General features: G+C 45.6%; 1 long non-coding RNA gene across 1 annotated transcript; it reads left to right on the top strand.

Moving 5' to 3' along the window:
- Positions 1-15,516: 15,516 nt before the first annotated feature.
- Positions 15,517-56,903, top strand: LOC139266910 (uncharacterized). The gene is made up of 3 exons (XR_011593801.1): positions 15,517-15,684; positions 43,733-43,885; positions 56,109-56,903. It is a non-coding gene; the product is annotated as an uncharacterized lncRNA (long non-coding RNA).
- Positions 56,904-72,089: the final 15,186 nt, after the last annotated feature.

Raw genomic sequence — 72,089 nt, 5'->3', positions numbered from 1 at the left:
TCCGGATAAGAGATTGTTCCGGACGAGTGGTGGTCACGTTAAACTGATGGTACAGGTACTGAGCAAGGGGATATCGGGGCTGGCTGGCTTGGGCCTGTGAGTGTGGCAGAGAGATCATGGGGAGCGGGGGGAGGCGGTGGATCGCGGGGTCAGGCCAGCGATTGCAGGAGTCGGCAGCGAGGAAAGACTTCAATTTGTTCATGTCGGAGTTCTGCGCATGCGCCACCCGGTGGCCGGGAATGGTTCCGGACGAGGGGTAGTTCCGGATAAGGGAGGTTCAACCTGTAGTTAAACATAGTGAATGCAAATGCTGGTTCAGCAGCGAATGAGTATTCGGTGCCAGTGCTGCAGAATGATCATGTGACTGAATTCATCGATTCGGAGATTGATGAAGGCCAGGTTGCTCAGCGCTCTAACCTGATCACTAACTGGGTGGTAAGCTTAAGCGTCTTTAATTGTCAGCACATGATTGAGGAAAAACATTGTTGGTTTACAGAAGCCAAAAAGGTCACTTCGAAATCATCTTTGCACCAAGAACAAGCTGCCACCTGAATCAAGAAGACAAATACTGCAGTGTTACTCAAGTGTATTCTAGCTCAATAACGCACTCTACCCAATCCATTCTTGAGAAAGGTAATTATGTAAAACATTAAAATATGTATCAATCCTTATCTCCTATATTATACATCCTTGATTGCATAACATTTCCATTGTCCCAGCAACTCTAGAAGCACCATGTTCCACACAGCATTCAATGATCTTCTGTACTTAACTGTGCAATTTTTAATCCCAGTCCTAACAAGATCCAAATTTTTTTAATAAGCAACCATCAGCTGCTTTAGCTGGGAATCTATTCCAACTATCCATGGCTATGTGGAGGAAAAAAAATTCTCATCTCAAATGGGCATTAATGCTTTTGCTACACTTTAGCTGTATTTAACAAAAGGAATCTCATACAAAAGCAAAATACAGTGGATGCTGGAAATCTGAAATAAATTAATCTCATGTTGTACAAGCAATAAATGACTCTTATGTGCACTTAGTAAATGCTGGCTGAGATGTTTATTCATGTACAGGAGTTGTGTTTTTTCATGAGTAAATTATGAGATTCTTACACATTGCTATTATTCTACATTTATATTTATACAATTAACTTTTTTTTAAGATAACAGTAGTAAATAAAAATTGAGTGTGCTCCAGTTTTTCAAATTATGATTTATTATTGGCTTTTATCAATTGTAATAAATGCCTTGAAATATGTTGCAATGGTTAAGGCGCTATATAAATGCAAGTTTTTGATATATTAAGGAAAGTTATTTGGCATGGTGATATCCGATGATAAATCCCACAAGTGCCTGTGCTTACCTTATGCAGCCCAATTTGCTGCTGAATATTGCTATTTTATATTTAATCGGTGTCTAGGCTCACACATGGATAATGACCACTTGCACAAGTTATTAAAATTAATGATTCAGAGATCTGAATGATGATCTGAATGATAATAAATCACTTGCCCTAATTATAACATATGGTGATGTCAACTTGACTTAAGTGGCAGCACTTTTGTTTTAAGGAAGAAGATTGTGAGTTCAAACACCACTCCAGGACTTCAGTACATAAGCCAGTGTGACACTTAGGAGTGCTGCAATATGGAAGGCACTGTCCTTTGAATGAGATTTTATACCATAGCCCTTTCAGACTACACTGGTGGTCCCATGACACAATTTGATGAAAAGTAAGGAGTGTTCCTGGCGCACTGCTCCACACCCTTTCTCAGCCATCAAAAACATATTAGCTTCATTCTTTTCATTGATGTTTATTGAATCTTGCTGTGCGCAAATTGGCTAATGCATTTGCCTACATAGGAAGACTGACTACACTTCAAAAGTAATTAATTGGATGTGAAGTGCATTGGGGCATCCTGAAAGAAGTAATATGGTGCTGTATAAATCCAAGTTCATTGTGATATCATAATCATGAGCTGTAATTGTTTCTTTTACCCCTTTTCCCCCTGCTTCTCATTAGAAGCCATAATATGTGAAGTGATAAATGACACTTATCATTTTGGTTGGAAGTGGGTAGCGATGTCCCACAGGGCTGTTTTGGACTGCTTCTGTTCACTGTGTAAATCAAAAATTTAGTTTTAGGGCTTGAGGGAGTGGTGTCCAAATGGTGTTCAATGAAAATTAAAATCGGGAGAGATGTATAATTGTAATATAGCTCCACCTAGTGGACTACTGCTCCATCTAGTGGACTACTGTGGTAATGCAACTGCTGATGCGACACAATAAAAGAAAGTTCCAGATTGGAGCCATCTTGAGTGTGTGTGCTTTTGTGATGTCATACAGAAGATATTACATTGGCGACATAGGATAGGATTCCCTAGCTGAAATTTTTGTTGGTGGATGTTTCTGCCAACCAACAGAGCGACTTTGAGAGATTCTTTGTTTTTCAGCACAGCTAAAAATCCAAGGTAAATTACAAGCATACTTGGCTCAACTGATGAGTCAAATGTCTGCACCTATGGGAATAATAGGGCGTTTGGGTGAGTTTCAATGTGACCGAAAGACTTTTGGAACATATATGGAGTGGCTAGAAATGTTTTTCACCGCAAATAGTATCATCAAAGATAATGAAAACCGTAACCGGGTGGTGTTAGAAAGAAAATGGGCTATTTTCTTGACTGAAGCAGGCTCCGAGGTGTATGAAACCCTGAAAAATATGCTTGTTTCCATCAAGCCAAAGGTCACACCATTGCAGAAGATTTTACCCAAGTTAGAACAGCACTACAGACCTGAACTCCTGGAAATTGCTAAAAGTTATCATTTTGGAAAATGAAATCAATAACATAAAGAGAGTATCAGTGAGTACATTGTAACTTTAAAGAAACTATCTATTCAATGTAATTTTGGAAATTTTCAGGACCGAGCATTGCGTGACCGCTTTGTTTGTGGGATGAAAAATGAAGCAATCAGAAGAAAGTTGTTGACAACTCCTAACTTGACTTTTGATTTAGCTTGTCAGACATCCATGTCAATGGATATGGCCGGACAATATTCCCGAGAATTTTGTGTCAATTCCAGTCATCAAACAACCGAGGTGAATCGCCTGCAGGTTAAAAGTAAAAGGCAGTTGGATCACAAGACCTCAGCAACTGACCAAGGTAACAGTGAATTGAAGTTGTGCTATCGATGCCTGGGACAACACATTGCTCATAGCAGAGTGTTTCTTCTGCAAGAAAACTGGGCATCTTGCAAAAGCATGCCAACTGAAGATTAAACCGATGTTCAATGCTAGAAGTAGAACTCACCAGAGACTACATAGCATTGAAGAGAAGCAACAGGATGAGGAGCTTTTGGAGATACACTTCATCAAGAGCACGAGGGTATCAATGATTCGCAAAGTATCGTCATCCAAGTAGACTTTGCAGGAACAAGGATAATCATGGAAATCGACACTGGTACATCTGTGAGCGTAGTACTGGAATCACGATATCTCAACAGGTTGAGTGATTTTCCACTGGAGAAGTCAAAGATAGAGCTGCAAGGCTACTCAGGAGAGCAAATCCCCGTGGTAGGATGTATCACCGTACCGTTGAAATACAAGGATCAGTTTCAGAGCTTGCCTCTCTTAATAGTTTCAGGAGACAAGCCTGCCTTAATAGGTAGAAATTGGTTGGGATCACTGAAGCTGGATTGGAATGAGATTACCATGTTGAAACAAGATTTGTATCGAAGGATGATGTCATCAAACAGTACCCAAAGATGTTTTGTGAAACAGGCAGTCGATCGAAGGCTTCAAGGCGAATGTCAGAGTACAGCAGGATGCCAAACCAGTTTGCTGCAAGCCACGTCCCGTACCATACGCACTCAAGGAGAAAGTTGAGCAAGAACTCAAAAGACTAGAAACTGAGAACATTTTCTCGAAGATAGATCGAAGTAATTGGGCTACACCCATTGTTATTGTACCTAAGTCAGATGGTAAGGTAAGGTTTTGTGGTGATTATAAAGTAACCGTAAACCAGGTTCTCGAGGGTAATCTACCCAACATATTGCCAAATGTAGAAGATTTGTTTGCAACGATGACAGGTGGCCAGATCTTCTCAAAGTTAGATCTCACAAATGCCTACTTACAACTTCAACTAGATGAGGAGTCATAGAAACATAGAAACAGAGAAAATAGGTGCAGGAATAGGCCATTCGGCCCTTCGAGCCTGCATCGCCATTCAATGAGTTCATGGCTGAACATGCAACTTCAGTACCCCATTCCTGCTTTCTCGCCATACCCCTTGATCCCCCTAGTAGTAAGGACTACATCTAACTCCTTTTTGAATATATTTAGTGAATTGGCCTCAACAACTTTCTGTGATAGAGAATTCCACAGGTTCACTTCTCTCTGTGTGAAGAAGTTTCTCCTCATCTCGGTCCTAAATGGCTTACCCCTTATCCTCAGACTGTGACCCCTGGTTCTGGACCTCCCCAACATTGGGAACATTCTTCCTGCATCTAACCTGTCTAAACCCGTCAGAATTTTAAACGTTTCTATGAGATCCCCTCTCATTCTTCTGAACTCCAGTGAATACAAGCCCAGTTGATCCAGTCTTTCTTGATATGTCAGTCCTGCCATCCCTGGTGAACCTTCGCTGCACTCCCTCAATAGCAAGAATGTCCTTCCTCAAGTTAGGAGACCAAAACTGTACACAATATTCCAGGTGTGGCCTCACCAAGGCCCTGTACAACTGTAGCAACACCTCCATGCCCCTGTACTCAAATCCCCTCGCTATGAACGCCAATATGCCATGTGCTTTCTTAACCGCCTGCTGTACCTGCATGCCAGCCTTCAATGACTGATGTACCATGACACCCAGGTCTCGTTGCACCTCCCCTTTTCCTAATCTGTCACCATTCAGATAATAGTCCGTCTCTCTGTTTTTACCACCAAAGTGGATAACCTCACATTTATCCACATTATACTTCATCTGCCATGCATTTGCCCACTCACCTAACCTATCCAAGTCACTCTGCAGCCTCATAGCATCCTCCTCGCAGCTCACACTGCCACCCAACTTAGTGTCATCTGCAAATTTGGAGATACTACATTTAATCCCCTCATCTAAATCATTAATGTACAATGTAAACAGCTGGGGCCCCAGCACAGAACCTTGCGGTACCCCACTCGTCACTGCCTACCATTCTGAAAAGTGCCCATTTACTTCTACTCTTTGCTTTCTGTCCTACTAACCTTTTTCTCTTTACATATCTATAGAAACTTTTGCAGTCCATCTTAATGTTCCCTGCAAGCTTCCTCTCGTACTCTATTTTCGCTGCCCTAATCAAACCCTTTGTCCTCCTCTGCTGAGTTCTAAATTTCTCCCAGTCCCCAGGTTCACTGCTATTTCTGGCCAATTTGTATGCCACTTTCTTGGCTTTAATACTATCCCTGATTTCCCTTGATAGCCACGGTTGAGCCACCTTCGATTTTTTATTTTTACGCCAGACAGGGATGTACAATTGTTGTAGTTCATCCATGCGGTCTCTAAATGTCTGCCATTGCCCATCCACAGTCAACCCCTTAAGTATCATTCGCCAATCTATCCTAGCCAATTCACGCCTCATACCTTCAAAGTTATCCTTCTTTAAGTTCTGGACCATGGTCTCTGAATTAACTGTTTCATTCTCCATCCTAATGTAGAATTCCACCATATTATGGTCACTCTTCCCCAAGGGGCCTCGCACAACGAGATTGCTAATTAATCCTCTCTCATTACACAACACCCAGTCTAAGATGGCCTCCCCCCTAGTTGGTTCCTCGACATATTGGTCTAGAAAACCATCCCTTATGCACTCTAGGAAATCCTCCTCCACCGTATTGCTTCCAGTTTGGTTAGCCCAATCTATATGCATATTAAAGTCACCCATGATAACTGCTGCACCTTTAATGCATGCACCCCTAATTTCCTGTTTGATGCCCTCCCCAACATCACTACTACTGTTTGGAGGTCTGTACACAACTCCCACTAACGTTTTTTGCCCTTTGGTGTTCTGCAGCTCTACCCATATAGATTCCACATCATCCAAGCTAATGTCCTTCCTAACTATTGCATTAATCTCCTCTTTAACCAGCAGTGCTACCCCACTTCCTTTTCCTTTTATTCTATCCTTCCTGAATGTTGAATACCCCTGGATGTTGAGTTCCCAGCCCTGATCATCCTGGAGCCACGTCTCTGTAATCCCAATCACAGGTCATGCTTGACTATAAATACTCATCTAGGCCTATATCAATTTAATAGGCTACAATTTGGAGTGTCTTCCGTCCCCGCCATATTCCAAGGGGTGATGAACCAGATTTTGCAAGGACTTGAATGGGTAGTATGTAGTTTAGATGACATATTCATTTCAGCACCGTAAGCATCGGCTCCCCAAGGATTTGTTGGACATTATCTGGACATTGCATTTTAATATTTTTCTCACTGCGGAAAACCTGGAAGCCTGTTTGTGGGAGGGGTCCAGGTACTGCTGATGTGCTTAAAATCTACACCTGCTGGGCAGGGGGTCTGGGAAGACAATAGCCAAGATAAGGCAATTCATCGCAGGTAATAGGCAAATGGAGGGTCCATTGTTAAGCAATGTGAACTCGTCAAAGGTAGATCAGATGAACTGATCAGTGATCGAGCCAGTACCTGGATGAGATACCAGAACAATAGAAAGCCATTAAGCCCAGACCGGTCGGAAGCGAAAACCCATCACTGGCAAAACAGGAAGCCTCGAAACAAAGGAAAAAACTTTGTTGGGCCAGAAGAATACACACAAACAGGAAGCTTCAGAACAAGAACAAACTTTATTCGGCTTGAAAAGGAAAACGAACTGGGGGTATGTGTGGCCACTCATCTCTCTCTTGCTCTCGCTGTTTCATGTCTACAAGAACTGAACCCACTGTGTGGGACAGAGAGAAGAAACCAGAAGAGACACGTTTTCATCAGGAGAAGCAGCGAGTAAGCCAACAAATCGGTGAGCATCATCTCTGCACACGCATCTTTTAAAATCACAGCCACGGTGTGATGGGGTAACGTGTGTTCTCACAACCAAGTCTGAGAAGTTTTCAGGGACGGTTTTAGACATGAGTACTTCGCGATAGGGGCCTGTTTAGATGGGAAAGGCTGTGTGTTGTACTGTATTTGTTTGTTTTACATACCAGGGTGTGTGTAGTTTTACTGGGTGCAGGTGTGTGCGTTAACTTTAATAAAAGCATTTCCAGTTGAGACCAAGGTATTTGTCCCTGATTCATTCATCTGTTCGGTACAGTAATCACTCCCAGCTCTAGAACTATTGTAAAGTGGGGGGTTGGGGGGTGTCAAAAACACCTAAGGGAACCCACTTACAGCACCAAACAGGCAAATCAATAATAATGTATTGAATGAAGTGCTCAAACGGCTAGAGAAGCACAGAGTACGAATGACTGCTCACAAGTGTGAGTTATTTCAAAACTCAGTGGAGTATTTAGGGCACAGAGTAGACAAAGATGGTTTACATCCAACCAAGGGAAAGCTGGATGGAATCAGAAAAGCACCCACTCCCAAGAATATCACTGAACTTCGATGATTTTTGGGTCTTTTGATCTATTATGGGAAGTTCCTATCAAATTTGGCTACAGTGTTACATCCACTGAATCAGCTGTTGAAAAAACAGGTCCAGTGGAAGTGGTCAGAAGAATGTGATGCAGCATTCAAGGAGTGTAAAAGCCAGTTGGTAGAGAGTACCATGTTAGTTCACTATGACATATCTAAGGAGATCAAGCTAGCATGTGACGCTTCTCCATATGGAGTTGGGGCAGTGATCTCTCATGCATTAATTTGACACGCAGCGGTGTGATGGTTGGCAGGGTATTTGATGACAGTTGCAAGAATTTGATGCGCATTACAATTGCTTGTTCTTCACGCACTCTCAGTGCCAGTACATGTAATTATGCACAGATCAAAAGGGAAGCTTTGGCATTCATGTTTGGGGTCAAGAAATTCCACAAATACTTGTATGATTGTAAATTTACCATCATTATAGACCATAAGCCCCTGACAGCAATCCTCCATCCAAAGTCCCCAGTTCCAACCTTAGCTGCTGCCCTAATGCAGAGATGGGCTTTGATTTTGTCAGCATATACGTATGACATTGTGTACGGATGATCAGCTGAACACAGTAATGCCGATGCTATGTCTCGGTTGCCATCCCCATCACAAATTACACCCAATAGGGAAGAAGTGATCTATTTTTCATACATTGATGAACTGCCAGTCACAGCTGAAGAGATTGGTAGAGCAACCAAATATGATCCAGTTATGTCAAAGGTGTATGATTACATAGAAAATGGCTGGCCAAACCAGGTATCAGAGAAATATGTTCCTCCATAATTTGTTTTTAGGAATGAATTATCAGTGGATAAAGATTGTATCATGTAGGATGCAAGAGTAGTTATTCCAAATAAGTTCAGGTCCAAATTATTAGGAGACCTTCATGACCAGCACCTGGGAATGTATTTGACCAGGAGTTTTGCACATAGTAACTTATGGTGGCCAGGTTTAGATAAAGATATGAGGTACATCGTTAGTCAGTGTACAACATGTCAATTGGTAAGCAAGAAATCACCATCAGTACCATTATATCCATGGAAATGGCCTCCCAGGGTGTGGCAAAGGTTACATGTAGATTTTGCTGAGCTAAAAGGACAACAGTTGTTCATTGTGATTGATAGTCATTCAAAGTGGGTAGAGGTGTTTCCAATGCGGAAAATAACAACAAATAAAACACTAGATAATTTGAGAAGATTATTTTTTTCATATGGCCTCGCAGAAGAGATTGTGTCTGAAAATGGGCCACAATTTTGCTCAGAAGAATTTGCACAGTTCATGAGCAGAAATGGTGTGAAACATACCAAAGTTACACCATACCACCCTGCTTCAAATGATGCAGCAGAACGTACAGTACAAATTGTAAAACATGCCCTAATCAAGCAAATGTTGGATCCAAATATGAAAGTTAGAATGAATCGATTATTTCTGATGAGTCAGATAGTCTTGTTACAAGTAGAGTACCAGTAGAAAATCCTTTACTTCAGACGTACTAGAAACAAGTCCAAAAGAAAGTCAGAATTTAAGTCCGAGTCTGAGTCAGGCACACAAGCAGTCTGAAGTTGTAGAGATTTCAAATGTAGATCAAGGGCACGCCTTGGAAAAAAACACTCCTCAGGCTCAGCCTAGAATGAGTCTAATTTCAACACCAAACTTGAGAAGTTCTGTTCAAGAGAAAACGTATCCTCTTCGAAGCAGAAAACCAGTTGTTATGTTTAATTTGTAAATATGGTAAATTACAGCCATGGGCTGGATCTTTGTGTTTTGGGTTTTTGGGGCGAAAACGGTAGCGATACGTGAAAATTACCATTTTCGCTGCACTACAGTTTTTGGGCCGAACTTTCCGCCTTTGGGATTTGTGCCAGATTGCAAAGGGAGGCGTTGCACAATCATTCGTGGCGCAAAACGCGAGTTTCGCCAACTTTAGTGGGGGGTCATTTGCGTTGCGAGAGAGGCCTTGGGAAGGGGAAAAAAATTCAAAAAAAATCCCAAACACATTAACAAGACCCCTGACTAACTAATCGCTGCAAAAAAAAATTTAAAAATTAAAACTTTAATTTATCTTTTTTGTAGGTTTTCTAACTTACTACTGCTGACAGGGCTGCACCGACAGGTTCTGGGCGTGGCGTATGGTGCAGCTCTCCCCGGAGGTACTTCGCATTGCTGCAGCAAACAGGTAACCGAGGATCCCTCCCGGGCATTGCGACCGGGCTTTCGCCACAGAAGGTCAAATCGCGGCGAAAACCTAGTCGCAAACCCCTCGAAAATCCAGCCCCATATCTTTTGTTGTGTATATAAGAACATAACATAAAAACATATGAAATAGGAGCAGCAGTAGGCCATACGGCCCCTCGAGCCTGCTCCGCCATTTAATACGATCATGGTTGATCCGATCATGGACTCAGGTCCACTTCCTTGCCCGTTCTCCATAACCCTTTATTCCCATATCGTTTAAGGAACTGTCTATTTCTGTCTTAAATTTATTCAATGTCTTAGATTCCACAGCTCTCTGAGGCAGTGAATTCCACAGATTTACAACTCTCTGAGAGAAGAAATTTCTCCTCATCTCTGTTTTAAATGGGTGGCCCCATCAGTGGAAAATCCTCTCTGCATCCACCTTGTCAAGCCCCCTTATAATCTTGTACATTTTGATAAGATCACCTCTCATTCTCCTGAATTCCAATGAGTAGAGGCCCAACCTACTCAAACTTTCCTCATAAGTCAACCCCCTCATCTCCGGAATCAACCTAGTGAACCTTCTCTGAACTGCCTCCAAAGCAAGTATATCCTTTTGTAAATATAGAAACCAAAACTGCACACAGTATTCCAGGTGTGGCCTCACCAATACCTTGTATAGCTGTAGCAAGACTTCCCTGCTTTTATACTCCATCCCCTTTGCAATAAAGGCCAAGATTCCATTGGCCTTCCTGATCACTTGCTGTACCTGCATACTAACCTTTTGTGTTTCATGCACAAGTACCCCCATGTCCCGCTGTACTGCAGCACTTTGCAATCTTTCTCCATTTAAATAATAATTTGCTCTTTGATTTTTTTTCTGCCAAAGTGCATGACCTCACACTTTCCAACATTATACTCCATCTGCCAAATTTTTGCCCACTCACTTAGCCTGTCTATGTACTTTTGCAGATCTTTTGTGTCCACCTCACACATTGCTTTTTCTCCCACCTTTGTATCATCAGCAAACTTGGCTACGTTACACTCAGTCCCATCTTCCAAGTCGTTAATATAGATTGTAAATAGTTGGGGTCCCAGCACTGATCCCTGCGGCACCCGACTAGTTACTGATTGCCAATTCAAGAATGAACCATTTATCCCCACTCTCTGTTTTCTGTTCGTTAGCCATGCAAGTTACATATAATGATTATTTTGTTATGATTACCTCTTCATTAAGGAGGGAGAAGTGTAATATAGCTCCACCTAGTGGACTACTGTGGGAATGTATCTGCTGATGCTATTCAATAAAAGAAAGTTCCAGATTGGAGCCATCTTGAGTGTGTGTGCTTTTGTGATGTCGTAGAGAAGATATTACAATAATGGGCGGCTGAGTCAATATCACCCATTTTATACTATCACCCTGAGTCAAAATTACCCCCATTGTGTGCAGTTTTGGGTTCCACACTATAGGAAAGATATTGAGGCAACAGAAATAATGTTTTTGTAAAGCACAATGCATGATGCTGTAAGAGAAAAATTTGGCATTAGGGGTACCAGCGGGACAAGGGTTAAAGTGCTGGTTCCTGCACTGACCCATAATGAGGTAAAGGCCTTTCTTCTCACGCCTTGTACATTCCAGCACCAAGGCTCCAGAAGGTACTGTTATGGGTTGGGATACCAGATAGTATTCCAACAAGGAATGTCAATAGGAGAGAACCTAAACAGACTGCTGATAAGGCCGTGAGAAGAGGCCTGAGATAGACTTCATAGCACCAAAGGAAATGTATAACAAATTCCAACCGAATGATACCATTCTGGGAACGGTCTAAGATGGTCACGAGAGCATGGCCTGTCAGTCAAAGCTCATGACCTGTCAATCTGGAGTAGCACTGATAAGGTAGTCCAATTAGAGAAGTAGCACTGATAAGGTAGTCCAATTAGAAATCTAGGGAGGTCTTGTCCGGGAACAGAGGGGTTTTTGAAATGTATAAAAGTTGTATGATTGTGCTGTTCGGGGAGCATCTCCACTCACAGGCGGCTGTGATGAGGGGTGTTCCCGGACGTTCGTAATAAAGATCATTATACTTTGCCATCCGTCTCTGCCTGCTAACTTCGAGAATTGCTACGTGGGCTGGGGCGAGCGTCGACCCTCTATATCAATGGGCCCGCTCGTGGGAAAAGAAGCCTTCCCTCTCTCCCCTCAGCAATGCAATGCAGGTTCACTAAGGCAGGTATGTGGAAATATAAAATAACAAAAAAAAGGTTAAAATTTAGGGCTGTATTTGTTAGAACTGTGGAGATGATGGAGTGATTTGATAGAGTTGTTTAAAATTATGAAGGGATGGGACACAGTAGATAGAAACTGATTGTTTCCAGGTACTGACGGGTCCAGAACGAGGGGTCCTACAAAGAGATTGAAGCAGACACCATGTCAACTTTTAAAAATAGGCTACACAGATGGTTGAAGGAAAAGAGGATAAAGAGCTATGCGAATAGGGAGGACATATGGGATTAGGGCTGCTGCTTGTAGGATAAACACCAGCATAGACTGGTTGGACCGAATGACCTGTTTTTGTCTTGTCATTTCTATGTAAACATTCTGATTGGCTAACATTTACTTTCTGTAGTATACCTTTGATTTGCCAGTATTGTATTATATGAATTAACCACACTGCTAAAGTTTAGACTCCCATCAAAATATTCATCCTTCAAAAGGCAATCCTACTAGTGGAGAGATCAGTGCCATATTCCTTTGCAAACACTAGTAATTGGGATCCGTTCTTTTTGGGTTGAACTGTTCCTTTCAAAAATGACCGTACAAATTCAATTACTGCATATTGTGAATGGCCTGCAATGGTATCGTGAGGTAAAATTATAATTTGTCTTATGTTTCGGAACATTTCAGGATTTTTCCACAGAAAAGATTTGAAAAAAGAGTTCTTTTAAATGTTGTTTTTGTAAAGCATAATGCATTCACACAAGATATAAAAAGGACACTGAGACAATGGGAGTTTACCATCCCAGAACGTGAATTTCTGAGGGACTCGCCCGCTCGTCCATCTCAGAAACCTCAAAAGAATTATGCCATTTTTCCAGAATTTCTATGGCTCTTCCACCAAAGTTGCAACAGATGAGCAGGAGAATCCCCACGGATATCCCCCCCCCCCCACCCCCGCCACCAGCACCACCACCACCAATGAGCTAGCTTTGATGTTGTTCCCCATAGACTGTAACCAATAAGTGGTCTCAGTAATAGATAAACGTTTCACCCGCAGAAGTCACTGGTTCTTTTCTGACTGTTACAGAGGGAGATAAAAAATTGAGACAGACACAGGATGGCACTAAGGTTCAGCAATGGCTGCAAAAAGATTAGAATGCTCAAAAGCAGTTCGATGTTACTTTGGTTAAGTTAAGCATGATGATCCACTGAAGTAGGGAACCATGTCTTTTTCATTATTTAGTATTATTATGTGAAGACAGCCTCTTTTAACTCAGTGAATCTGATCATAACCCTTGCTCTCCATATTCACTCACTATGAAATAAAGTTGCTTAACAATTCATGTCTGTCTTTGTCTCATCAAATGTTTTCTTAGTCTGCCTTCGAAAAGATTGGAGAGACATGAAAGAAATACATAAATATCGGTTCAGATCTCAAGGGGATTCTATTGTTAGACATCTGAGTTATGCTATGGTATGGTTAGATGTTGGGCAGAATGAACACACTCCTAAATGTAAGACACTCAGACCAATTACTGTAGTGACTAGCAACACTCTACCCGAGAATATCTGAGGCATGACCCTAAGCTTCAAGTAATTTATTATACATATAAATTTTGTATTCACTGAAGTACTACCTTAATACCAAGTGCCATCTTGGTTCTGTAGTTTACATTCTTGCCCCTGAATCAGAAGGTTGCAGATGCAAACTCACTACAGATCTAAATTCAGATCTAGGCCTAGACTAATAATGAGTTCAAATCCTACCATGGCAGTTTGAGGATTTGAATTATATTTTTAAAATAAGTAATTCATTGGCTATAAAGCATTTTTGGACATCCTGAGGATATTATAAGTTACAAATTATTTTGTATTATCATTTTTGCTATTGAATGATCCCAGATCAGGCATAGCATGGATTAGGCATAGAGTAAAGTGTCCCAACAATGGGTCTCAAACCCAATATCTACAGTGCTATTTTGGCATTTCCATTTCCCACACGAGCCCATTCATAACCTTTCCCAGTCATACTGGCAACATAAGGGTAAATTTTCCATTTTTCACTCTCAGCACACAGCATTGCATTCTGGGAGTATATGTGAGAAGCTGGATGCCTGTTGCTGTTGTCCAACCAGAAACAGAACAGCTTGCCCAAAATAGCTTATGCAGCAATTTAATAGCTGGAAAACCGGGTCACTGCATAATGAACAGGAGATCCTCCATTTCCAATATTCATATATGTACTTCCAGTGTCCAGTGCTCTGTGTTTGGAATATTAGAAGTGGAAAATTATCCGTATAGTGTCACATTATGGCCAGTTTGGTGCAGTAGATCCATTCCTACAGCAATTTGTGATGCTCAAATTGCTGCCCCAGCTTAGAGCTGCAGTCTCAGGACACATTGGGTATTGAACCTGGGACCTTCCTGGCCTGTATGGCTCAGTATTACACCAGATGTTGCACTCACCCATTAAATCAAGAGTTTGAGAGGAGCCAATCGTGCCAATGGTTCAGTTAGTAGGCGTGGAACTGAGTCATGCCAACCAGGAAGATTTCAGGTTGGATCCTTGTTGTGATGAGCTAGCTAATCTCAGCCATGGTGGCAGTAAGGATACTATAACTTGTCTCAGGACCACGAGGTTAGAGAGAGGGAAAAAAATCAGACAAAGTTCGTATTTCTGATAGCAATTCAGTGACTCCTGCTGTTTAATGTGTGTGTGTGTGTGTGTGTGTGTTTGGATACCAGTAATGACAGGATGTGATCTGACTGTAATGCCCCTGCCGTTGAATACCCTACCAGCAGTCACTTCCTAGGCTCTTAGGCAATGCAGCCTCAATGTGCCGGAGGGTGGCCTGTGCACGCGGAACGGTATCCCAGTGTTGGTTAAGGCCTTCAGCAGAATCTCGCAGCACCCTCCACTTGAACACAGGAGGGCAAGGGGAGGGGAAACTGACTGCTCCTTGTTCTATGGCAGCACCCTAAGCTGTGCTTGTCACTCTTTGTCCTCTGATGCCCCTGAGCAGATGTCCTCTTCACTGTGAGACGCAGCATTTTCAAAAACACATGACGGAGTGTTATTTCTAAAGGCCCATCTGTTGAAATGGAAAAGAGGGAGAGGTAGTCAAACCCTGGGACAGCTCCCGTAAGCCCCCGTGATGGTTGGCAGGGTATTTGATGACAGTTGCAAGAATTTGACACGCAGCGGTGTCCTTTACAGCACTTTAAACTTTGTCATCAAATCCTCCAGTAACAGAGATTTATGAACGATCATGATCTTGTTTTGAAAGTTGTATATTTGGCAGCCGTGAACTTTGATCTATGATAGGCTGCAGAAGTCAGTGTGAAATAATTCTTTCCTGTAATCCCTCCAAGAAAATAAATAGCAAAAATGCTGGGAGTTGAAATTTGATGCTGTTTGCGCCTGTTCAGTCATGCAGTGGCTAAAATATATGTAAAGCACTCCACTTGAGTGCTGGGTGGAGTGTGAGGGTTCGATAGATGTGAAGTCTGATGTAGCAGCATACGGTGCAAGGCCATCAATCACCACGCGGCCCAGAACAGCACAGAACCGTTGACATGTCCGACATGATCACTATTCCTGCTGAAGAGACAACAATGAGGACAAGTCGAGAAATCGAGAGAAGCGAGCCATTCCTGCCATAGCCTGCAAGCAGTGAGTTACCGCCCATCCAGATTTAGAAGAAAGACTTGCATTTATATCGAGTCTTTCATGACCTCGGGTTGTGCCAAAGAACTTTACAGCCAATGAAGTACTTTTGAAGTGTAGTTACTGTTGTAATGTAGGAAGTGCGACAAACAATTTGCGCAAACAAGGTCCCACAAACAGCAATGTGACAATGGCCAGATAATCTGGTTTTTTTAGGTGCTGGTTGAGGGATAAATATTGATCAGGACACTGGGGAGAACTCCCTTCTTCACAATAGTGCCACCTGAGAGGGTGACAGGGCCTTGGTTTAATGTCTCATCCAAAAGATAGCATATCCAATAGTGCAGCATTACCTCAGTACTGCACTGGAGCATCAACATAGATTTTGTGCTCAAGTTCCTGGAATTGAATCCACAACCTTCTAACTCAGAGCCAAGAGCGTTACCAATTGAGCCACAGCTAGATAATGCAAACTTTTGAGTGGGCTTTTGGGTTATATTTCAGAAATTTTCAGATGTCTAAAATCTGTTTTTTGTTTAAAGTGGAGGTCCATTTTTTTATACTTACTCCTGTGCCTTTAGATATGGGGCATTAGTTATCAAGGTGAATTTTTCATTTTCAGCAGAACAAATATCAGAAATCAAAACGTGAGCTCTGTCCAGTTTTAGAATTGGCAAAAAGCAAGGTGCCAACCTGATGGGAGCTGTGACAAAGTGCAGTGATAAGAATGTGAGTCCTTCACAGCTAGACAGACAGAAAACATAAACAGAGACCCAGAGCTGCCAAAAGGGCCCGAAAGAGATGGCTGTGAGATAGGGAAGAAACACAAATAAAAAGCCCAGTTGTAATTCGATAACTGAGTTCCCTTTGTCACGTGTGGCTTTGACTCTGTAAACAAGGATACAGAAGAAAAAGCAGTTCAGTTTGATGACAGCATAAAACGACACCAACAGCTAAACGTTAGGATTACAAAGGACGCTGGGTTAATAAAGGACTCATTGAGAAGTCATCGTGAGTTTATCAGTGGATTAACAATTGAAATGCGCTCTTCATGCCTCTGTGTTTGCAGTTTGTATTGCATATTGCAGCACCGATTGGGTGCTCATGGACTGAGTTTATGTCATTTGTCTGCACATTGAGTCATGCAGATAAAATGTCTTATCCCAAGGGAAGGAGACATGTTTTATGATTCATTTATAAATCTGTATTTTTCTTAATTTCAATGAATTTGCCAATTTTACTCTGACTGGGCTCCTGTGAAGCACTTTGGAATATTTTCCGATGTTAAAAACGCAAGTTGTTGGTAAGAATATAGATGTATCATCTTAATATAAATAGACTACATGCATCTCTGATGTAAGTGATTCACTGCTATCCCCAAGCTCTAATATGTTCACGGTAATATATCATTAGTCCTCTTGTACACAACTGTAGTGTATACAAAACAACATCTCCCCTCTCCACCCTCCACCCCAACCCACCGATGATAGCCCCTAACTGGAGTTGTTGAATATTGAACTGTTGAATACATCAGGACTCCACTATAATAAAAATAGAAAATGCTGAAAATACACAGCAAGCTGCTGGCATCTGAAAGAGAAAAATAGCTTACCATTTCGGGAGGGACCTTTCATCAGAACTGAACTCTTCTATGTCTTTTACACTTGGCTAGTATCTTGAATGAGGTATTGCATATCAGGTCATATGATGATTCATTTACTGATCATTAGCAATGAATATGAGAGTATAAAATGTAAGCATATGATTTGCCATCTCTCAGGGTAGGCTGAGGTGAATGTGAAGGGCAGTGAGATAAGAATCAGACCAAGAATGATCAAAAACAGAAAGTTGCTGTCATTAACATATTCAAACACAGTAACAGTAGAGAATAGGGTTCAGAGGTCCGGCACCCATCAACCAATAACTACAACCAAATTAGAAGAATCGAAGAAGACATAGAAAACTTAATCCACGATTTAACCAGTGTATTTTGTAATTTATAATAATGAATAAAAATTAATACTAATTTTATTTTTGAGGGTACTCAGAAATCCTACTGTACTGTACTAGCAGATTACTTCCCTTGGCTGTCTTGTTCTGAGACAGCTTGTCACAGGCGGTTGTGAAGACAGCAATAAGTGACACAGTAAGGGCCTCCAGTACAAGTAGCAGACAACATTTTTTTGTCTAGAGGTCTGATAAACTTGGATGGCAGCCTATTTTAGGTTCAAATTAAATCAAACACAACTGTTTGACTACATGAAGCATAAAGTGTCTTGAGATTAAATGACACATGGCCAGGACACATGTTTGTGTTGTTAATTATGTCAGACGTGAAGAACTTCACATACTACAAAATAAACTGGTTACACAATATATATTAGGGTTAGATCCAAGGCTATTTCCTGATCCATGAAATGTCTCTATTCAACTTACAAGCTTAAAAAAAAAATTCAATTTTTTCAGAACTTTACAACGGTTACAACGCCTAACTTCTGCTGATTACCACCAACCGTCCTGCCTCAGCTGATGAATAATTACTCCTCCATGTTGAATATCACTTGGAAGAAGCACTGAAGACAGAATGTACTTTGGGAATGTCCATTACCTCGAGTGGCTTGGTAGTACCACTGCTGACCAAGCTGGCCGAGTCCTGAAGGACATAACTGCCAGAGTGAGTTTCTAGCAAGTGGTGAGAGAACCAACACAAGGGAAAAAAAACTTCTTGACCTCGTCCTCACTAATCTACCTGTCGCAGATGCATCTGTCCATGACAGCACTGGTAGCAGTGATCATCGCGCAGTCATTGTGGAGACGAAGTCCCGCCGTCACACTGAAGACACCCTCCATCGTGTTGTGTGGCACTATCACTATGCTAAATGGGATAGATTCAAAACTAATCTAGCAGCTCAAAACTGGGCATCCATGAGGGGGCGCAGTTATTTGTACTACTAAATGCTCTGATTGGCTCTCCATGATCACATGACCTGATTGCTGATTGGTCCATTTGGAGGATAAGACATACCCAGAAGTTTCTCTGGAATGTATAATTGGAATTGCCCAATCCAAGTTCTGAATGACTTTGCAAAGTGTAATTCGAGCCATTCTGACTTCAGACACCAGACAGGATAGAGCTACTCCATCCCAGCACAAGTTCCTGACAAACTCAGCCCAGGTCCCTGCCCGCCCCCCCTCCCCCAGTCAAGTTCATGCTCCCCCAAGCCGAAGTTCATGCCTCTGCAGCTGAAGTTACTTACCGCTCTCCCCACCCCCCGCAGCCCAGGTTCCTTATCCCCCAGCCTAAGTTCATGCTCTCCCAGCTGAAGTACTTTATCCCCCAGCTAAGTTCATGTCCCCTCCAGCCGAAGTTCCTTACCCCCTTCCCCCCCCCCCTCCCGCCACAGCCCAAATTCCTGACACCCTCAGCCCAAGATCATGCCCCCTCCGGCCCAAGCTCCTTACCACCCCACCCTCCCTGGCAGTCCAAGTTCCTGCTACCCTCAGGCCAAGTTCCTGCCCCATCCCAGCCCAAGCTCCTGCCCCATCCCAACCCAAGTTCCTGACGCCCCGTCATAGATGCGGCATTGTGTGTGGCTCACAGATTGTTAACAGGTTTATTGGGTATGTAGTGAACACTGACAGTGTCATGACTTCCTGATTTCACCTGCTCCAATGATGTCCCTTGTCACACATGCACCGAGCTTCCCAAGAAATCGGGTGTGGGTGTAAAGGGGGTTGGAAGAACGTGATCTATCAGTCCTGAGTTTCCTCTCTCCCCTCCGATCTCCGTTCCTGTTTCCCCTCTCTTGCCCCCAGTCTCTGCCTTTCACCTCCTACTCTCTCACTCTCCCCCCAGTCTCTCTCTCTCTCTCTCCCCTTCCCCAGTCACTGTCTCTCCCTCCCCAGAATCTCTCTCCCTCCACCCCACCTCCCCCCCCCCCCGTCCCCCTGGCCTCTCTCTCTCTCCCCAGTCTCTCTCTACCTCCCCAATCTCTCTCCCACTCTCTCCCCCTCCCCAGTCTCTCTCTCTCTCCCCAGTCTCTCTCTCTCTCCCCAATCTCTCTCCCACTCTCTCTCTCTCCCCCAGTCTCTCTCCCATGCTCTCTCTCCCCAGTCTCCCTCTCTCCCTCCCCAGGGATGCGCATGCACCACCGAATTGAGGGCCCATGCTCATAAAGGGGGCGGCGTACAATGCGCGTATGTGCAGAAGGACACAGAAAAACCTATTGCAAATAGTCTGTGAGGCACTGTGGGTCATCAGCAGCAGCAGAATTGTATTCCACCACAATCTGCAACCTCATGGCCCAGCATATCCCTCAGTCTACCATTACCAGCAAGTCAGGGGCCTCACCCTGGTTCAATGAGGAGTTGCAAAAGAGCATGCCAGGAGCAGTACCAGGCGTACCAAAAAATGAGGTACTAACCTGGGGAAACTGCAAGACAGGACTACATGCATGCCAAGCAGCGGAAGCAGCATGCTATAAACAGAATTATGTGATCCTACAATCAATGGATCAGATCAAAGCTCTGCAGTCCTGCCACATCCAGTTGTGAATGGTGGTGGAAAATTAAACAACTAACGGGAAGAGGAGGATCCATGAATATCCCCATCCTCAATGATGACGGAGCCCAGCACTGCCCCCCAGTGCAACCATCTTCAGCCAGAAGTGCGTGTGGATGATCCATATCGGCGTCCTCCTGAGGTCCCCACCATCACAGAAGCCAGTCTTCAGCCAATACGATTCACTCCACATGATATCAAGAAATGGCTGAGCGCACTGGATACAGCAAAGGCTATGTGTCTCATTTACTGAGACATACAAAAGCATGGGCCTTACGCTAAACATCCGTAAGACAAAGGTCCTCCACCAGCCTGTCCTGACCGCACAGCACTGCCCCCCAGTCATCAAGATCCACGGCGCGGCCCTGGACACCATGGACCACTTCCCATATCTCAGGAGCCTCCTATCAACAAGAGCAGGCATCGACGACGAGATCCACCATCGCCTCCAATGTGCCAGTGCAGCCTTCGGCCACCTGAGGAAAAGAGTGTTTGAAGACCAGGCCCTCAAAACTGCCACCAAGCTCATGGTCTATAGGACTGTAGTAATGCCCACCCTCCTGTGTGGCTCAGAGACATGGACCATGTGCAGTAGACACCTCACGTCGCTGAAGAAATATCACCAACAATGTCTCCGCAAGATCCTATAAATCCCCTGGGAGGACAGGCACACCAACATCAGTGTCCTCATCCAGGCTAACATCTCCAGCATTGAAGCACTGACTACACTCGATCAGCTCCACTGGGCAGGCTACATAGTTCACATGCCAGACACAAGACTCGCAAAGCAAGTGCTCCACGCGGAGCTCCTTCATGGCAAATGAGCCAAAGGTGGGCAGCGGAAACGCTACAAGGACACCCTCAAAGCCTCCCTGATAAAGTGCGACATCCCCACTGACACCTGGGAGTCCCTGGTCCCTGGCCATAGACCGCCCTAATTGGAGGAAGTGCATCCGGGAGGGCGTTGAGCTCCTCGAGTATCATCGCCGAGAGCATGCAGAAATCAAGCGCAGGCAGCGGAAGGAGCGTGCGGCAAACCAGGCTCCCTGCCCACCCTTTCCCTCAACGACTATCTGTCCCACCTGTGACAGAGACTGTGGTTCTCTATTTGGACTGTACAGGTACCTAAGAACTCATGCTAAGAGTGGAAGCAAGTCTTCCTCGATTCCGAGGAACTGCCTATGATGATGATAATGCCATCTGTACAGGCTCCTGCCCTTGCTTAAAGGGAAGGGCCAATGCTGGAGCGACTGAGTTTTTCTGCTGTCAGTGTTGGGCCATGACACCTACGTTACATCCATAGCAGCCCCAAACACTCTAAGAGAGTACAGGGCTGAAGAATCGCGGGGTCCAAAAAAAGCAAAATACACCAGACTGGGGAGATAAATAAATTTTGCCCTACCTGACCACCACTGCCTTTAATTAGCACTCCCCAAGCGCCAAGCTGAGGTGACAACGCCTCCTGCAGCTGCTGTTGTTGACGCCCGGCGATGTTGCAGGGGGTGGGAGCGAATATTACATCTGGGGTGGTAACGGGGCGCTGCGCACCAGATGACATCATAATCTCTGAGGCACAAGAGATCGAGGTGGTAAGTCCTAGCTCTAGTGCAAAACTGCCAGGGACATTTGTGGGCATCACTAAATTCACCATGTCCGGTCGGTAACCCCTTAGCGTCCCATTATCACCTACTTCACCTGCTAACAGGAGGCACAAAGCAGGCCAATTTCTTCCCCAATAATTTGTTCTTCTTCAACTAGTGCTATGGGATCCTTCACATCCACCTGAATCTCAGTTTAATGCCACATACCAAAGACAGCACCTTCACCATTGCAGTAGTCCTTCAGTACTGCACTGAAGTATCAGCCTGGCTTATGTGCTCAAGTCTCTAGAGTTGGGCTTCAACCAACAACCTTCTGCCTTTAAGTTTAGAGCTACTAGTGAGCCAAGGCTGACAGCTCAGTGCTATTGCTCACAAAATGAGGATTTCTCTGAATAGTAATGAGGTGTTTTCTAAAGTAAGTCCAGTTTTTGTGATCTCTCTTTCACATTGTGAGAGGATTCTGCTGGCAATTGAAATGCAGAGCACTCAGACATCGCTAACATTTTCTTCAAACACTTGAAGCAATTTTCATAAGTAATGCATTGCTTTTTTGGTGAGTTAAATTTGTTTTCTCCCTTGCTTGAGCTACATATTTGTATGAAATGCTGGGAGGTTGATTGTCAGTTATTGCAAGTGTTGGCAGAGAATGCTAAGTGATGTATCAGTTTAAGATTTGGAGTGGTGGGGGTCAGGGTGGAAGAATATTTATAACTCTTTGAGTAAATAAGTTCTTCTTAATATCTGTTTTAAATTTATGTTTCGGTAATTTAAAGTTATGCCCTCTGGTTCCACTTTCCCGGTTTACTTTGAAGTAATATTATGCGTTAATGCCTCTGTTAAAATAGCAAAGGAATTTCATACAAAAGCATTGAGTTATTTCCTAATATTAGTGTAATGCCAAGCCCTGACTTTATCTAATTTATACCAATTAATTTATATATAAATCTTAATTAGGTAATCTAAATCTTAAGTAGGTCCTTCCTAATGGCTTCTTTTCAGACTGTGAAGTCTAAACTTCTCTAATCTTTTCTCATTACTTAGCAGGAGTTAAGGCAGGATATTGGGAAAATCCCCAAGGAAACTCAGAGCCTGAATATTAATGATGTCAAGGAGGAGATGGGGCTTCTGGGTTACTGAATCCAGTAGGGCAATTTTAATATAACCTGCATGCTGGGAGCTGGACAGGTTCAGTCGGCCGTCGGTTTTACTCTCTGCCCGATTTAACGCTCCATTAAAGTCAATGGAGGGAAAAATCGGGCAAGTGTAAAACAGGTGACTGACTCGAACTTGCCCATTTTCTGTTGGGTGAGTTAGGTTAAAATTACCATCCAAGTATCAGAGCTGAACAAATATCAATAAATGCTCTTGTTTACTGGGGTACTTCAGCAATCATGTCAGTCAGTACATTTACAGCACAAATCTGCTGCTGAGAGGAGTACTGTGTTTTCTTCACTTAATTGCATTGGCTTAGTAGTTGCATTCTTGCTTCTGAGTCAGTAGGTTGTGGGTTCAAGTCCCATTCCAAAGATTTAAGCACACAATCTAGGCTGACACTTCAGTACTGAAGGAGCCATCAAAGGCAGTCCCTTGAACGAGGATGACTTTCTTCCATGAGTTCACAGATGTTTCGATGAAGGACCCGATGTTCCAGTCCTGAACTCCAATTGAGGGGGTGGAAGATGCCTGTGCGTGAATGTTTTTAATTTGTGGTGCGCACTAGCCACCACATGGGCTTGACAGAGCTAGGTCTTGGTCAAGTGGCAAGGATTAACCAAGACGACTGGAGACCTGCTCTGCTGCATGGATCTAGCATGCACATATATCGCAGTGTGGGCTGACCCGTGCTGCCCCTGGGCCCTCGGCTCTTCTGGGCCCTGTACCCTCATTTGACGTACCTCCGCCACGATCTCTCGACGCTCCTCCACGATAAACATTCATCGCATCTCGCCACAAACACTCGCCGCTCATTCGCCCCGACCTTCCCACTCCTCCACCTGGGCCCTACCGATGTTCCTGCCCACGCTCCAAAACGGCGACCAGGGTTTTGATGATGTCACCCAGTCGCCATCTCAAAAACATCGTAGACTTGGATCAGCTCGCACTGGAGGTTGAAATGGTACGTCGCTCCAGCTCTTTTATAGCCCGACCTGTGGAGTTGTTCTCTCGCAGGTCAGGGGGCCATGATATTCCAGGGCCCGCTGCTCCAGCTCTTTTACTTCCCGACCTGCGGAGCTGTTCTCTCGCAAGTCGGGGGCCACTGAAGGAGTACTGCACTGTTGGAGATACCGTCTTTCAGATGAGATGTTAAACTGTAATGCCCGTCTATCCTCTCATACTTTGGATCAGATGACAGATTACTAGAAATCTCCACTAACAAGCCCACGAAAAGTCTCCGGGTAACTCATCATTATAGGCAATGGGATGGCTTGTTTCCACACTAAAAATGAATTCTCAGGTGACTGAAGGTCTCTGTCACAGGTGGACAGACGGTGGTTTGAGGAATGGGAGGTTGGGGTGCCTAGGTTGACGCGTGGCACTTCCGCTGTCGACGTTTGGCTTCAGCTTGCTCTCGGCGAAGAGGCTCGAGGTGTTCAGTGCTTTCCCGGATGCTTTTCCTCCACTTTGGGTGGTCTTGGGCCAGGAATTCCCAGGTGTCGATGGGGATGTTACACTTTTTCAAGGATGTTTTGAGGGTGTCCTTGAAGCATTTCTTTGGCCCACCTGGGGCCCTGTTGCCGTGTCGGAGCTCTGAGTAGAGCACTTGTTTTGGGAGTCTCGTGTCAGACATGCAGACAATGTGGCCCATCCAGCGGAGCTGATCAAGCATGGTCAATGCTTCGATGCTGGGGATATTGGCCTGAGCGAGAACAGTGATGTTGGTGCGCCTATCCTGCCAATGGATTTGCAGGATCTTGCAGAGGCAGCGTTGGTGGTACTTCTCCAGTGTTTTGTGGTGCCTGCTGTAAATAGTCCATGTCTCTGAGCCATCTAGGAGGGCGAGTATCACCACTGCTCTGTAGACCATAAGCTTGGTGCCGGGTTTGAGGTCCTGGTCTTCAAACACTCTCTTCCTCAGGTGACCAAAGGCTGCACTAGCACACTGAAGGCGATGTTGGACCCCATCGTCGATGTCTGCCCTTGTTGACAGTAGGGTCCCGAGGTATGGAAAATGTTCCATGTTATCCAAGGCCTCGTCGTGGATTTTGATAATTGGATCCAGATAACTACGCAAAATGAATAATGAGAGCCATTCCTTTATGCTCACAGCAAAATCCATGGCATTATATTAGTAGAAGAGCACACCTAAACTTTGTTAATGAAATTATTTTGAGTTTCAGACAAGTAACTAGGAAAGATTAGTAACTATGTGAATGTGTTTTCATGTGGATGTGAATCAGCTGCTAATTTTCATTCTATCTGCAATAACAGGCTTTGTGTAAACCTGGCCAAGATCTTTGCAATGTCTTAAAAACAGCTGGTAACTTGGGATTTTTTGCATCAATAACTAACTCACCATAAGAATGCATTTGTCACAAGCATATTCTGCCTTGTCATCCTAAGGCCAGCTGAATGGATTTCAACAGATTACTTGTTAAATGTCAATTTAAAGCCTCTCAAACAAATCCTCAAGTCAAATTTCTCAGCATAGGTCACAATAGAGCACAGGTTAATGGGATTGAACAAGAGCATTCGATATCTAACAGAAATAATGTTCACTTATCCAGGCCTAAATTGTTCCTTTTCCCAAACTCTACTAAGCCTCTATTGAAAGAGAAATCATATTGTATAATGTTTCATCTTCTATATTTACTTAATCTATTTCATAAACTTTTCATGTTTTTTCACTGCTACCTGCATTGTATCTAAGCTTTCCTTCTCAGTCATGAGGACAGGACTGTTGAACTTATTGACCTCTCCATATTTGCCTTCAGCGCAAATTCTTGGTTGAGCCACCTAGAGTTTGATAGAAAGGAAATCTTTACGTGGTTTTCCTTTCTTTCTCAGCTGACCTAGCCAAGAGTGTTGAACTCTATCTGAGGAAGCTGAATTGGTGGGATAGAGTGCACGGGGTAGAAATTTATTTGCATTGCACCCATTTTCTTTTCAGCCTTAAAGCAGGCACAAAGAAACCAATTTAGCAGTGAAACGTCCTGCTCCCAATCTGCACTTTACAGTCAATGTGAAGTGTAGTCACTGTTATAATGTAGTGAAATATGGCAGCCAATTTGTGAACAGCAAGGAGATAAATGAGCGGATAATCAGTTTTGGTGGTTGTGATTGAGGGATAAATGTTGGCCAGCACACTGGATGAAGTCCCCTGATCTTCTTTGAATAGCTCCATATCTGAGAAGGCAAACAGGGCATCAGTTTAATGTATTATCCAAAAGACAGAGCCTCCAACAGAGCACTGCACTGAAATGTCAACCTAGATTCTGTGCTCAAGTCTTTGGATTGGGGCTTAAACGCACAGCCTTCTGACTCAGAAGAGCGCTATCCTTGAGCTGACAGCGTAAACTAGTTCTTTAGCACTGGTTCTCCTTGTGACTGACTGCAATTCAAAATTCAGGAACAGTCTCCATACAGTACAAATGTAACGAATATCTCTGTATGTTTACAATGTGTTCATCTAACTTGCATTGGATTGAAGTCTAGATAGTACAAATTGATACATTTCAGTATATTTTACTATGTTGATATCAGAACTGAATTGTCACAGCAAAGGATCTGCACATAAAAGAGAGATTGCTAATTTGGCTTCCGGCTAACGAAACGCAACAAAAAACTTTGGTTAACTTTGCACTTATGGAGTTATTTTGAATTCGGACTTCTGGTTTCACATAGTCTGAATTCCTTGCACACAAAAGCTGCCGCTCCAAGTTTTCCTGAGTCAGTGGTTGCCTTTGTAGAGCTTCCAGACTCAATACGGCTGATAACCATCTCTCTGCTGTAGCTGTTGTATCAGAAGTAACAGAATAAACTTACTGTCTGCCACCCAAGCAGACAGCAATCATGGGGATCTGTCAATCAAAACAAAAGGCTGAGCATTTCCTCACCATTTGGACACTTGTGCAGTGTCAACATCCCTCCTTCCTAAAATTAAACCTCAAGATTCTTGATAGGAGCTGGGTTAATTGGCAAGGCACTTGTCTCCTGCACAGCATGAAGGCAAACCTGGCCTTATGGTCAGCAACTGCACAAATATCAAATGTAGCCAGTTTTTGAACTAAGTATTTAATGTATGAGTCAGACATCCACTTGTATTTATTGTTCTAGCCCTCAGAACTGTACTGAACAAGAAATACATTTATTTTGAGGTTTTCTGATTAATTAGATGATGAAAGTTGTGTTAAGATGTACCAACCAAATACTGTGATATGGGGAGCAGGAATGAGAAAAACTGGGAGCTGAGCTATTGCGTTGTTTAGATACATTTTACATGCCGTTGCTCACGATTTCTTTCTAATCACATTAAAACAAATGATATATGAGTGGGAGTTACATAAGTATTATCCAATTGAAGAATTCATTGTATCATCTAAACTCCTGGATTGGATAGTTATCTTATTTGTTCCTGGGATGTGGGTGTCGCTGGCAAGACCAGCATTTATTGTCCATTCCTAATTAACATAAGAACATAAGAACATAAGAAATAGGAGCAGGAGTAGGCCATACGGCCCCTCGAGCCTGCTCCACCATTTAATATGATCATGGCTGATCCGATCATGGACTCAGCTCCACTTCCCTGCCCGATCCCCATAACCCCTTATTCCTTTATCGGTTAAGAAACTGTCTATCTCTGTCTTAAATTTATTCAATGACCCAGCTTCCAAAGCTCTCTGAGGCAGCGAATTCTATAGATTTACAACCCTCTGAGAGAAGAAATTCCTCCTCATCTCAGTTTTAAATGGGCAGCCCCTTATTCTAAGATCATGCCCTCTAGTTCTAGTCTCCCCCATCAGTGGAAACATCCTCTCTGCAGACACCTTGTCAAGCCCCCTCATAATCTTATATGTTTTGATAAGATCACCTCTCCTTCTTCTGAATTCCAATGAGTAGAGGCCCAACCTACTCAACCTTTCCTCATAAGTCAACCCCCTCATCTCCGGAATCAACCTAGTGAACCTTCTCTGAGCTGCCTCCAAAACAAGTATATTCGTTCATAAATATAGAAACCAAAACTGTACGCAGTATTCCAGGTGTGGCCTCACCAATACCCTGTATAACTGTAACAAGAGTTCCCTGCTTTTATACTCCATCCCCTTTGCAATAAAGGCCAAGATTCTATTGGCCTCCCTGATCACTTGCTGTACCTGCATACTAACCTTCTGTGTTTCATGCACCAGGACCCCCAGGTCCCGCTGTACTGCACTTTGCAATTTTTCTCCATTTAAATAATAACTTGTTCTTAATTTTTTTCTGCCAAAGTGCATGACCTCACACTTTCCAACATTATACTCCATCTGCCCAGTTTTTGCCCACTCACTTAGCCTGTCTATGTCCTTTTGCAGGGGTTTTGTGTCCTCCTCACACATTGTTTCTCCTCCCATCTTTGTATCGTCAGCAAACTTGGCTACATTACACTTGGTCCCTTCATCCAAGCCATGCCCTTGAGAACGTGGTGGTGAGCCACTCTCTTGAACCGCTGCAGTCATTGTGGTAAAGGTACTCCCATAGTGCTCGTAGGGAGGGAGTTCCAGGATTTTGACTCAGTGACGATAAAGGAACGGTGATATATTTCCAAGTCAGGATGGTGTGTGACTTGGAGGGGAACTTGCAGGTGTTGGTGTTGCCATATGCCTGCTGCCCTTGTCCTTCTATGTGGTAGAGGTCGTGGGTTTGGGAGGTGCTGCCGAAGAAACCTTGGTGAGTTGCTGCATCTTGTAGATGGTACACATTGCAGCCACGGTGTGCCATTAGTAGAGTGAGTGAATGTTTAAGGTGATGGATGGGGTGCCAATCAAAAGGGATGCTTTCTCCTGGATGGTGTTGAACTTCTTGAGTGTTGTTCGAGCTGCACTCATCTAGGCAAGTGGAAAGTATTGCATCACACACCTGACATAAAAACATAAGAACATAAGAAATAGGAGCAGAAGTAGGCCACCTGGCCCCTTGAGCCTGCTCCACCATTTAATAAGATCATGGCTGATCTGATCATGAACTTAGTTCCACTTCCCTGCCCACTCCCCATAACCCTTTATTCCCTTATCGCTCAAAAATCTGTCCATTTCCGCCTTAAATATATTCAATGACCCAGCTTCCACAGCTCTCTGGGGCAGAGAATTCCAGGGCAGATAATTCCATAGATTTACAACCCTCTGCTTGTGCCTTGTAGATGATGGAATGGCTTTGGGGAGTCAGGAGGTGAGATACTTGCCGCAGAATGCCTAGCCTCTGATCTGCTCTTGTAGCCACAATATTCATGTGGCTGGTCCAGGTATGTTTCTGGTCAATGGTGACGCCCAGGATGTTAATGGTGGGGGATTCGGCGATGGTAATGCCAATGAATATCAAGGAGAGATGGTTAGATTCTCGCTTGTTACAGCAAGTCACAGTCATGCCACACAAGTGTCAGGCAACGTTTTACTATGTTAAAGGCACTATATAAATACAAGTTGTTGTTGTTGTTGGGTAGTGTTGAGCTTCTTGAGTGTTGTTGGAGCTGCAAACATCCAGGCAAGTGGAGAGTATTCCATCACACTCCTGACTTGTGCCTTGTAGATGGTGGAATGGATTTGGGGAGGTGAGACACTCGCTGCAGAATATCCAACCTCTGACCTGCTCTTGTTGCCATGGTATTTATGTGGCTGGTCCAGTTATGTTTCTGGTCAATGGTGACCCCCGGGATGTTGATGGTGAATTTGACGATGGTAATGCCGTTGAATATCAAGAGGAGGTGGGTAGACTCCTGCTTGTTGGAGATGGTTGTTGCTTGGCACTTGTGTGGCGCGAATGTGACTTGTCACTTATCAGCCCAAGCCTGAATGTCGCCCAGGTCTTGCTGCTTGTGGGCATGGACTACTTCATTTTCTGAGGAGTTGCGAATGGCACTGAACACTGTGCAATCATCAGTGGACATCTCTACATCTGACCTTATGATGAAGCAGTTGAAGATGGTTGGGTCTCGGACACTGCCCTGAGGAACTCCTGCAGTGATGTCCTGGAGCTGGGATGATTGACCTCCAACAACCACAACCATCTTCTTTTTGCTAGTTATGACTCCAGCCAGTGGAGAGTTTTCCCCCTGATTCCAATTAACTTAAATTTTACTAGGGCTCCTTGATTCCACACTTGGTCAAATGCTGCCTTGATGTAAAAGCCATGGGATCCAAGGGAGAGTGGGAAATTGGACCCCAAATTGGCTCAGTGACAGGAAGGAAACAGTAATGGTTGATGGATGCCTTTGCGACTGGAAGGCAGTTTCCAGTGGGGTTCCGCAGAATTCTGTGCTCCGTCCCTTGCTTTTTATGGTATATATTAATGATTTAGACTTAAATGTAGGGGGCATGATAAAGAAGTTTGCAGATAATCCAAAAAATTGGCCGTGTGGTTGACAGTGAGGAGGAAAGCTTTAGACTGCAGGAAGATATCAATGGAAGGTCAGTTGGACAGAAAAGTGGCAAATGGATTTAAATCCAGAGAAGTGTGAGGTAATGCATTTGTGGAGGTGCAACAAGGCAAGGGAATACACAATAAATGGGAGGATACTGAGAAGAGTGGAAGAACAGAGGGACCTTGGAGTGTATGTCCACGGATCCTTAAAGGTAGCAGGACAGGTCGATAAGTTAGTTAAAAAGGCATACGAAATCCTTTCCTTTATTAGTCGAGGCATAGAATATAAGAGTAGGGAAGTTATACTAGAACTGTATACAACACTAGTTAGGCCACAGCTTGAGTACTGCGTACAGTTCTGGTCACTGAATAACAGGAAAGATGTGATTTCAGCAGAGAGGGTACAGAGGAGATTTACGAGGATAGTGCCAGGACTGGAACATTTTCGCTATGAGGAAAGATTGGATAGGCTGGGGTTGTCTTCTTTGGAGGAGAGGAGGCTGAGGGGAGATTTAATTGAGGTGTCTAAAATTATAATGGCCTAGATAGCGTGGATCGGAAGGACCTATTTCTCTTAGCAGAGGGAGTCAATAACCAGGGCGCATAGATTTAAAGTAATTGGTAGAAGGATTAGAGAGGAGATGAAGAAAAATAATTTCACCTAAAGGGTGGTGGGGGTCTGGAACTGACTGCCTGAAAGGGTGGGAGATGCAGACACCCTCATCACATTTAAAAGCACTTGGATATGCACCAGTTTGGGTGGAGATAAGAAATAATAAGGGGAAGAAGTCACCGGTGGGTGTAGTCTATAGGCCCCCTAACAGTAGCTACAATGATGGATGGAGTATAAATCAAGAAATATGGAGACCTGTAAAAAAGGAACCGCAATAATCATGGGCAATTTTAATCTTCATATTGATTGGACAAATCAAATTGGCCAAGGTAGCCTTGAGGAAGAGTTCATAGAGTGTATCCGGGATAGTTTCCTTGAACAGTACATTGTAGAACCAACCAAGGAGCAGATTATTTTAGATCTGGTACTGTGTAATGAGACAGGATTAATAAATGATCTCCTAGTAAAGGATCCTCTAAGAAAGAATGATCATAGCATGGTTGAATTTCAAATTCAGTTGGAGGGTGAGAAAGTTGGATCTCAAACCAGTGTCCTAAGCTTAAATAAAGTAGACTACAAAGGTATGAAGGCAGAGTTAGTTGAAGTGGACTTGGAAAATAGATTAAATTGTAAGATGGTTGATGAGTTGTGGCAGACATTTAAGGAGATATTCATAACTCTCAATAAAAATATATTCTAATGAGCAGGAAAGACTTTAAGAAAAGGAATAACCATCCTTGGCTATCTAAGGAAGTAAAGGATGGTATCAAATTGAAAATAGTGGCATATAAAGTGACCAAGGTTAGCGGGAGGCCAGAGGATTGGGAAACTTTTAAATACCAGCAAAGAACAACTAAAAAAATAATAAAGAGAGGGAAAATAGATTTTGAAAGTAAACTAGCAAGAAATATAAAGACAGATACTAAGAGTTTCTACAGGTATATATAAAAAGGAAGAGAGTGGTTAAAGCAAATGTTGGTCCCTTAGAGGATGAGACTGGGGAATTAATAATGGGGAACAGGGAATAGCAGAGACTTTGAACAAATATTTTGTATCGGTCTTCATGGTAGAAGACACTAAAAACATCTTAATAGTGGATAATCAAGAGGCTAAAGGAAGGGAGGAACTTAAAACAATCACTGTCAATAAAGAAGAAGTACTCAGTAAAATAATGGAATTAAACGTGGACAAGTCTCCTGGACCTGATGGCTTGCAGCCTAGGGTCTTAAAAGGGGTGGCTGCAGAGATAGTGGATGCATTGATTGTAATCTACCAAAATTCCCTGGATTCTGGAGAGGTCCCAGTGGATTGGAAAACTGCAAATGTAATGCCCCTATTTAAAAAAGGAGGCAGACAGAAAGGCGGAAACTATAGATCAGTTAGCCTAACATCTGTCATTGGGAAAATGCTGGAGTCCATTATTAAGGAAGCAGTAGCAGGACATTTGGAAAAGCATAATTTAGTCAAGCAGAGTCAGCATGGTTTTGTGAAAGGGAAATCATGTTTGACAAATTTGCTGGAGTTCTTTGAGGATGTAACGAACAGGGTGGATAAGGGAGAACCAGTGGATGTGGTGTATTTGGATTTCCAGAAGGCATTCGATAAGGTGCCACATAAAAGGTTACTTCATGGGGTTGGGGGTAATATATTAACATGGATAGAGGATTGGCTAATGAACAGGAAACAGAAAATCGGGATAAATGGGTCATTTTCCAGTTGGCAAACAGTAACTAGTGTGGTGCCACAGAGATTGTTGCTGGGGCCTCAACTATTTACAATCTATATTAATGATTTGGATGAAGGGACCAAGTGTAATGTAGCCAAGTTTGCTGATACAAAGAGGGGTGGAAAGCAAGTTGTGAGGAGGACACAAAAATCTGCAAAGGGATATAGATAGGTTAAGTGAGTGGGCAAAAATTTGGCAGATGGAGTACAATGTGGGAAAATGTGAAGTTATCCACTTTGGTAGAAAAAATAAAAAAGCAAATTATTATTTAAATGGAGAAAAATTACAAAATGCAGCAGTACAAAGGGACCTGGGGGTCCTTGTGCATGAAACACAAAAAGCTAGTATGTAGGTACAGCAAGTAATCAGGAAGGTAAATGGAATGTTGGCCTTTATTGCAAAGGGGGATAACGTCATCATCATCATAAGCAGTCCCTCGGAGTCGAGTATGACTTGCTTCCACACTAGAAATAAGTTCTTCGGTAACTGAAGAGTCCAATGCGGGACTTACAGTCTCTGTCACAGGTAGGACAAACGGTGATTAAAGGAACAGGTTACCATGCACTCCTTCCACTGATGACGCTTGGTTTCAGCTTGCTCTCGACGAAGAGACTCAAGTTGTTCAGCGCCTTCCCGGATGCTTTTCCTTCACTTTGGGCAGTCTTGGGCCAGGGATTCCCAGGTGTTGGTGAAGATTTTACATTTGTTCAAGGAGGCTTTGAGGGTGTCCTTGAAACGTTTCCTTTGCCCACCTGGGGCTTGCATGCCGTATCAGAGCTCCGAGTAGAGCGCTTGTTTTGGGAGTCTCGTGTCAGGCATGCAGGCAATATAAGAACATAAGAGCATATGAAATAGGAACAGGAGTTGGCCATACGGCCCCTCGAGCCTGCTCCGCCATTCAATAAGATCACAGCTGATCTGATCATGGACTCAGCTCCACTTCCCTGCCCGCTCCCCATAACCCCTTATCCCCTTATCGTTTAAGAAACTGTCTATTTCTGTCAAATTTATTCAATGTCCCAGCTTCCACAGCTCTCTGAGGCAGTGAATTCCATAGATTAACAACCCTCTGAGAGAAGAAATTTCTTCTCATCTCAATTTTAAATGGGCGGCCCCTTATTCTAAGATCATGCCCTCTAGTTCTAGTCTCCCCCATCAGTGGAAACATCCTCTCTGCATCCACCTTGTCAAGCCCCCTCATAATCTTATATGTTTCGATAAGATCACCTCTCATTCTTCTGAATTCCAATGAGTAGAGGCCCAACCTACTCAACCTTTCCTCATATGTCAACCCCCTCATCTCCGGAATCAACCTAGTGAACCTTCTCTGAACTGCCTCCAAAGCAAGTATATCCTTTCGTAAATATGGAAACCAAAACTGCACACAGTATTCCAGGTGTGGCCTCAGCAATACCTTATATAGCTGCAGCAAGACCTCCCTGCTTTTATACCCCATCCCCTTTGCAATAAAGGCCAAGATTCCATTAGCCTTCCTGATCACTTGCTGTACCTGCATACTATCCTTTTGTGTTTCATGCACAAATACCTCCAGGTCCCGCTGTACTGCAGCACTTTTCAATCTTTCTCCATTTAAATAATAACTTGCTCTTTGATTTTTTTCTGCTAAAGTGCATGACCTCATACTTTCCAACATTATACTCCATCTGCCAAATTTTTGCCCACTCACTTAGCCTGTCTATGTCCTTTTGCAGGTTTTTTGTGTCCCCCTCACACATTGCTTTTCCTCCCATCTTTGTATCGTCAGCAAACTTGGCTACATTACACTCAGTTCCTTCTTCCAAGTCGTTAATATAAATTGTAAATTGGTGGAGTCCCTGCACTGATCCCTGCGGCACCCCACTAGTTACTGGTTGCCAACCAGAGAATGAACCATTTATCCCGACTCTCTGTTTTCTGTTAGTTAGCCAATCCTCTGTCCATGCTAATATTGATATGTATGCTTATCATATAATAAATCACACATGGCCCAGGCTGGAGCTGATCACCTTGTGACCTTTAGGTTTAATGTAAACTCCAAAAGTGAGCACTGCAGGGGGAGCCTGCTTTAGATCGGGAGGCAGCACAAGGTGTGCCTCCCGGGCTTTCTCCATTTGTTGGCTATTACATGTAATTACCTGGTACGATGCATGGTACAGAGTATAGCTGCAAATATATCACAACACTTCCCCCCAAGTCTTAGATGCGGTTTACAGGTCAAGCCTGATCGGGGGTCTGCGCTCTCTGGTTGAGCGTCTGAGTTGGACGCAGGGTGTAGGCGGCCTGACCGGAGTGTCGCTGCCTTGCGGTGCTGCGGCTCTGGTCGGACTGTCCGGTGCGATGGGTTCTGTCTCTTGGTGAACCGCTGGTTCTGTTGCTGTTGTTGGAAGTCGATGTCACTGTAGTTATCCAGCGGTTCTGGATCATCGGTGAACCTCAATTTGGTTTGATCGATGTGCTTCTTGCAGGTTTGACCATTAGTGAGTCTTACCACGAATACTCTACTCCCCTCTTTAGCTACGATAATGCCTGTGAGCCACTTGGGGCCCGTACCAAAGTTCAGCATGAAAACAGGGTCATCGACATTGATACAACGCGTTACAGAGTTGCGGTCATGATATGTACATTGCTTAAGACGCCGGTTTTCGACAATCCCACTTAAAACCGGGTGCACGAGGGACAACCTTGTTTATGAAGAGTTCGGTGGGCGGAACCCCTGTGAGTGAGTGGGGCCTCGTCCGATATGCAAGCAGCATGCGAGACAGACGGGTCTGCAAGGGGCCTTCTGTCAATCGCTGCATGCTGTGCTTTATGATCTGTACTGCCCGTTCAGCTTGGCCGTTGGAGGCTGGTTTGAACGAGGCTGACCTGACATGCTTTATGCCATTACAGCACATAAATTCGCGAAATTCGGAACTCGTAAAGCATGGTCCATTGTCACTAACAAGGACGTCGGGCAGGCCATGGGTGGCGATCATTGCCCGAAGGCTCTCTATTGTAGCGGTGGATGTGCTGGATGACATTATAACACATTCAATCCATTTTGAATAAGCATCAATTACAACAAGGAACATTTTTCCTAGAAAGGAACCCGCGTAGTCTACGTGGATGTGGGATTTGGGGTTTGGGGTTTGGAGGGCCAGGACCACAGGCTCAGAGGGGCTTCCCTGGGTGCGTAGCTGAGTTGAGTGCATGTGTTGCACCGGCGGACGCACGACTTTAAGTTTGTGTCGATGCCGGGCCACCACACGTGCGACCTCGCAATGGCTTTCATCATTACGATGCTGGGGTGTGTGCACTATGGAGATCCTTGACAAATAAATCCCTGCCCTTCTTGGGCAGGACTTCGCGATTTCCCCACAAAATGCAGTCGGCCTGGATTGATAGCTCGTCCTTGCGCCGGTGAAACGGCTTAAAATCGCCATGCATCTCTCCATACGTGGTTGCCCAGTTTCCACTTAATATACAGTTTTTCACCTGGGACAGCAGTGGGTCTTGGCTGGTCCAGATTCTTATCTGGCACACCGTGACACGTAACCTTTCGCCCTCAAAGGCTTCCGTGGCCATGACCAGTTCCGTGGGCTGCTCCGCTTCACCCTCGGTGGTGGAGAGCGGGAGACGGCTGAGCACATCAATGCAGTTATCGGTGGCTGGTCTGTGGCGGATCGTGTAGTCATAAGCGGACAGCGTTAATGCCTACCTCTGAATGCGGCTGAGGCGAGAGTATTAATGCTTTTGCTCTCAGAGAATAACGACGTGAGCGGCTTGTGGTCGGTTTCTAGTTCGAACCGCCGGCCAAATAAGTACAGGTGTATCTTTTTTTTACCGCATACACACAAGCTAGGGCATCCTTTTCGATTATGCTGTACCCCCTTTCAGCCTTGCAAAGTCTGCGGGACGCATACGCTACAGGTTGGAACTTACCCGACACGTTCGTTTGCTGTAGCACACACCCGATCCCATAGGATGACGCATCGCACGCTAAAATAAGATGCCTACAGGGATCATACAGTGCCAGTAGTTTGTTTGAACACAGTAAGTTTCTGGCCTTCTCGAAGGCAGTTTCTTGATTTTTACCCCAGACCCAGTCATCACTCTTACAGAGCAGTACATATAATGGTTCAAGCAAAGTGCTCAGCCCAGGCAGAAAGTTACCAAAGTAGTTCAGTAGTCCTAGGAACGAGCACAGGTCCGTCGTGTTGCGTGGTCTCGGGGCCTTCTGGATCGCCTCCGTCTTGGAGTCTGAGGTTTTGATGCCATCTGCTGCGATTCTCCTTCCCAGGAATTCCACCTCTGGTGCCAAGAAGATGCATTTGGTTCATTTCAACCTTAAACCTACTCAATTTAGTTGGCGTAGCACCTCTTCCAGGTTATGGAGGTGTTCATCGATGTTGTGTCCGGTGATCAAGATGTCATGTTGGAAGACGACCGTTCCCGGGACAGGTTTCAGCAGGCTCTCCATGTTTCATTGGAAGATCGCAGCCGCTGAACGGATCCCGAAGGGGCACCGGTTGTACACGAACAGCCCCTTGTGTGTGTTTATGCACGTCAGCTTCTTGGACGATTCCGCCAGCTCCTGGGTCATGTACGCCGAGGTGAGGTCCAATTTCAAAAACAGCTTTCCACTCGACAGGGTCGGGAATAAATCCTCCGCCTTGGGCAGCGGGTACTGGTCCTGTAACGATACTCGGTTTATGGTTACTTTATAATCGCCACAGATTCTAATTGTCCCATCACTTTTAAGAAAGAGGACAATGGGACTGACCCAGTCATTAAATTCCACTGGCAATATGATGCCTTCGTGCTGAAGCTGATCTAGCTCGACTTCTACTTTCTCCCGCATCATGTAAGGGACCGCTCTGGCCTTGTGGTGAACGGGTCTCGCTTCTGGACTGTGGTGAATTGTCACCTTGGCCCCTGTGAAGCTGCCGATGTCAGGCTGGAACAGTGACGGAAACGTGTCTAAGACCTGCGCGCATGTGGCTTTCTCCACCGACGATAATGCTTTTACATCGCTCCATTTCCAGTTAAAATTCCGTAGCCAGCTTCTGCCAAGCAGCATGGGCCCGTTACTGGGAACAGTCCATAGTGGCAATTTAGGCACAGAACCATCATACAGCACCTGAACCATTGCACTTCCGAGGACCGGGATAATCTCTTTAGTGTAGGTGCACAGCTTCACGTCGATCGGGCTCGGCTTGGGCCTATGTGCCTTGTTTGCCCATAACTTCTCGACGGCCTTCTGGCTCATGATCGATTGGCTCGCACCCGTGTCCAGTTCCATCGGTACCGGTATGCCATTCAGTTTAACGTTCATCATAATCGGGGCCTCTTGTTGGTAAAGGTGTGCACTTCATGCACGTGCACCCCATGTACCTCTTCCTCGTCGGTCATCTCTGCATGAGCCTCAGGATCTACGCTTGACCTCCCATCTTCTGCTACTTATCGAGTTGTAGCACGTTTACACATTCATTGGAGGTGTCCCATCATTGAGCAATTCTTGCAGACATATTGTTTGAACCTGCACTGGTTTGCAATTGTGTTATGCATGTGTGGGTTCGCATCCCATCCCGTCGCCAGTTGATACGTATGCTTATCACTATAATAAATCATACATGGCCCATGCTGGAGCTGATCTCCTTGTGACCTTTAGATTTAATGTAAACTCCAAAAGTGAGCACTACAGGGGGAGCCTGCTTTATAAAGGGAAGCAGCATGAGATGCAGTAAGGTGTGCCTCCCGGGCTTTCCCCATCTGTTGTCTATTACATGTAATTACATGGTACAATGCATGGGATAGAGTATGGCTGCAAATACATCACAAATATATTACCCCCAATCCCGTGAATTTTTATCTTGTGCAGTAACATTTTATGTGGCACCTTGTCAAGTGCCTTCTGGAAGTCCAAATATACCACACCTACTGGTTCCCCTTTATCCACCCTGTTCGTTACATCCTCAAAGAATTCCAGCAAATTTGTCAAACATGACTTCCCCTTCATAAATCCATGCTGACTCTGCCTGACCGTATTTTGCTTTTCTAACTGTCCTGCTACTGATTCTTTAATAATGGACTCCAACATTTTCCCAACCACAGATGTTAGGTTAACTGGTCTATAGTTTCCTGCTTTTTGTCTGCCTCCTTTTTTAAATAGGGGCGTTATATTTGCAGTTTTCCAATCTGCTGGGACCTCCCCAGAATCCAGGGAATTTTGGTAAATTACAACCAATGCATCCACGATCCCTGCCGTTACTTCTCTTAAGACCCTAGGATGCAAGCCATCAGGTCCAGGGGATTTATCTGCCTTTAGTCCCATTATCTTACTGAGCACTGCCTCCTTAGTGATTGTGATTGTGTTAAATTCCTCCCCCCGCTATAGCCCCTTGACTATCCACTGTTGGGATATTGTTAGTGTCCTCTACCGTAAAGACTGATACAAAATATTTGTACCATTTCTGCCATCTCCATGTTCCCCATTACTAATTCTCCGGTCTCGTCCTCTAAGGGACCAACATATACTTTAGCCACTCTTTTCCTTTTTATATACCTATAGAAACTCTTGCTATCTGTTTTTATATTTTGTGCTAGTTTACTTTCATAGTCTATCTTCCCTTTCTTAATCATTTTTTTAGTCATTCTTTGCTGGCTTTTAAAAGCTTCCCAGTCTTCTGTACTCCCACTAGTTTTGGCCACTTTGTATGCCCTTGTTTTTAATTAGATACTCTCCTTTATTTCTTTAGTTAGCCACGGATGGCTCTCTTTTCTCTTACACCCTTTCCTCCTCACTGGAATATATTTTTCTTGAGAGTTGTGAAATATCTCCTTAAATGTACACCACTGTTCCTCAACCGTCCTACACTTTAATCTATTTTCCCAGTCCACTTTAGCCAACTCTGCCCTCATACCTTCATAGTCTCCTTTATTTAAGCTTAGTACACTGGTTAGAGATCCAACTTTCTCACCCTCCATCTGAATTTGAAATTCAATCATGCTATGATCACTCATTCCAAGGGCTCGTTCAGCAGAGCTGATCGAGCATGGTTAGTGATTCAATGCCGGTGATATTGGCCTGAGCGAGGACACCAACGTTGGTTCACCTATCCTGCCAATGGATTTGCAGGATCTTGTGGAGGCAGCGTTGGTGGTACTTCTCCAGTGATTTGAGCTGCCTGCTGTACATACTCCATGTCCCACCAGACATCGGCGTGCACCGAACGAATCGAGCCCCTCTCGTCTCAAGCTGGCAACCAGCAAGAAGGACCCACTCCTCAGCCTGACAAAAGACATTTCCGACGCTTGTCAGCACCAGCCTATACACGAGCCCCATGCTTATGATGGGGACTCTATCATGTTTCAGCCGGGGCACTACGCATTCGAAACCGTGGTAGACCATGCCCACACCCCAGCCACGCTGAAGCTTACCTTTCTTGTCAAGTTCACAAATTGATAGACAGGTTCCAGCACCGGTACTTTTCGGACCCTGAAATGGCTTACCAGAAAGTGTGGAAGGAACTCGAAGAGAGTTTTGGTAACAAGACGACGGTTACAACATCCGTCCTTCAAAAGCTTGACAGTGTTCTGAAGTTCAGGGCAGACAAAGGCCACAAACTTCTCGAACTTGGCGAATTATGCGCAGACATCGCAGCACAGATGAACAACTTGCCCGACTTGGGGGTGTTTAACTACCCCCACTATCTTCGCCTGATGCTCGAAAAACTCCCTACCTACATACGCAACGCATGGAGGAGGCGCATATCAGAGCATCAGACCGAAAATGGCAGTTACCGTCCTTTCGCCTTGCTGGCTAAATTCCTAAAAAATGAAGCCAGACAGCACAGCGAACTCGACCTTCACACATCAAGCCAGGTCCTTCAACCAAACTTGGAGAGGACAGAAAGAAATAGAAGTCCCAGCTCTTCCCTTCATGCCTTGGCAACATGCACACCTACGAAGTCGGCGCCCAAACTGCAAGCTTCAGAGGTATGCCTCTACCATGACTGGTGAGCCATCATCTGGTGAACTGCTTCGCTTTTAGCTGAAAGCCAATTCAAGGATGAGAATTCTGCAAAGCAAAAGGCCTGTGTTTCAGGTGTGGCAACCACCATAGAATGCAAGACTGCCAGACCAAGGTGCATTGCAAGGAATGCCAAGGCACAGAGCATGCCTCCTTCATGCGTGCAACGCCGAACCAGAATGGAGGGGAGACCCAAGGTGGGGAGACCCACAACGAGAGGCCAATAAACGATCACCAGGTCATACAGGTCAACACAAAGTGCTCCAGATACCTGGCTTATCCTTCCGCACAATATTGTTTGAAAAGATGCAAAATTCAAAAGAACCCCCCCCCCCCCCAGTGTTTGGGCTTATTCAAAAGGAAATTTAATTTGGGACTATCTACCGGAAAGTTTGAAATCCTAAAGTGCTTATGGAAGAAACTACGAACTTTAATCGAATTTTGGATTTTAAAAGGACAAATCCAAGGCTGTGGGCGGGCCTAAAGAACTAACAGGAGAGAACTTGATTATTGGAATCGTTGGGACTAAGTTAACTTGTCTGGAGAAATGGGTATTCGAGAATCCTTCCCACAAAAGACATTTACATTACAACAAATAACCCAGAGATAGCCAACCATCAACCATTTCAGCATATACATCACAAAGAGGACCAATCCAGCCTCTATGTGAAAAACCAAGCACAAAATGACATAGCGATTACCTAGCTAATATTTCCATCAGGAAACAGTCTTCGAACATCAACCCACCCAAACCATATTAACTTTTAAGGAACCGGCCAAAATATTACAAAGAAGAGTCAAGCCCGCCAAATTTAAACAAAGAATTCTGAACTGATTTGGCGCTAAGATTAGAACCACTCAAACCGTATAACTGGCCACCTGTTTCAAAGAGAGTATGCCACACGATGCCTAGTACCATACTACGCTTGTGTCATCAAGACAAGGAGAGAAACCAATGCGACAGTTGTAAACTAACTTCTCCAGCCTCGAAGTTCTGAAGTCCTGAAGGAAGGAAGAACATCACCATTGCGGCAGCAACCGACCACAACCAACTTGGTATCAACGGAAAACCACCGCGATCGACCAAAACCACCTCGAAACAAAACTCCAACGGGAAAAAACCGAAGAATCGAAAAGTTTCCACTCTACTATAGGCCGGTTAGTTTAACATCTGTAGTGGGGAAAATGCTTGAAACTATCATTAAGGAAGAAATAGCGGAACATCTGGATAGGAATAGTGCAATCAAGCAGACGCAACATGGATTCATGAAGGGGAAATCATGTTTAACTAATTTACTGGAATTCTTTGAGGATATAACGAGCATGGTGGATAGAGGTGTACCGATGGATGTGGTGTATTTAGATTTCCAAAAGGTATTCGATAAGGTGCCACACAAAAGGTTACTGCAGAAGATAAAGGTACGTGGAGTCAGAGGAAATGTATTAGCATGGATCGAGAATTGGCTGGCTAACAGAAAGCAGAGAGTCGGGATAAATGGGTCCTTTTCGGGTTGGAAATCGGTGGTTAGTGGTGTGCCACAGGGATCGGTGCTGGGACCACAACTGTTTACAATATACATTGATGACCTGGAAGAGGGGACAGAGTGTAGTGTAACAAAATTTGCAGATGACACAAAGATTAGTGGGAAAGCGGGTTGTGTCGAGGACACAGAGAGGCTGCAAATAGATTTAGATAGGTTAAGCGAATGGGCTAAGGTTTGGCAGATGGAATGCAATGTCGGAAAATGTGAGGTCATCCACCTTGGGAAAAAACACAGTAAAAGGGAATATTATTTGAATGGGGAGAAATTACAATATGCTGCAGTGCAGAGGGACCTGGGGGTCCTTGTGCATGAATCCCAAAAAGTTAGTTTGCAGGTGCAGCAGGTAATCAGGAAGGCGAATGGAATGTTGGCCTTCATTGCGAGAGGGATGGAGTACAAAAGCAGGGAGGTCCTGCTGAAACTGTACAGGGTATTGGTGAGGCCGCACCTGGAGTACTGCGTGCAGTTTTGGTCACCTTACTTAAGGAAGGATATACTAGCTTTGGAAGGGGTACAGAGACGATTCACTAGGCTGATTCCGGAGATGAGGGGGTTACCTTATGATGATAGATTGAGTAGACTGGGTCTTTACTCGTTGGAGTTCAGAAGGATGAGGGGTGATCTTATAGAAACATTTAAAATAATGAAAGGGATAGACAAGATAGAGGCAGAGAGGTTGTTTCCACTGGTCGGGGAGACTAGAACTAGGGGGCACAGCCTCAAAATACGGGGGAGCCAATTTAAAACCGAGTTGAGAAGGAATTTCTTCTCCCAGAGGGTTGTGAATCTGTGGAATTCTCTGCCCAAGGAAGCAGTTGAGGCTAGCTCATTGAATATGTTCGAGTCGCAGATGGATGGATTTTTGACCAACAGGGGAGTTAAGGGTTATGGGGAGCGGGCGGATAAGTGGAGCTGAGTCCACGGCCAGATCAGCCGTGATCTTGTTGAATGGCGGAGCAGGCTCGAGGGACTAGATGGACTACTCCTGTTCCTAATTCTTACGTTCTTCTGTTCTTATGTTTTTATTAATGTTGGGGAAGTCCAGAACCAGGGGTCACAGTCTAAGGATAAGGGGTAAGCCATTTAGGACCGAGATGAGGAGAAACTTCTTCACCCAGAGAGTGGTGAACCTGTGGAATTCTCAGAAAGTTGTTGAGGCCAATTCACTAAATATATTCAAAAAGGAGTTAGATGTAGTCCTTACTACTAGGGGGATCAAGGGATATGGCAAGAAAGCAGGAGTGGGGTACTGAAGTTCCATGTTCAGCCATGAACTCATTGAATGGTGGTGCAGGCTCGAAGGGCCAAATGGCCTACTCCTGCACCTATTTTCTATGTTTCTATGTTTTTTTTTACAATCTAAGGCCTGACTACCAACAGGTGAAAGCATTACCTAAAGAGACTTTGAACCTATTTCTAATGAAGAAAACTGGGTACTTACCCCATAGATCCAAAACGCGCCTTACCGCATCAGCGGACTCAACCCAACTGAAGATTGCGCAGCAAGAAGTCTTCTCCAACGTTTGAGGTACGGCAAGCAGACCCTACCGCATCCAGCGAAGCCCGAAACCATGATCTACTGCTAACTGACAAAAGGATTGGTAAGCATGGTACCTGCCTGACCTGGAGTTCAGCCTAGCTAGAATTAGGTATTGGGAGGTGGGAGGTGTAATTCTACTGTACCCCCCTTTGAATGTGCAATGTATTGTTCTTTATTAGAGTGATTCTAAGTTTGACATTGCATTTTTTTTCTAGTATTGTTTCTTATTAGAGTGATTATAAGTTTGACATTGTATTTTCTTGTCTGCAATAAAATCAAAGTTCTTTTGCATCAGACCAGTTGTCCTTTGCACGTTTTCACATCCCCCAAATAAATCCAGAGTCTAGAACCCAAGGGAGTGGGAGCGATTCGAACCATTCAAGTTGGTCAGAGGTGAACCTGACCCCATGATAGAGACCACCCCCTTACAAAATGGCGATCGCGGCAGAACTCTGGTACAACGGGTGTGATGTGGAGAGTGCTGGTTTGGGGCAAAGAACCAAGATGGAAGAGAGGATTTCCTCATACGTGTATAAAAAGGTCAATGTAACTAAAGAATGGGTGCTTAGTCTATTGCGCGCTGAGCGTCCAGCTGACACTGCAGCCCAGTGGACAGCAAGCAAGGATCACAAAGAAGCAGTAGAGAAGGCAATTTGGTTGGTCTGTCTATAGCGACAGGTCCAACTCCGAGATAAAACCAATGAGACACTACAGGCAGAGTTATAGGAATGCGCAGAGAACTATCAGGAAAGAGTTATGGCAGAAGAGAGGTTATGGGGAGAACTCCGTAAGCTAAAACAGGAAAGGACCCAGATAATGGAAAGGTTTAAAAACAGTCAGGACTATTTTCAATGTCAGGTTACCAAGGCCAAAAATAATGAAAAGTCACCGAGGGAGGAAACCACTCGCCTCACCCTACAAGTAAAAGAGCTCCAGGAAAGATTAAAAGATGTGCAGGCAGTGTATAAAGTAGCGGGCACTAATGGGTTTGATTCGGGAGACCACGGTCCCTGCTAGCAACAAATTAAAAGTTTAAACCTTGCTCTGCCCAAGGCAAAAGGCATGGTATGCCTAATAAGCCCGGGTACGCCCCAGGTAAACCTGGAAGAGAAGGAGGAAACTGTCCGGCCACTACCTGTAGCACCGGTGACGACACCGGTTCAGCAGCAGGAGGGTTAAATCAGTTGCGGGGCGGACAAGGATAGTGAACCATCACCACCTGTGGCACTGAGTTGGCAGCAGAGGGGAGAGGTAGGCAAGCCAGAACAGGGAGAGCCAGAACCAGGGCCAATGTGCCCGGTCTGGCAACAGAAGTTTGTTGTAAGATCGTTGAATGCTGAATCTACCACAGGGATCATTCCTCAAAATGTATTCTTGGCTACGCTGTGCTGGACGACCAATCTAATGCCTGTTTTGGGGACCCCGAAATCCTCGAAGCTCTAGACCTCCCAGGCCCAGCTATCCCCTACTAGCTTTCCACTTGCGGTGGAGACAGGATCACGGTGGAAGGGAGATGAGCAGGCAGTCTGGTTGTTGAAGCAGCAGATGGAAAGCCCAAACAGCTGCCTACCATCATCGAGAATGCCCACATCCCCGGAAACAGAAGCGAGATCCCACGTCCCGATTTCTGCGAGAGGTTCCCCCACCTCAGGTCAGTGGCGAAAAGGATACCCGACCCATCATCCTCCCCATTGGAAGAAACTGCCCTGAGCCCCTCAAGATCAGGGAGTCTTGCAATGGGCCAAGAGGAGCACTGTGGGCACAATGTACGGACCTAGGCTGGACACTCTCTGGACAGGTTTGTCCAAGCGGGGCAAATGAGGAAGTCCATGCCTCCGTCAACCGTACTATCCTTCAGCCACCGAAGGCCATGACCATCTGACGCCAACATTCAGTTAAGATCATGACAGAATGTGCTCACCTTAACTCGTGGCTCTGAAAACTCAGCCCCTCCAGGCACCAGCTGGCAATTTGGCGCAACCGGATCTGTATGGATGACGACAAGAGCGACGGGCCCAATGACCTGCAGTCAACTCCGGATTCGATGGAGGAAGAAGCATCTGCAGAGTCGGCAGCCTCGACACAAGATGAACGAGGCTAAGCCAGACGCCTCTGTTGGGGATGTCGTTCCCCTCCGGCAGAAAGAACTTCCTCGGAACGACTGGCCACTTGTACGTGCCTCCAAGTCCAATCCCACTGATGATGGAAGGGTACGTAAGATGGATGGTATGATTTGCAGCGATGGCACGCGTTGCAGCTACCCGAGACTGATCTCGTACTCGGACAGACGATGCCCGCCTCGAAGCCATCCCATGAATTAAGAGGAACTGAAATCTAACAAGTAAAAATTTCAATCCTTGTTATTTTTAGACAGGGAGTGTGATGGGCTGTGGTGCTTCTTGACTGATTGGAGGCATTGTATGCTGTATTTCCATTTTCCCGCCACTGGGTGGTGTTCTCTGATTGGACACAGACAAGCAGAAAGAAAGGGAGAGAGAGAGAGAGAGAGGAAGCATGGACCTGCCTCCATGTTAGCTAGAACTATCTTTAACTTTTGTTAGCCAGAAACAAAACTTCTGTATTTGCAAATCTTCCTAGAAGTACAGTTATGTAAGTAACTTCTCCTTATCTAATCGTTCTGAAATTATTGTATTTTATCTTTGATGTACAGTAAGAGATAAATAATTTATCCACATTGCTGCTTTGTAAATTGGTCCTGTTGTATTACAAGAATTCTAGATCTGTCTTTATTTTTTGCCAACAGTTTACACTGCAGATATTAAAAGATTTGGATTCTGAAGCTCTAACTTTTAGCCATATTTCTTGGTGTAGTGTTGAAGCGAGCTGGAGAATCAGAGTTATCGCTCGCCGTATGCCACACTCTGACAGAAACAGCACAAATATATTTAAGACGGAGCTATGGGGAGCGGGCAGGGAAGTGGAGCTGAGCGCATGATCAGATCAGCCATGATCTTATTGAATGGCAGAGCAGGCTCGAGGGGCCAAATAGCCTACTCCTACTCCTATTTCTTATGTTCTTATGTTCTTCAAGGGCCATGATCAACAGGGCTAAGGACCTAGTGCTGGAAGGTGGGCTCTTTTTTGACCGGCATGGCCATGATGGGCCAAATTGCTTCTTTCTGCGTCATAATTCTTCTATGATTCTATGTCAATGGCAGTCACTCTCATCTCACCTCTGGAATTCAGCTCTTTTGTTCATGTTTGGACCAAGGTTGTAATGAGGTCTGGAGCCGAGTGGTCCTGGCAGAACCCAAACTGAGCATCAGTGAGCAGGTTATTGGTGAGTAACTGCCACTTGATAGCACTGCCGATGACACCTTTCATCACTTTGCTGATGATTGAAAATAGACTGATGGGGCAATAATTGGCCGGATTGGATTTGTTTGTCCTCCTTGTTGTGGACAGGACATATCTGGGCAGTTTTCCACATTGTCGGGTAGATGCCAATGTTGTAGTTGTACTGGAACAGCTTGGCTACTTTTGGACTACAAGTCTTCAGCACGACAGCCGGGATATTATCGAGGCCCATAGCCTTTGTTGTAACCAGTGCGCTCAACTGCCTCTTGATATCACATGGAGTGAATCGAATTGGTTGAAGACTGGCCTCTGTGATGGTGGGAACCTCAGAAGGATGCCGATATGCATTATGTACTCGCCATTTCTGGCTGAAGATGGTTGCAAACGCTTCAGCCTTGTCGTTTGCATTTGTTTGCTGGGCTCCGCCATCATTGATGATGGGGATAATCATTGAGCCTCCTCCTGTTAATTAGAAACATAGAAACATAGAAAATAGGTGCAGGAGTAGGCCATTCGACCCTTCGAGCCTGCACCGCCATTCAATGAGTTCATGGCTGAACATGCAACTTCAGTACCCCATTACTGCTTTCTCGCCAGACCCCTTGATCCCCCCAGTAGTAAAGACTACATCTAACTCCTTTTTGAATATATTTAGTGAATTGGCCTCAACAACTTTCTGTGGTAGAGAATTCCACAGGTTCACCACTCTCTGGGCGAAGAAGTTTCTTCTCATCTCGGTCCTAAATGGCTTACCCCTTATTCTTAGGCTGTGACCCCTGGTTCTGGACTTCCCCAACATTGGGAACATTCTTCCTGCATCTAACCTGTTTAAACCTGTCAGAATTTTAAACGTTTCTATGAGATCCCCTCTCATTCGTCTGAACTCCAGTGAATACAAGCCCAGTTGATCCAGTCTTTCTTGATATGTCAGTCCCGCCATCCTGGGAATCAGTCTGGTGAACCTTCGCTGCACTCCCTCAATAGCAAGAATGTCCTTCCTCAAGTTAGGAGACCAAAACTGTACACAATATTCCAGGTGTGGCCTCACCAAGGCCCTGTACAACTGTAGTAACACCTCCCTGCCCCATACTCAAATCCTCTCGCTATGAAGGCCAACATGCCATTTGCTTTCTTAACCGCCTGCTGTACCTGCATGCCAACCTTCAATGACTGATGTACCATGACACCCAGGTCTCGTTGCACCTCCCCTTTTCCTAATCTGTCATCATTCAGATAATAGTCTGTCTCTCTGTTTTTACCACCAAAGTGGATAACCTCACATTTATCCACATTATACTTCATCTGCCATGAATTTGCCCACTCACCTAACCTATCCAAGTCACTCTGCAGCCTCATAGCATCCTCCTCGCAGCTCACACTGCCACCCAACTTAGTGTCATCCGCAAATTTGGAGATACTACATTTAATCCCCTCGTCTAAATCATTAATTGTCCACCACCACTCACAATTGGATGTGGTAGGTACTGTAGAGATTTGATCTGATCCATTGATTGTGGGATCGCCTAGCTCTGTTTGTAGCATGCTGCTTCCACTGCTTTGCATGCATGTAGTTCCATGTTGCAGCTTCCCCAGGTTGGTACCTCATCTTAAAATACACCTGGTGCTGCTCCTGGCATGCTCTTCTACACACCTCAATGAACCAGGGTTGGTCCCCTGGCTTGATGATAATGTTAGAGTGTGGGATATGCCAGGCCATGAGTTTACATATTATGATGGAATACAATTCTCCTGCTGCTGATGGCCCACTGCACCTCATGGATGGTAAGTTTTGAGCTGCTAGATCTGTTCTGAATCTATCCCATTTAGTACGGTGGTAGTGCCACACAACACGATGGAGGGTGTCTTTAGTGTGAAGACATGACTTCGTCTCCACAATGACTGTGCGGTGATTACTGCATGGACAGATGCATCTGTGACAGGTAGATTGGTGAGGACAAGGTCAAGTAGGTTTTTCCCTCGTGTTGGTTCTCTCACCACCTGCTGCAGGTCCAGTCTGCCAGCTGTGTCGTTCAGGACTCAGCCAGCTGTGAGTATGACTAAGTCAGGCTGTTGCTTGATTAGTCTGTAGGACTGCTCTCAAAATTTTGGCACAAGTCCGCAGATGGTAGTGCCGAGGGCTTTGCAAGGCCGACTGGGCTGGGTGTGCCGTTGTCATGTCCGAAGCCGGTGCCGAGGTTGAGGTTGGGTGGTCCGTCCGGCTTTATTCTTATTATTTATTGTAGCGGTTTGCTACAACTGAGTGGCTTGCTGGGTTATTTCAGAGGACAGTTAAGAGTCAACCTCATTGCTGTGGGTTTGGAGTCATATATTGGCCAGATCAGGAAAGGACAGCAGATTTCCTTCCCTAAAGGACATTAGTGAACCAGATGGGTTTTTTAATGACAATCCGATAGTTTCACATGGCTCAATTTTGGCCAAGTCCGTTTTTTAATTACTTACCCGAGTTGCACCGCTTCAGTACGTCCGAAAAAGCTCCAGAAAAAAATGATCCAACTTTCGCCGCTGTCTGGCCTCTTCTCTGCAGCCGCGCAGCGTGGCCAGTTGCCTCAGAGGGTGGAGCCTGCGTTCCGTGCTAGAAAATGTACCGGGACATCTGCACACGCGCAGTGGAGAAAATTGCCAACTTGGAGTGCAGTAGCGCTCCGAGTTGGCAATCGGCCATTTTTAAAGAGCTACTTGTGTCTGCGTGCCAGAAGGAGTGCTGTGTTTGGAAAAATCACTGCTGCATGCAAAATCAGTACTGTATGTCTAAGAGCATTGGAAAAGTGCTCTTAGAGCAGCTGCAGCAATACAGCAATGCAGCAACGTGGACCAAGGACAAAGAATTTCTTGCTGGAAGAAGTGGAGACACTAGTTCCTGTGATTGAGAATAGATGGCAGGAGCTGCATACCAGCAGAGGTCACATAAAAGTGCCACCAAAAGAAATGAAGAAACCCTGGAACCAAGTTGCAGAAGATTTCTGTACAGTGGTGAACACCAAGAGATCTGGAAGCCAGTGTAAACAGAAATGGTAGGACCTTGGTCAAATAGTTAGTGTAAGTAATATTTTCATTTATTCAATGCAATTGCAATTGTAAATGTGACCAGCTGTATATGTCCCACCCAGCAGAAAGACACCCTCTCTAAAAAGTTGCATTTTTATTTTTGCAGAAGAAATTGATCCACAACAAAAGGGAAAGTACTCAAACAGGAGGAGGCTCGGCAAATGTGCACGCACTGACACCCTTGGAAGAGAGGGTTGCTGCTTTGATGGGTCCTGCCTGGAGAAAAACAATCAGTCCTGCACAAGCTGGGCCCACACTCGAGGGTGAGGGTAAGTCCTGAAAATTCATCGTGGCCCTTCAAATCAACCTGCTGCCTGGCCTGCTATGTGTGAGCCTACTCATGCCACCCATCCTGCCCCCTCCTCTACTGCTAACCATTTGACTGTTCTGTTATATTTTGCAGATCTTGAGGCCAATCCTGAAGATGCAGAAGAAGATTCAGACGTGGACGAACCTGAAGAGAACATCTTACAAGCCAACCCTCCAGACCAAGAATGTGGGGAGGAGGAGGAGTGGCCTGAGCTGGATGAAGCTGCCACTTTTGTTCTGAATATGGAGCAGGTGCAGTTCATGGAGTTGCCAGCCCCTTCCGTGACTAGTGGTTTTAGTTCTGGCAGGATATTCCATGGTTTCACACATTCCGAGGTTGCGGGTCCCAATGGGATGCAACAAGTAACACCCAGGGCCCCATCGTCCAAGGATGCGGGTCCCACTGGGATGCCACGAGGCAGACCCAGGGCCCCACCGTCCGAGTCTGCGGGTCCCAGTGGGATGCCGCGAGGCAGACCCAGGGCCCCACCGTTCGAGGCTGCGGGTCCTACAGGGATGCAGCGGGGCAGACCCAGGGTGAGGAGAAGGAGAAATCGACCATGCTCTCCCAAGATGCAGGATGCAACAGATGTGGTTCAGATCATGTCATTGAGTGCAGAGAGCATTGACCTTACCCGATCACTCCTGGACACCATCAGTGGGGTGAGTGATGAGGTAGCGAGACTTTCGGGAGAAGTAACAGCAATGACACGGGAAATGGGAACGATGTCCGGGACCATCAGTGAGGGAATAGTGTCCATGAGGGAGGGAATGTCAGAGGTAGTGCAAAACATGGCACTGGCAGTGAGGGAGGGTATGTCAGAGGTAGTGCAAAGGATGACACTGGCAATGATACTGGCCACGAGGGAAGGAATGTTTCAGTCCGCTGCGACACTGTCAGGGTGCATGAGGGAGGGCATGTGTGAGTTAGCTGCTGCAATAAGGGAACATACCTAGATCATGCGCCCATTGACAGAATCAACTGCCCCATTCCCAGTGCAATCCCCACACCAGCCTCTGAAGAGCCGCAAGCCGGGCACTCCACATTATCACCGGTCCTCCCCAAAGAAGAAGTGCGCATTACCAGAGATGTTAGAAGGAATAAGCTTGGTACCAAACCCAAAATCACTGCACCACCGCAGTCCAAGACCAAGCACAGCGGGCGGTGTTAGACTAAGGAGGATGAGAGATGGGTGCAGCCTTTCTTTGCTGCTGTTGTTGTTGATGTTGTTACTGCTGTAACTGTTCCCAAATTAAAAGTTTTTTGTAAGTTATGTAAATTTACAACTTTATAAGTGATCTTAAAGTTTAAGTGATTTTAGAGTGTAAATGTTCTCACATTAAAAGTTTTTTTGTAAGCTATGTAAATTTACAAGTTTATAAGTAATCTTAAACTTTTTAAGTGATCTTAAAGAGTCATATTAAAGTAAAGTTTGATACAAGAATAATTTTATTACAGTAAAGTTAAGTACATTGTAAACTTTTGAATAAAATATATTTTACAGTAAAACTGAATCATGTTCCATTAACACAACACAACATTACAGAACAGCTCCAAAAAATAACCATGTCCATGTGGAATAGTTGTCGCTGAGCCCTCAGGCATTAGTAAAGCATTCAAGGATGAACTGCTGGCGCAAGGCTTGAACAATCGTTAAAGGAGCCCGCCCTCTTCAACCATCATGCTCCGGCCTCAGGCACTTGCATGATTTCCTCATCCTCATCATCATCCTCCTCCTCCTCCTGCTCATCACCTGCATCTTCCACATCATTATCATCAGCCACTCTCACCACGGGTGGGTCTGCTTCAACTACCAGCTGCTGCCTCATGATGACTAAGTTATGCAGCATGCAGCACACAACAGTGAACTGACTGACAATCTCAGGAGAGTATTGCAAGTAGCCTCCGGAATGGTCCAGGCATCGGAAATGCTGTTTCAAGATGCCAATGGTCCTCTCTATGATGCTGTGCGTCGCAATGTGCAACATGTTGTATTGACGGTCAGCTTCCGTCCGGGTTACGCATAGGGGTGTCATGAGCTAGGTGGCGAGGCCGTACCCTTTATCTCCCAGTAGCCAGCTCTGCCCTTCTGGCTGCTGCTCAAACATGCCAGATATAAGGCTTCGCGTAGGATGAACGCATCATGGGTGCTGCCAGGGTATCTTGCATCGACTGACATGATGCGATGTATGTTGTCACACACGAGCTGCACATCGATGGAGTGGAAGCCTTTTCTATTCCTGAACATCTCGGAATCCTCCAAGGGTGCTCGCAAGGAGATGTGGGTACAATCAATGCAGCTCTATACCTTTGGGAAGCCAGAAATCCTTGAAAACCCCACAGCCCTGTCATGGATTACTTGGGCGGTCATTGGAAACTTGATGAAGTCATTCCTCCAAGCATACAGTGCAGCCGTGACCTGGCGAATGGAGACTTGTATTGCATGTTGAGAGATGGTGCACACATCTCCAACTGTAGCTTGAAATGATCTGGAGGCATAGAATGAAAGTGCAGCTGTAATCTTCACTTCCACTGACAAGTCCACCTGCTGCTTCTTGGCTGCAGGCCTGGTCTCTGCATCTCAAAGATCTCACAGACAACTTCTCTGCGGAAACACAGCCTTCTGACACATTCTGCATCACTCAGGTGCAAGTATGAACGCCTTTCTCGATATACCCGAGGTGGGTAAGGCCTCCTGCTCAGCAGCCTATGGGCTCTGATATTCCTGAAGTGATGAGCTCCAATAAATTGTCTTCCCTAGTAGCACAATGATGCAGAACGCTCACACAAGGTATGGCATTGTCAGTATTGCCCCTATACTTAAAATTAAACTTTCAAAGAAGCTCAAAACGGCAGTAAAGCAGGCAGCACAGGTTCTCAGTTTTTAAATCAAATTAAAATTTGGTTGCCGGGCGTGATGATGCACGCCAGTCCCTCCGGTGCCCACCTCTCATGGAAGGCCGAGAGCGTACCGGTGGACACCGCGTGCTCCATCTCCAGGGACACCCTGGCTCGGGTGCAACTGCGTTAGAGAGGCAGGCAGTCGGGCTGAATGACCTCCCACTGCCTGGACCGGCTGATGGCCCCCTTGGCCATGCCCAGGAGCAGTCCTACGAGGCCTTCCGACCTGCCCGCTCTCCTCTGCACAGGGTGCCCAAAGATCAGAAGTGTGGGACTGAAGTGCAACCAGAATTTGAGGAGCAGCCCCTTCAGATATTGGAAGAGGGGCTGCAACCTCGCACATTCAATAAAAACGTGGAACACGGACTCTTCCAGACCGCAGAAATTGCAGGCGGCTTAGGTGCCCGTGAAACAACTTAAAAACTTATTGCACGGGACTGCTCCGTGCAACACCCTCCAGGCCAAGTTCACAATAAATATAGGGAGGAATTCTGCATAGAGTGCACTCCATTGGGGACCACCGCCTCCTCCGGACGGCAAGATGGTGTGCCATGGTGTGTCCGGCCGGCAGACGAGGATGGCAACATGGAGAGTGTGCAAGAGCAGCTCATACAGGAAACCCCTTCATGCAGAACTGAAAGGCACGGAGGGGATTTCCCGGAGGAGGCTCAAGGGATGAGTCCCCTGACAATGAAAACATGTAGTTACAAGTGGTGGGAACAAGTGATGGATCACACTGATCAGATCAATCGATTTGTGGCCATCAAATTGGGGAAGTCAAAAAGACAAATTAAAAAGTACTTTGACAAGAAAGTACGTCCCTTTGTATACGAGGTGAGAGACTCAGTAATGATTCCAAATTATGGGAAAAAGAAGCTGCCTTTGAGCCTAGGTGGTGGGGACCGCTTAAGATTATAGACCGATTGAACCCCACGGTCTATTTGATTCAGTTCCCGGGGAAAAGGGCGTTAAGTACAATGGGCCCAAGTTTCGGGCTGTGCCTAGAACGGCACAGCCCCGACCTGGACGCCCGTTTTTCGCGCCACAAAGTGCGCCTAAAAAAAACGTACAGATTCTCCGGCTCCCTGCAGATCCTCTTGAGCCGGGCGTGGCGCAGCACGAGCTGTGGGGGGCAGAGCTAGGTCCCTGCGCTGAAAACAGTGCCAGGACCTCTGCACATGCACGCTACAGTGGGCGCGCATGTGCAGTAGCTCCAGGCACCCAAAACTGTGTGGGAGGGGCCCGAAGCACGCAGCCCCTAGCCCTGGCCGAATGGCCTCACTGGGGCTGCGTGCATAAGGCTGCCTCCCACGCCCAGCTCCTGGTTTCTCCCGACCCGACTCGACTCCCGCTCCCCCACCCCCCGTCCCCGGACCGGACCGGATCGGGCCCCAACACCGACCCGACTCCTGCTCCCCACGCCCTGCCCCCGGACTGGACCCGACCCATGCTTCCCGCCCCCCCCACCCGACCTGACCTCCCTCTCCCTCCCCCCCCCCGACCCGAACCGAACTGATCGACCTCCGCCCCCCCGACCCCGACCCGTGCTCCCCCCGACCCGACCCGCACTCCCGACCTCGGACCCCGGACCCGACCCGACCCAACGCCACCTACCTGTAAATCTGGTGCTGGAGACGGGCACTGCCCGAAGTCTTGGGCCCGGCCCGTTCAGCCTCCGCCCCCCCCCATCTCATTTCCCCCCCCTTCTCCTATGCCCCCCTTTTCCTTTCCCCCTTCTCCTTCCCCCCTTCTCCTCCCCCCTTTCTCCTCCCCCTTCCCCTTCTCCTCCTCCCCCTTCCCCTTTTCCTCTCCCACTTCCCCTTCTCCTCCCCCCCTTCCCCTTCTCCTCTCCCTTCTCTCCCCCTCCCCCTTCTCTCCCTTTCCCTCCCCCTTCTCCCCCATCCCTCCCCCTTCTCCCCTATCCCTCCCCCTTCCCTGCCTCCCCCTCTAACCCCCCTTCCCCTCCCCTCGCTGTTAGAAACACAGACACTGACAGACAGAGAGTGAGAGACACACACAGACAGACAGAGAGATAGAGACACTGACAGAGACACACTGGGGGGGGGGGGGGGGGGGGGGTATCCCAGCATGCTGTTGGAGGGCTCCTGGTGCTGCAGTCGGTAAGTAGAAAATGTTTTATTTATTGATTTAAAAAAAATTATTTCTTATTAATTTTTTTTGATTGATTTATTGGTTGATTTATTGATGTTTTTATCATTTATTATTGATGATGGCTCTTTATTTGTAAATCTGAAGTGTTTAATGTTTGTAAACTTCCCTTTAAACCCCCCCCCGCCCCCACCATTCCCTATGCCTGATTTGTAACCTACGCCTGATTTTCTAAAGTGTAGACAAGGTTTTTTCGAGCATACAAAAATCTTCACTTACTCCATTCTAAGTTAGTTTGGAGTAAGTTTTCACTGCCGAAACTTTGAAAACAGGCGTAAGTGGCCGGACATGCCTCCTTTTGAAAAAAAAATTCTACTCCAAAGTGAAACTGTTCTAACTGACTAGAACTGGAGCAAACTAAATGCCGAGAATTTGAATTTCTAAGATACTCTGTTCTACACCAGTTGCTCCAAAAAATCAGGAGCAACTGAGGCCGAAACTTGGGTCCAATAAGTGGTTTCACATTAATCAGTTAAAAACTGCCAAAGAGTAAATGCTGCACTGATCTTGTTTTCCACAGACCATGTTACAGATCCTCACGATTGTCAGGACGAAACTGGCCATGACTGAAGCCGAGGGAAGATGGAGAAGCGGGAGCTGCAGCATGACTCACGAACATCATCAATCATCAATGTGCTTTGAGAAGCAACGGTGCACTGAAGATACGGGAAGGGGAGTTGTTGTCGGACTGTTATTAAATCCCTTACACCTTATGAGGTAGGGACCAAGTCAGGCCCCCCACTTTTCTTCCTCTCCCCCTCAATGCTTATGATATATGAGGGGTCAATAAGGATATTTCCCCATCAAGGTGGGGAGTTTGCAAGAATAAAAGTGTTTATTAATTGATTCTGTGTATGTATAAATGTTAAAAGTGTAGATTAACAGAAAGGCCTGTTTGTGTTGAGATAGAAGTCGACAGATTGCCAGCATGGGCTAAGGTTTGTAAGAAAGAAAATGAAAGCCCCCAGAGCTGCCGCATGGGTTTTGTGTATTGGAAAGCCATTTAAACTAATCAGAGATGCCTGAGCCAGACCAGACAGCCACATGTGTGAGGAGAGCCAATAAGGAGCTATCCTAGAGTCAAGATCCAATCGGGAAGCTTTCTGAGGACAATGGCCTTGAGGAATATAAAAAACGCAAGCCAGGAACTTTTCTCTCCTCTCTTCTCTCTCTTGGACACACGGCACAAGACACACAAGCACCAAGACGTAGCTTGGTTGGCGGTGAGAAGGGCCCTACCCTTCAGATCCTTCATGCACAGCCGGGGTTTCAGAGACATGGCACTCTGCCCCCGAGTCGGCTGTGGTGCGGATGAGACTGTCATCCATCTCCTTTGGGACTGCCCCTTTGCAAGGCAGGTCTGGAAGGAGATGCAGTGGTTGCTGTCGAGGTTCATCCCAAGCAGCTCTGTAACACAGAACTCTGTGCTCTGTGGACTATTCCCAGGAAGGCACACCGAGACAGACATCATCTGCTGCTGGAGAGCCATCAACTCGGTGAAAGACGCACTTTGGTCTTCCCGAAACTTGCTGGTCTTCCAGTGCAAGGAGACGGCCGAGTGTTGCAGACTGGCGCAATCCAAAGTCCAGGAGTACGTGCTGAGGGACACACTAAAGGTTGGTGCAGTCGCCGCAAAGGCACGATGGGGAAGAGCCACAGTTTAAGGCAATTCTGCCACGTTAAACCCAGGGGATGGAATCAGAACCCCCTCGGGCTGTACTTGTTAATCTGCTTGTATACATAGAGCAGAATGTACTGAAAAACACCTGTGTTGTGCGATGTACAATGAAAGTCTCTGCACTGTTTAATAACTTGTCAAGAAATGTAAATGTATTTCCATCCGTTCCGTGTACTGCTTTCATCTGTATACTGCTACATGTAATGTGATTCGTGATCGGTATCAAAATGTATCCTGGAAGGTAATGTAAACCTGTTCTCATCTGCTCCTTATAATACCCTTATTTGCACAGTACTACATGTAACGTGATTTACAGATTGTACTAAACTGTACCTTGAAATGAAATGCACGCTTGTGCATTATATGGAACTGCTGTCAGCAACTAAACGAATTGTATGGAATTGCTGACCGCAAGCTACTGCACTATTTTCCAATGTATTGTGAAAATTTTATATAAATAAATAATATTTTTGGGGAAAAAAAATCCCTGAAGACCAGCTAAAACAGCAAGCCGTGTGTCCAAACCAGCCAGCAAAAGGGACGTAACGTATATCACTTGTTATTATAACCTCATTGTAGCTCTGTTATAACATAATTGACAAAGTGCACATGTGTGTCTTTTTAAGATAACTGATCACTGCTGCTAACGTGCATGTGTGTATGTTTTTAATAAACTGTGCCAATTGTTGTGAAAGAATCGTCTCACTGTCAAATATGAGCCCAGAGAGGTTTAGAAATCCGACAGCCGGCTCAGCAACTGCTCTACAACTATTTTGATGTAATATTTTAATCAAGTGCCCCCTGATTAAAGGGGTGGGGGGCAGACTCCAAAAACTTTTCAGGTGCTCCCTTGTTTTTTTAATGTTTTTTTTGAAGGCACCAAAACTCAAATTATTCAAGTGCCCCCTGAATTAAAGGTGGGGCGGTGGGGGGGGGGGGGGGTAGGGGGTGGGCGGCACTAAAACCGGCAAGTTAATCAAATGAACCTTTAGACATTAAATCAAATTAAAATTTGGTTGCCAGGGGTGATGATGCACTCCAGTCCCTCTGGCGCCCACCTCTCGCGGAAGGCCACGACCGTACAGGTGGAAACCGCATGCTCCATCTCCAAGGACACGCTGGTTCAGATGTGTTATACATGTAAACTTGTATTTACTCTGTACAGCCACCAGAGGGCTCATCCCCTGGAGTCCCAAGGGATCTCATAATCCCTTGGGAGCACAGGTATTTAAGGAGGCCTCACAGGCTGGAGAGGCACTCTGGAGGCCTGCAACAAAAGACTAATGTCACACTTTACATTGAGCTCACAGTGTTCAGTCTGACTCTTTCTCCATACATAACAACTGGCGACTAGATACAGATAGCGAACCCAAAGAAGCAGAGAACAGTGGGCATCCTGGAGAAATTCTCGGAGGGAGATGATTGGGAAACTTTTGTGGAGAGACGCGACCAAAAGGTTACTGCAGAAGATAAAGGTACGCAGAGTCAGAAGAAATGTATTAGCATGGATCGAGAATTGGCTGGCTAACAGAAAGCAGAGAGTCGGGATAAATGGGTCCTTTTTGGGTTGGAAATTGGTGGTTAGTGGTGTGCCACAGGGATCGGTGCTGGGACCACAACAGTTTACAATATACATAGATGACCTGGAAGAGGGGACAGAGTGTAGTGTAACAAAATTTGCAGATGACACAAAGATTAGTGGGAAAGCAGGTTGTGTAGAGGACACAGAGAGGCTACAAAGAGATTTAGATAGGTTAAGCGAATGGGCTAAGGTTTGGCAGATGGAATACAATGTCGGAAAATGTGAGGTCATCCATCTTGGAAAAAAAAACAGTAAAAGGGAATATTATTTGAATGGGGAGAAATTACAACATGCTGCGGTGCAGAGGGACCTGGGGGTCCTTATGCATGAATCCCAAAAAGTTAGTTTGCAGGTGCAGCAGGTAATCAGGAAGGCGAATGGAATGTTGGCCTTCATTGCGAGAGGGATGGAGTACAAAAGCAGGGAGGTCCTGCTGCAACTTTACTGGGTATTGGTGAGGCCGCACCTGGAGTACTGCATGCAGTTTTAGTCACCTTACTTAAGGAAGGATATACTTGCTTTGGAGGGGGTACAGAGATGATTCACTAGGCTGATTCCGGAGATGACGGGGTTACTTTATGATGATAGATTGAGTAGACTGGGTCTTTACTCGTTGGAGTTCAGAAGGATGAGGGGTGATCTTATAGAAACATTTAAAATAATGAAAGGGATAGACAAGATAGAGGCGGAGAGGTTGTTTCCACTGGTCGGGGAGACTAGAACTAGGGGGCACAGCCTCAAAATACGGGGGAGCAAATTTAAAACCGAGTTGAGAAGGAATTTCTTCTCCCAGAGGGTTGTGAATCTGTGGAATTCTCTACCCAAGGAAGCAGTTGAGGCTAGCTCATTGAATGTATTCAAATCACAGATAGATAGATTTTTAACCAATAAGAGAATAAGGGTTATGGGGAGCGGGCGGGTAAGTGGAGATGAGTCCACGGTCAGATCAGCCATGATCTTTTTGAATGGCGGAGCAGGCTCGAGGGGCTAGATGGCCTACTCCTGTTCCTAATTCTTATGTTATGTTCTTCATGGCCAACGAGCTAGATGGGGAAGAGAACGCTGCCAAATGAGCGATCTTCCTCACTGTCTGTGGGGCATCAACGTATGGCCTCATGAAGAATCTGCTCACTCCAGCGAAACCCACGAAGAAATCGTACAACGATTTGTGCACACTAGTCCGAGAGAATTTGAACCCATAAAGAAAGCATTCTGATGGCGAGATACCAGTTCTACACTGACAAAAGGTCTGAAGGCCAGGAAGTGGCAAGATATGTCGCCAAGCTAAGACACCTTGCAGGACATTGCGAATTTGAAGGACATTTGGAGCACATGCTCAGAGATTCTTTCGTATTTGCCATTGACAACAAAACCATATTTCGCAAACTTTTGACTGAAGAGACCCCAAACTTGAGTAAGGCCATAGCGATAGCCCAGGCGTTTATTGCCACCAGTGACAATACGAAGCAAATCTCTCAGCATACAAGTGCTGCTACAAGTATAGTGATAAAAGTGATGTTGTTTTCAAATTGTAATGTACAGGGCAGGTCACACATACCTGCAGCTGCATGTCCACAGATATCTCAGAGTCCACCATCAAGGGTGATGAATGCAAGGCCAGTAACCCCTTGTTGGCGCTGCGGGGGTGATCATCGTTTCCATTCATGCAGATTCAAAAGGTACGTTTGCGAGGGCTGTTGAACGAAGGAACACCTCCAAGCTACAAATCCTGTTAAGCCTGCAAACCACCAAGTTGCAGAGAAGGAGGATCTCGACGAACCAGAGCCTCAGACCGAGGAAGCAGAGGTACACGAATTGTCCCTCGATAATGCTGAATGTTGAACTAAATGGACTCCCGGTGTCAATGGAGTTGGACATGGGCGCGAGCCAGTCCATCATGGGCAAAAAGGCTTTCGAAAGATTGTGGTGCAACAAGGCCTCAAGGCCAGTCCTGACTCCCATTCATACTAAACTGAGAACGTACACAAAAGAACTGATTCCTGTAATCGGCAGTGCTACCGTAAAGGTCTCCTACGATGGAGCGGTGCACAAGCTACCACTCTGGGTGGTACCGGGTGATGGTCCCATGCTGCTCGGCAGGAGCTGGCTGGGAAAGATACGCTGGAACTGGGATAATGTCCGAGCACTGTCGCCCGCTGACGACACTTCGTGTGCCCAGGTCTTAAACAAATTTCCTTCGCTGTTCAAACTAGGCATTGGGAAATTCCAAGGAGCAAAAGTGCAGATCCACCTAATTCTGGGGGCGCAATCACAAGGCGAGAGCAGTACTGTACATGATGAGAGAAAGGGTAGAGATTGAACTAGACCGGCTGCAAAGAGAGGGCACCATTTCACCGATCGAGTTCAACGAGTGGGCCAGTCCTATCATCCCAGTCCTCTTTGCAACGCTGGCGGGAGGAAAGACATTCACGAAGCTGGATCTGACTTCAGCCTACATGAAGCAGTAACTGGAGGAATCATCGAAGACCCTCACCTGCATCAACACGCACAAAGGTCTTTTTGTTTATAACAGATGCCTGTTTGGAATCCGATCAGCGGCGGCGATATTCCAGAGAAACATGGAAAGCTTACAGAAGTCAGTCCCGCACACCGTGGTTTTCCAGGACGACATCTTGGTCACAGGTCGGAACACAGTCGAGCACCTGCAGAACCTGGAGGAGGTTCTTAGTCGAGTCAGCCGTGGGGGGTTAAGATTAAAATGCACGAAGTGCGTTTTCCTGGTGCCTGAAGTGGAATTCTTGGGAAGGAGGTTTGCGGCGGACGTCATCAAGCCCACCAACGCAAAGACGGATGCAATCGAGAACACATCGAGGCCACAGAACTTGACACAGCTGCGGTCGTTTCTGGGACTCCTGAACTACTTTGGTAACTTCTTACCGGGTCTCAGCACACTGTTAGAACCACTGCATGTCTTACTATGAAAAGGGGGTGAATGGGTTTGGGGCAAAAGCCAAGAAAATGCCTTTGTAAAAGCGAGAAAATTGTTATGCTCAAACAAATTGCTTGTGTTGTATGATCCATGTAAGCACTTGGTACTAGCATGTGATGTGTCGTCATATGGCGTCGGGTGTGTATTGCAACAAGCTAATGATTTCAGGAAACTGCAACCAGTTGCTTATGCATCCAGGAGTCTGTCTAAGGCTGAGAGAGCCTACAGCATGATTGAGAAAGAAGCATTAGCGTGTGTCTGTGGGGTAAAGAAAATGCATCAATACCTGTTTGGGCTAAAATTTGAATTGGAAACTGACCATAAGCCATTCATATCCCTGTTTTCCCAGAGTAAAGGGATAAATACCAATGCATCGGCCCGCATCCAGAAATGGGCGCTCACGTTGTCCGCATACAACTATGCCATCCGCCACAGGCCAGGCACAGAAAACTGCGCCGATGCTCTCAGTAGGCTGCCATTGCTCACCACGGGCATGGAAATGGCGCAGCCCGCAGATCTAGCCATGGTTATGAAAGCATTTGAGAGTGAGCAATCACCCGTCACTGCCCGGCAGATCAAAACCTGGACAAGCCAGGACCCCTTATTATCTCTACTCAAAAACTGTGTGCTTCATGGGAGCTGGTCCAATGTCCCAGTGGAAATGCAAGAAGAGATAAAGCCGTTCCAGCGGCGCAAAGATGAAATGTCTATACAAGCAGACTGCCTTCTTTGGGGCAATCGAGTAGTGGTCCCCAAGAAGGGCAGAGACACCTTCATTAATGACCTCCACAGTACCCACCCAGGTATGGTAATGATGAAAGCGATAGCCAGAGCCCATGTGTGGTGGCCCGGTATCGATGCGGACTTAGAGTCCTACGTTCACAGGTGTAATATATACTCGCAGTTAAGCAATGTATCCAGGGAGGCACCGCTAAGTTTATGGTCCTGGCCCTCCAAATCGTGGTCTAGAGTACACGTCGACTATGCAGGCCCGTTCTTGGGTAAAATGTTCCTTGTGGTTGTAGATGTGTATTCCAAGTGGATTGAATGTGAGATAATGTCAGCTAGCATGTCCGCTGCCACTACTGAAAGCCTGCGGGCCATGTTTGCCACTCACGGCTTACCCGATGTCCTGGTGAGCGACAACGGGCCATGTTTTACCAGTGCTGAGTTCAAAGAATTCATGACCCATAACGGGATCAAACATGTCACATCTGCCCCGTTTAAACCAGTGTCCAATGGTCAGGCAGAGAGAGCAGTGCAAACCATCAAGCAAGGCTTGAAGCGGGTAACTGAAGGCTCACTGCAGACTCGCCTATCCCGAATCCTGCTTAGCTACCACACGAGACCCCAGTCGCTCACTGGGTTCCCACCTGCAGAACTGCTCATGAAAAGAACACTTAAGACAAGGCTCTCGTTAGTTCACCCTGATCTACATGAACAGGTAGAGATCAGGCGGCTTCATCAAAGTGCATACCATGATAGCACAAATGTGTCACGCGAGATTGAAATCAATGATCCTGCATTTGTATTGAATTGTGGACAAGGTCCCAAGTGGCTTCCCGGCACTGCCGTGGCCAAAGAGGGGAGCAGGGTGTTTCGGGTCAAATTTCAAATGGACTCATTCACCGGAAACACTTGGACCAAATCAAACTCAGATTCACGGACTATCCTGAGCAACCCACCTTGGACCCTACCTTTTTTAATCCCCCAACATGCACACCAGTGGCAACCGGCACCACGGTTGACCACGAAGCAGAACCCATCATCCACAGCAGCCCAGCAGGGCCCAACACACCAGACAGTCCAGCAAGGCCAGCTGCACAGTAGCCCAGTGAGGGCCCAACAAATGATTCAACAATACCAGCTTTCACACCGAGACGATCAACCAGGGCAAGAAGGGCCCCAGATCGACTCACATTGGAAATAGTTACTATTGACTTTGGGCGGGGGGGGGGAGTGTTGTTATATATGTAAAGTTGTATTTACTCTGTACAGCCACCCAGAGGGCTCATCCCCTGGAGTCCCAAGGGATCCCATAATCCCTTGGGAGCACAGGTATTTAAGGAGGCCTTTCAGGTTGCAGAGGCGCTCTGGAGACCTGCAATAAAAGACTAAGGTCACACTTTACTTTGAGCTCACAGTGTTCAGTCTGACTCTTTCTTCATACACAACAGGATGTAACCGCGGAAGAGAGGCAGGCAGTCAGGCTCAACGACATCCTCGACCGCCCGCTGCATGGACCGGCTGATGGCCCCCTTGACCATGCGCAGGAACAGACATAGGAGGAGACCTTCCGACCTGCCCACTCCCCTCCGCACAGGGTGCCCAAAGATCAGGACTGTGGGACTGAAGTGCAGCCAGAATTTGAGGAGCAATCTCTTCAAATATTGGAAGAGGGGCTGCAACCTCACACATTCAATAAAAACATGGAACACGGTCTTTTACAGAAACAGCAGACAGCCTGGGAGCCCGTAAAACGATGAAAAGACTTATTGCACAGGACTGCTCCGTGCACCACCCTCCAGGCCAAGTCCCCACTAAATAGAGGGAGAACTCCTGCGTAGAGTGCATTCCATTGGGGACCCCCGCCTCCTCTGGACGGCAAGATGGTGCGCCATGGCGTGTCCGGACAGCAGACAAGGATGGCAAGGTGGAGAGTGTGCAAGTGCAGTGCATACAGGAAACTCCTCCACACAGAACTGAAAGGCACGAATAGGATTTCCCCGAGGAGGCTCATGTTGTGAGGCGCCGGCTCCGCAACAGCTCTAGAACTATTTTAGTTAAAGATAATTAAATCATTAAATCAAGTGCCCCCTGATTAAAGGTGGGTGGGGAACACACCAAACATTTTCAAACAAGTGCCCCCTTGATTGTTTTTGAGGGCACTGAAACACAAATTATACAAGTGCCCCCTGGCTAAAATGAGGTGGCACTAAAACCCAGCACAATAAACAAAATAACCTTTAAACATATAAAATCAAACTAAAATTTGGTTGCCGGGGTGATAATGCACTCCAGTCCCTCTGGCGCCCACCTCTCGCGGAAGGCCGCGAGTGTACCAGTGGACACCGCGTGCTCCATCTCCAGGGACACCCTGGCTCGGATGTAACCGTGGAAGAGAGGCAGGCAGTCAGGCTGAAAAACCCCCTTTACCACCCGCTGGCTGGACCGGCTGATGGCCCCCTTGGCCATGCCCAGGAGCGGTCCTATGAGGACAGTGAATCTCGGCCCCTTTGTCTCTAACCTCTGGGGTATAGGTTTGAATTGGCCCAGAATGAGGGAAGTTCCTCTCTTCCTCTCTCTCTGCCATCTTGTGTCCAAAGTGGAATTAGCTTCGGCATTCTTCAGTCAGTTCTAGTAGGCAAGGATCCACAGCACAATAATACAATTCAACCATGTGCCCCCTTGTTAAAGGGGCACAATCACCAGAACCCACAAATTAACAAATAAACGTTAAAAAAACCTTATGAAATCAAATTAAAATTCTCTTCCCTGTTGTACTGATGCACTGCAGACCCGCACTCTTATGAGGAGGCCCTCGGATCTACCCGCTCCCCTCCGCACAGGGTGCCTAAAGATCAGTGGTGTGGTGCAATCAGAATTTGAGAAGCAGCCCCTTCAAATAATGGAATAGGGGCTGCAACCTCGCACATTCCATAAATACGTGGAACACGGACTCCTCCAGACCGCAGAAATTGCAGGCGGCCTGGGAGCCCGTGAACCGACTTAAAAATTTATTGCACGGGACTGCTCCGTGCACCACCCTCCAGGCCAAGTCCCCAATAAATAGAGGAGGAGGAGGAGGAGGATCTCCATCGCCCCAGAGCTAGGAGGCATCATCCCATTGCAACCCTGGAAGGGAGGTGCAGCTGCGCCTTATAGCTGCTCGCTTCAGATAATCTCATCCACACATTACCCTTCAGGTTCCACTTTCAATGGCCATTGCAATGAGTGCCTTAACGCAGAATTGCCCATTCTCGGATGAAACACCTGGCCAGATATATGTGCCAAAAATAAAGATTTATCAAATTATACACATCACTGCAAAAACAGAACATAAAGAACAATATAATAATACTGTAATCATTTTTACCCCTGTGCATCTCACTATAGCACCTGTAACGCATGACTACCCTAACACTACGCCTAACTGTCATCTCTTTGGCTGCAACAGTTAGGAGTTAGATGTAGTCCTTACTACTAGGGGGATCAAGGGGTATGGCGAGAAAGCAGGAATGGGGTACTGAGGTTGCATGTTCAGCCATTAACTAATTGAATGGCGGTGCAGGCTCGAAGGGCCGAATGTCCTACTCCTGCACCTATTTTCTATGTTTCTATGTAACATAGGTCCAGGAAGACTGCTGTGGTTGTGGTCTGGGACTTACAGCTACCCTTCTAGGATGCCCTGGAACACCTCTGGGCCTGGAAGGGCCGGTTGCAGATTTGCCAGCACCCTCCTGGGAGGGTGTTTCCTCACATATATGGAGGTGCCTGCCACCTCCCCTGCAATCTCCCTCCATGCATTATGTACTGGCTGTCTGTCAGATCTCCCCACGTCAGGAAATAGTATTCTTCTTCTGTCCCCCACACCGTCCATCAGTGTCTCCAGCTCCATATCAGTGAACGTGTTGGCTCTCCTTGCACCTCTTACAACAGCCATCCTTCCAAACTCCTTCCCCCCTCAGGGCCTTGCTGCAAACCCTGCCCTTTAAACTGGCTCGTTAGAAACTCTTAGCTGCATGCTGAATTTCTCGGTGGTCATAACGGTCAAATTAAAACAGCCACACCGCTGAGAAATCCAGTTTGGAAGGGTTCATTCGTGCTGAAACCTATTTTTTTACTTCTGTAGCTGAATATGGGGTGGCCCAGCCACGAAAAAATTTCAGCACCAATGGCCACAAAAAGGACGGGGGAGCTCCAGTTTTCCATCAGTACTGAATTTCGGGTCCGTTGAGTTGGGAGTGGCTTAGCCAGTCATGTGATGTTCACAAGACTCAATAAACCCCAGCCAGTTGGGTTCAGGGGATCCACGATGAGGCAGTTGGTGTTGAGCCTGGTGGTTAAACTGGTAAGCTGTAGTGTGTTGCTAATAAACCAACTAGTTCTTAATAGCCATGTGTTGCTATGAGTTCTTAAGCAAAGAACCCATGCAGCAAATACATTACAATGTCTTTCACAGTTGAACAGTCAATGACATGGATAATCACCACTTGAATGATGTATCATAGGTCATCTGCCACTCATAAAATCATAACGCAGTGGAGGGGATCAATGCCTTCAGGGACAGAGAGGATAACTGAAGAGGAAAAACAAGACACAGACAGTGACTGCAACCACTACTAATTAAAATTAAACAATTAAATAAAAAACTTAGCCAAAACAAACAGGAGACTATGTGTGAAATACATGACAAGAAAATGTGATTAAAGAAATGAGTGTTGTACCAAGACTCAAAGCACTGAGGCTTGTAATTTATGCGATGGAATGATGGCAGATTGGTGTACACAGAAGTGACTCCCTATGCACTCTAGCCAGCTACTGTATGAAGGTTTGAATTACACTTTGTCACCAACTCAGTGAGGACCAATAGTTTGACAGGATTAATAAATGAACTTTATCCCAAGCCTACATTCAAACTCAGTCCCAAGTATCAACAGATTCATTCGTGAATGGATATGCTAAATTATAAACTTCTTGATATTGAGAGCAAAAATCAAGACATGAAGTTGTACTTCTCTCAATAGCAAAATGGATTATTTTAATTATTACTATTATTATTTCCTTACATTTGTCACAATTTGATACCAAATCAAATCCAAGTAAACAGCCCTTCTTCAATAAAAGAGGTGGATCAGAGACTGGACAAATCATAAAAATAAGTGAAAAGAAAGATAAACTCAACAAACCATATTGTTATATGTAAATGATGACTGTTAATGGTGTAAATATTTTGACAAAAATCACTTGTTGGAAGATGGAATTGTTAAGTAGAAGAATGAGGAAGAACTGCCGATGTAAGAGTTTATTTAGAGCAACAGTAAGTAAAGAATGTTGTAGGTATATTTTTTCTGTTATGTTTTATACTCCCTGAGGTAAGAGATGTTAGTACTGGGGACTGGAACACCTTCCATCCAGTGTCAGCATCAAGCACACCCAGGTAGAATACGTAACAGTTTGATACAAGGTATATCTACTCTGCTCCAACAACATGAAAACTAGACTGAATGTTGGGTTATTGATTGCTGCACAACAAAAAAGGTATTGTACATGAATAAGAGGCCCACTTTGCATTTGTGCACTTATGACTGGACTTGTGTAATGTATGCACCTGTGAGTATGCTCACAGGTTTTTAGAGCAGTTGTTACGTTCGTGCCAGGATGTCCCTGGACATGGAGCACGTGGTGTCTACTGTTATGCTTGCAGCCTTCTGCGAGAGATGGGCACCGGAGGGACTGGAGTGCATCATCACCTCCCGGGAACAGAATTTTAATTTGAATTGACAAGGTTCCCAGTTGATTTGGAAATTTGTGGGTTCTAATGCCCTAAAATAGGGTACTTGATTTAAAGTTCTATCTAAAATAGTTGTAGTGCTTTTGCATTGTGAGTGGCTTAGCCAGTCATGTGATGTTCACAAGACTCAATAAAGTCAGTTGAGCCCAGGCCATCCATGATGAGGTATGCAATTGTGAGCCTAGTGGATGAACTGGTAATGTGTAGTTTGATTGTTAAACCTTTGTTAATAAATCAATTAGTTCTTAATAGCAATATGTTGCTATTAATTCTTAAGCAAAGAACCCATGAAACAAATATATTACAATTGTTTCACATCTGCGTTTGCAATAATGGAAAATGATCACACACATGTTATGAGATCTATTGTGTGCATTCACACAGCCTTTTGTACAACACTGCTTCCATGTAATTTTGAACTGGGCAAAAGTTGGCAGCTCAGCCAATCTGGGCTGGATTTGAAACCCAGTTATCGGCCACCTTCCACCCATTGCGATAATTACCAATCTAAGGTTAAAGGGCACAAACAGGTTTTTCTATGAAGTTGACTTTGGGGTTTTTGTTCATTCCACTAACCCACAGGTGTCCAAACTACAGCCTGTGGTTCAAGTGCAGCCCTTGTTCCCTGACAATCTGGCTCATGAAACCCAAGTGCCTCGGTTCCATTTGTGCTGATATTTTTTACTCACAGGTTTTTCTGATTGAATTTTGTGGGCCTGTTGGTTTAGAAAGGACAGTGCTATTGTCTCATTGTTAGATAAATCTTAAATCAGAATACCTGGATCTGTCATTTGAGATATATGCAAAATGTGACAACATTGATTTAACTTGGCATACCCAGCAAGCTCTATAGGAAGTTTCTAAGTGGTCCATGAAGAGAAGAGCTTGGCATTCCTGTACTCAGCCAAGAGTCTGGAATAAGAGGCTGGGTAATCTGCAGCGAGTGACTCAACTCCTGACTCCCCAAAGCCTTTCCACCTTCTACAAGGCACAAGTCAGGAGTGTAATGGAATACTCTCCACTTGCCTGGATGAGTGCAGCTCCAACAACACTCAAGATGCTTGACACCATCCAGGGCAAAGCAGCCCGCTTGATTGGCACCCCCTCCACCACCTTCAACATTTCCTCCACCACTGGCGCACTGTGGATGCAGCATGTATCATCTACAAGATGCACTGCAGCAACTTGCCAAAGTTTCTTCGACAATACTTCCCAAAACTGTCACATCTACCATCTAGAAGGACAAGGGCAGCAGATGCATGGGAACACCATCATCTCTAAGTTCCCCTCAAGTCACATACCATCTTAACCTGGAAATTTATCGGCATTCCTTCATGTTCGCTGGGTCAAAATTCTGCTGCCTTCACCGCTCGGACTGCAGTGGTTCAGGAAGACGCTTTTAAAAAATTTGCTCCTAAGATGTGGGCATCGCTGGCAAGGCCAGCATTTATTGCCCATCCTGAATTGCCCTTCAGAAGATGGTGGTGAGCCACCTCTTTGAACCGCAGAGGGCAGTTAAAAGTCAACCACATTGCTGTGTCTCTGGAGTCACATATAGGCCAGACCGGGTAGGACAGAAGATTTCCTTCCCTAAAGGGCACTAGTGAACCAGATGGGTTTTTCCGACAATCCGGTAGCTTGAAAGTGCTTTAATTTAATTCAATAATTCCATCCAGCCAACAAAATTTGAGGATGTGATTGTGTGTGGCTTTGAGGGAGGGATGTCAGAGTAGCATAGTATGACAAGCACAGAAGGAGGCCATTTGGCCCATCGTACTTGTACCGGCTCTTAGGTAGAGCTATCAAGTTAGTCCCACTCCTCTCTTTCCCCATAGTCTTGCAGATGTTTTCCCTTCAAGTATATATCCAATTCCCCTTTGAAAGTTATTATTGAATTTTCTCCCATCACCCTTTCAAATAGTGTGTTCCAGATCATAAGAACTCGCTGTGTAAAAATATGTTCCCTCATGTCATCTCTGGTTCTTTTTGCCAATTGCCTTAAATCTGTATCCTCTAGTAACTGACCTTTCTGTCACTGGAAACAGTTTCTCCTTATTTACTCTATCAACACCCTTCATGATGTTGAACACCTCTATCAAATCTCCTCTTAACCATTTCTGCTCTGCTTCTCCAGTCTATCCACATAACTGAAGTCCCTCATCCCTACGACCATTCCAATAACTTTTCCTGCACCCTAAGGCCATGACATCCTTCCTGAAGTGTGGTGCCTAGAATTGAACACAATACTCCAGCTGGGGCCTAACCAGTGTTTTATATAGGTTTAGCATAACTTCTTTGCTTTTGTATTCTATGGCCTCGATTATTCTTACTGGGTCAGGAGTGAGGCAGGCGAGTTTGGGTACGAATAGAAACCCCACTCCCCTCTTCATCTGGCTCTCTCCAAGAGATTTTATGTTGATGGGGCTTGTTAAGTCCGCCCTGTGAGGTTCCCGGCCAATTAAAAGGAAGCAGGTCTGATGATGTCATTTGATGATGCATCATCAACCAGTTTCCTTAAAGGGACATTCATTTTGACAGTTGTGCTGTCAGTGTTCTACAGTATTGAGGTGCTGCAAAAACTGACAAGCACTGCACAGAGGTGCACGGCTGCACCCAGGTGCTCCCATCACTCCAGATGCTTATGGAGAGAGTCACAACATGCAGGGGTATCCTCTTCCCTTCCAGTGGGTGGAAGAGACCTCCCCAGGAGACCAACGCAGCCTGGTTGCACATTGTACAGGAGGGCACAAGCAGGGATTTCATCAGGAGTTCCTGGCGTAAACCTTTCAATGATCTCAATAGATCACAAAATGTTACTGCAAAGCCACACTCAACCTCATCCTGTTGTGCCACTCATCACATCCCTATAACTCTGCCTTCCCTACCCTAAGCTTGCACACCCTTACTTACACCAACTTACCTTGCACCTCCACCCATCCCTCTCTCTATTTACATTATCATACCCCCATCTCACTAGCCACCTCTCACACTCAACCTCATCCTTGTCCAATCATACCAACTAACAAAACACAGGCCCTTGGGTCCTTTAACCAATGTTCATGTCGAGTTCCTGTTAATGTGTTGTCAAACATTGAAATCTTTATTTTGAACACTTTGTGTTCTTCGACAGATCTGTGCGCACCTTTGGAAGTGGCTTAGTGAGTTGTAGTGAATGGTGAGACATAACGGTATCCCTTGCAATGATGATGTGTGTAAAAGGAATGGGTTGGACATTGCATGGATGCTTTCATCATCATCATCATCATCATAGGAATCGCGAGAGGCTCCAGACATGAGTCCTTAGGTGGCTGAACAAGCTAATATGAGAACCACAGTCCCTGTCACAGGTGGGGCAGATAGTCGTTGAGGGAAAGGATGGGTGGGACAGGTTTGCCGCATGCTCCTTCCGCTGCCTGCGCTTGATTTCTGCATGGTCTCAGCGATGAGACTCAAGGTGCTCGGTGCCCTCCCGGATGCACTTCCTCCACTTAGGGCGGTCTTTGGCCAGGGACTCCCAGGTGTCAGTGGGGATGTTGCACTTTATCAGGGAGGCTTTGAGTGTGTCCTTGTAACATTTCCTCTGCCCACCTTTGGCTCATTTGCCGTGAATGAGTTACGAATAGAACGCTTGCTTTGGGAGTCTCGTGTCTGGCACACGAACAGTGTGGCCTGCCCAGCGGAGCTGAGCAAGTGTGGTCAGTTCTTCAATACTGGGGATGTTGGCTTGGTCGAGGACGCTAACATTGGTGCGTCTGTCCTCCCAGAGGATTTGCAGGA

Source organism: Pristiophorus japonicus, chromosome 7, assembly GCF_044704955.1.
Source record: "Pristiophorus japonicus isolate sPriJap1 chromosome 7, sPriJap1.hap1, whole genome shotgun sequence".
Classification (NCBI taxonomy): Eukaryota; Metazoa; Chordata; class Chondrichthyes; family Pristiophoridae; genus Pristiophorus; species Pristiophorus japonicus.
Note: the sequence above shows the minus strand (reverse complement) of the source record. Positions and strands in the feature narration are given on the sequence as shown.